This window comes from Vulpes vulpes, chromosome 14, assembly GCF_048418805.1.
Source record: "Vulpes vulpes isolate BD-2025 chromosome 14, VulVul3, whole genome shotgun sequence".
Taxonomy (NCBI): domain Eukaryota; kingdom Metazoa; phylum Chordata; class Mammalia; order Carnivora; family Canidae; genus Vulpes; species Vulpes vulpes.
In genome coordinates, this window is record NC_132793.1 from 835998 (window position 1) to 905729 (window position 69732).

Sequence of the window (69732 nt, forward strand, 5' to 3'; positions counted from 1 at the left end):
ACACTCCGTGTGACCTTTTAAGATCGGCTTCATTCACTTGGCTAATGCCCTTGAGACCCAGCCAGGGCGCTGCGCAGATCGATGGTTAGTTTTATTGCTGAGCGTGTCCCACCGTCTGGCCGGACCTCGTCTGTGCGGCGGCCGCCGCTGTAGGACGCGGAGGTTGTTTCTAGCGTGGCTGTTCCCGGTGAAGTTGTGCGCGGGTTTCCCGGGGGAGCGAGGACCCGTTTCTCGGGGACAAACGCCCCGGAGTCGAATGTCGGCTCCGCGTGAGGCCCGCAGGCTGTCTCCCAGCGTGGCCGCTCCAGTTTGCGTTCCCGCCAGCGGGGGATGCGGGATCCGGTGTCTCCGCGTCCTCGCCGGCATTTGGTGTTGTCGCTACTTTCTACCGTAGCCGCTGGGTGGGTGTGGGCCCCGAGCGGCGACCGCGGCCCGACGCCTAGTGACGCCCTCTGCAGTGCTCACCTCCCATCCGTGTCTCCTCTTGGGTGAAAATCTCACGTCCTTTGCCTGTTTTCTAACTGGCTTGCGGGGGTTTTTTACTGTTGGGTTTTGCGCGTCCTTTACAAGGTCTCGCTGCGAGGCCCTCGTTGGTGTGTGGCTTGCAAATATCTTCTCTCGGCGGGGGGCTTGTCTCCTCATTCATCTTGGCCGGTTTCTTTTAGCTTTTTCCAGTGGGGCTCACGGAGCTCTGGACGTTTCAGGCTGCTAACCCGGTGCCTTCCTGCCCGACGGCCCTTCCCGCAGCGTCTCACCCACAACCTGGACTCCGCGCCGGAATTGGATTAAAGCAGCCGGCGGCGTCTGAGTCCAAGGTCAACACTGTTTCCTCCAGTAGGTTTGTTTGAAGGTATAAGCTGGGATTAGGTTGGGAAAATGTTTTTCTTCCAAGCTGAAAACTCCTGCGAGACCCGCCACATGCCTGTGTTTGCTTGAGGGACGGAGACGTGCGGGAGGCAGGAGGTCGAGGCTGGTGGTCACCTGCAGAAGGCCCGAGGCCACGGAGCCTGTGTCTGCAAGCCCACGTGGGCGCCCACAGGAGAGCGGGCAGGACAGGGTGCCCGCACGCCAGCAGCAGGAGGGGACCCTGGCCACCGCCGCCGCTGCTGCTGCCTTGGAGGGGCACGTCCACCCGCTGTCGGCGCTGCGGGAGGCCGATGGCTGAGCGCCTTTCCACAGCTGTGCGTGTGGCATCCCTCCAGGAGCTGCCTGGGCGCCGGCGTGGGGGCCCCAGTTGTGTCCGCTCTTCTCCGGCCTCTGGGCCGCAGCTCTGTGGTCAGCACAGGGCGGGTGCAAGTGCCCCCTGCGGGCTTCTCTACAGCAGGTAAGGCCGGCTTCGGGGCGAGCGTGGATGTCGGGGCAGCACACCTGCGCCCCTTTCTGGGCTTGAACTTCGCACCTGCAGGTGCGCACGGGCCATGTGCCAGGCGCCAGGGGACTGTGCTGCGTCATGTTGGGCGGAGCTTTCTTTCTCTTCTTTAAACAACCTCTTGTTAACAATGAAAGTTTTTGGAAAAAGAAAATCAGAACCCTCGTGCGCGGCTGGTGGGAACGTGAAATGCGGCAGCTGCTTTGGGAAACAGTCAGGTGGATCCTCAGGACTGTTAAACGTGGAGCTGCCAGGGAACTAGCAAGTCCGCTGGGAGGACCTGGACGTGGCCACACGTCCGAGAACTGGAAGCCACAACCACAGAAAACTAACCCGGCCGTGCACCGCAGCACTACCCACGACCAGCCCTGGGCCCACCGGCAGATGAACGAACGGCTCCATCCACACCAAGGAATATTACTCGGCTGTAAAGAGGAGTGAAGCATCCCCACGTGATGAGCCTTGGAAACGTGATGCTCAGTGAGAGGAGCCAGAGCAAAAACCTACCAGCACGTGTTGTACGATCGCACGGGAAATGCACAGAACAGGCGAGTCCGCAAGGACGGAAAGCAGATTCGCAGATTCGCAGTTTCGCAGGGCTGGGGCGGGCGGGGCGGGGCGTGGGGAGGGAGGGCCCACGGCGCGAGGTTTCCTTCCGGGGAGGTGGCCGTGCTCTGGACGTGGTCGTGGGGGCTGCTGAGCAGCCCTGGGAACGCACTGGACCCTGTTGCCTTGCACACTTTAAGCGGGTGAAGTGTGGGGCGGGTCAGAAACTCCTCAGTAGCGCTACTTTAGGAAGTTTCCTTAAGGGCGTCCTGCTGGTTTATTCAGGAGCCACATGCACGGAATCTGTGGGTGACCACGGGGACCCCAGTCTCTGACATCACCTCGTGGGCCGTCAGCGGGACAGCAGGCTTGAGGTCTTTCGAGCAGCAGGTGCGGAGAGCGGGTGCCAGGGAGCCCCTCATCGTCCCTCACCGCCGGCCGCTCTGGGCGGGTGCCGCCCCCCCAGCAGCGCCTCCGTGACGCCTTCTGAATACCTCACGCCGACCCCCTCGACGGCCCTGCAGGACTTGCAGGCTCAGAGACAGCGCTGTGGGGACAGGGTTCGAGCAAGCCCTGAGCGAAGGTGTGAGGCTCTCAAGAGCCCCGAGATCACCCGTCTCTGCACTTTCTTCCCGTTTCCGCGCTGCTTGTGTGATGAGACCCTGCCGGGCGGAGAAAGCGCTCCCTCCTTGGGCGGATGACTTGTCTGCTGCTGCATAAAAAACACAACCGGGAGGGGAGGGGACAGGAGGGGAGGGGAGGGGAGGGGACCGGAGGGGAGGGGAGGGGAGGGAAGGGGTGTCAAAGAGCTGGGGCCACGTGTGAAGCCCTTGCAGCCTGTGTCTGGGTGGAAACCGTGTCAACAGCAGGGAGCGTCGGGCACCGGGGCCTCCACCAGGCGAAGCCCAAGGAGGGGACGTGTCGTGCGGTGGCGGCCGACGGGGTCCCCTCTGAGTTGTAGGGAGTGGGGGTGACGGCCGACGGCGTGGGCACCAGGGATGGCAACGTTGACCTGGGGCTGGAGTCACCTGGGAGGCCTTCAAGCGCTGCTGCCCGGGCCTCGGACGGGAGAGCCAGGGCCTGGGGATGCAGGCCTGCTGGCAGAGGGTGAGGGTCCCCCGCTGAGCCCGAGCGCGTGGACGCTACCTCTGGGGAGGACAGCTGTGCCCACTGTCCCCGGCCTGGTCGTGCGAGGCGGAGCCTGTGGTTGGTGTGGGGCGTCCAGGGCCCTCCCGCTGGTTAGAGTCCCCGGGAGCCCCTGGGAGCACAGGACCTGGCTGTCGCCCTGATGCCCTGATGGCCCCCGAGCGCCTTCCGGGGGCATCGTTGCTTCTCACAGATTTCTGGAAATCAGTTCTTGGAGCCCAGCAGCCCGCGGCCTCCCGGGCCCTCCTCTCTCCTAACCTGTTTGGGCTGCAGGCTCGTCCCTTTTATGCCTGCCTGGGACCACGGAGATCAAGGCCACGGGGGCTCCACGCCCCCCCATCCCCAGGGTGCACTGGGTCCTGGTCTCATGACTTAAAAAAATTAAATTGGTGAAGCTTATTTTGTATTATTTTCTGGTTTTCTTGATTTTGGTCAGAGTGAGGTCTGTACTGTTCATCCGAGTCTTAATGCGTTTTTTTTTAAATTTTTATTTATTTATGATAGTCACAGAGAGAGAGAGAGAGAGAGGCAGAGACACAGGCTGAGGGAGAAGCAGGCTCCATGCAGGGAGCCCGACGTGGGATTCGATCCCGAGTCTCCAGGATCGCGCCCTGGGCCAAAGGCAGGCGCCAAACCGCTGCGCCACCCAGGGATCCGTTAATGCGTTTTCTTTAATGGCCCGAAAGGAGGTGGATGTGGGGGATGCCCACCGCCCGGCGGACCCCTGACAAGCTGTGTCTTGCGTCCGCTGGGCTGGCGTCACGTGTGGGCCGAGACCTCCAGCCTGGCCCCCCTCAGCCTCCGTGGCAGCTGCTGGTGGGCACCTCTACAGTCGGACAAGTCCTGGTGGCGGCGATGGGGGGGGGGGGGACTCCGTGCCTGTAACCCGGGGGGAGGGTGTCAGCGGGGATTCCAGGGCCCCCATTGGGGGACGTCACCTCTGGACGAGACATGCTCAGTCAGGAAGGAAAGAAACTTCCCCTCGAATCCCAAATCACCAAGTTCAGAATCAATTAGGTGACCCAGTGCCGCTGACCTTGAACTCGGATAATGATTTTTCCAAAAGATCGACTCGGCCAGCAGCTACTAACCTCATTAAAGTGCGCCGCCTCGGTCCACGTCCTCATCCGCCAGGTGCCTGGCCTCCAGGACGGTGGTGCCCTCGGCCCGGCCAGCCCCTCGCCCCTCCCCAGCCCCGTGCCGCTGGCCCGTCCACCCAGGGTTCTCCCCAGAGCCCCGCTCCCTCCTCTCACAGTCCAGCAGAGGGAGCACAAGCCAGTGGCCCAGGCATCCAAGGGGGGTCGGCGGCCCAGGACCCCCAGCCCAGCCTCCTCCCCCTCCCGCGGGCACTTGGCAGGGGCTGCCTCTGCGGGCCCTTCCTGGGAGGAAGATCCGCTGCCTTTGGGGGGTCGTAAAGGGGTCGGAGGCTCCAGGGTCGGCCCCACGCGCTGCTGTCGGCCTGATGTCCCTGTGCCAGGACGGAGATGGTGCCACCGAGCCTCACCGTGGCACCGGGCGGCCGGGACAGGGGCGCACAGCGGGGCCGCCGCCGGGGAGGGGGCGCGTCGGGCTCCGAAGCAGAGGCATCTCCGCTGCCGGCCACACGGTCAGCCTGGTGGCCCCCGCCCAGCCTCTCTGGGCTGCGAGCTTTCTGGGCTCCCCGTTGATCACCCCTTGGCTGGTTCCTGAGCAGCCCCCTCGGGGGTTGGGTCCTCGTCAGTGTCTGGCAATGGCCATGTGGGCTGGAGTAAGAGGGACTCCCACCCAGGAGCCACACTGTCCCTGGGAGAAGGGGCGCAGAGGACGAGGGGCGCCAGGGTTGGGGCCTTTCCACCGGGCTCTGCATTGCTGGGAGCGAGTGATGCGGCGTGTGGTCACGTGGAGGTGCTGGGAAGCTCGGTGACACCCTGGCCCCAACTGTCTACTGCACTAGCCCGAGCAGGAGGGAGCCTTGAGTCACATCGAGGCCGGGAACTGCCAGGGGTGGCTGTGGCCTCCCAGGGTGGGCCCTGGTTGCTCCTTGGGCCAGTCCCTCCTGGGGACGTTGCCAGGGGCCACGGCAAGGGGGCAAGGCTGGGTGGCAACCTCGGCACCGTGTGCCCAACCGTACTGCGCACTCGAGCTTCCGTGGAGGTGGTTCTGTGCCGTGGGGGGCAGGTTCTGCGCCTGTTGGGGCCCCTGTGTCCAGACAAGAGGGGGACGCTGCCTGGCTTCCCTCCCGCAGAGACAGACGCTGGGTTCCTGGCACCTACCGCCCCGCCTGGGACTTGGAGCACGGTGCCCGCACGTCGGTCGTGCATGTAGCTCCGGAGAGAGCTGTCCTGTCCCCACGGGGGCGGGTTCTCGTTGCCGGGTGCCCTGCGCGTCTGGGTACTTCCAAGACCCTTGGTGGCCTGTCCCCGTCGCTGGGCCGGACCGCGATGTCCAGTCCTGGAGGCGGCCGGCCCCTGATGCGGGGCGTTGCAGGGCATGCCCTTCCCCTGGGGGTGAGACAGGCCAGGTCCCTGCTACTGACGCTCCCCAGCGAGACCGAGGTCAATCCTTCCATGCCTTGCTCGCTTGCTGTGCGACCTCAGGCAGTTGCTCCACCCTCTCTGAGCCTTGGACTCCAAACCCGTTACGTCAGCGAAGGCCCCTTTCCCGACCTAACGTCCTGGGGGTGAGGACCTCGCGGGACCAGGAGAAACCAGGAGGGCCACGTGCTAAGTGACACAGGGAGTGTGGTCATCTGGGGCTGCTGGCTCCAGTCACAGGCCTGGGCTGTGCACACGCACGTGCATATGTGTTGGTGTGTCTCTGCACACGGCTACACATGCACGTGTATCTGAAGGCAGGCACACAGTGGAGCGCGTCTGGCCTATGTATGTGCGCGTGTGCGTGTGGGTGTTTGCATGTGTGCACGTGCTCGGCCCTGTGTGCATGCGTGTGTGTTGGGTGCATGTGTGTGTGCAAATACTTGCATGTACACACTGTGTGTGTGCACCTGCTGCAGTGAGCACCTCTGCCTTCCTGTTGGCCCCCGAGGGCTGGGGCTGACACCCAAGCAGACACGGCGGCGCCGACACTGGGCTGCTGGGGTCTTCCCGGGGAGCTGAGGGGCGCGGCTCCCACACCCTTGAGCGTTCCTTGGAGGGCGGACACACAGGCCCTCATGGGCGAGAGTCACATGGGTACCCCTGGCCACGCGGCAGGCTCATGAACCTTTCATCTCACCAAAGGGCAGAATGAAATATATATATATATATATTTTAAATATTTTATTTATTTATACACGAGACACACAAGGAGAGAGAGAGGCAGAGACCCAGGCAGAGGGAGAAGCAGGCTCCAAGCAGGGAGCCCGATGTGGGACTCGATCCCAGGACTCCAGGATCGCGCCCTGGGCCAAAGGCAGGCGCTAAACCGCTGAGCCACCCAGGGGTCCCAGGGCAGAATGAAATATTGTTTGATATAATTTTTAATAAAGAGAATAAATTAGGCCTAAGTACCAGGTGCATCTTTAAGCGGGGGTCGCCGCTCAGCACGCGTGGGCATTGCCCGGCAGCCTCCGGCAGGCTCAGGTCCGGAGCCCCTTGGCTCCCATGACTCTGGGTGTCCCCAGCACCCCGGGTGGCACCTGCTGGGACAGGGCGCGGTCGCCGGTCACAGGCTGAGCCCCCAGTGCCGCCCCCACCTGCTGCTCCTTTTGTTTCTCTTTCTTGCTCAGAGAAATCCTCTGCGCGGTGCGGGTTGCTTCTTCGGGCGGGGATGAGAAGCGCCGTATTCAGCGGGAAGCAATGCCCCGTCACCCCCGGGGAGGGCCTGAGGGCACACAGCGCGGACACCGCCAGGGGCAGGGCAGGCCCGGCGAGCGGCGTCGGGCTGAGCTCCCTGGTTTATTCCTCTGTGTGGCCTCTCCGTGTTTTGTGGGAGTAAAGCAACCCTTAGGTTTATTTTGTTCAAAATTGCGGTGAAAATATCAAGCGTGCAGAGACCCCAGCCTGGGGCTGTGTGATCCTGGCACATCCTGGCACATCCTGGCTTGCACGGTGCCCCTCGTTGGTCTCCGGGAGGGTGGCTTGAGCTGTCCCCAACATCCTGCGTCTGGTCCGCGTGGGGTCTTGATGCCCCGTCCAGGGTCCCTGAGAGGACCTGGGGCAGGAGCAGACTCCGGAGCCCTGGGGGGCGGGACGGAGAGCTGCCCCCCCAGGGGGGGGCGGGGGGTCCTCGCTTTGCATTTCCCTGGGTTGGTAGGAATCCACTCTTGCCCACGCGCACGCAGGGCGTGATTTAAGCAGACTTCAGAGATAGAAGAGAGAACAAGGTCATTGTTATTCCCGGGGTACAGATGTTGACTCTCCCCCCGTCCCCACTGCTGTCTCGTCGGTGACGGCATAAATAGGACGTGTCTCCTCACCGTCTCCGAGGGCTTTTGTGTTCCGGGACAGCAGCCTATTATGATGTCACGCGGCAGGACAGTAATAACCGCCCGCCAGGGAAGAGGCGCGCCGTGCGCCAGGGGAGCGCGCGCTCTGGACGGGCCCAGGGTGACGGCCTCCCCGCGCCAGGGGTTCGAGCCCCCACTGGGGCCCCGGGGGCGGGGTAGGGGGCTCTGTTGGGCAGGCCATGGCAGCAAGGGGCAGGGACCTCAAGGGTCCTGGGGTCAGCGGCATCGTGAGGTCGCACAGCACCGCGAGGGACTGTCTTCTCTTCATGGACACAGAAAAGATGTGATGGCGCTAAAGGTAACTTTGAAGCCTTAGAGCTAATCTGGGAGAGAAGGAAATCTGGTCAACCTGACGACGGGCGGCGCCGTGGGGAGGGGCGCCGGGGCTCACGGGACACGGGGGGCCGGTGCCGGGGACCAGACAGGCCTGACCTCGCAGGCGGGGCACCGAGCGCAGAGGCACATGGTCAGCACGAGGGCGGATGCGGGAGGTTCCCGGGCGCAAGACCAAACCCACCGTTTCAGGTCCTGACGGCAGAAAGGACGACAAACACGAGAAACCGCATCACAGTGAACATCGAAGCAGGAGCCACATCAGAATAGATACAAGGAGGGGCCGCCGGGGGCTCAGCGTTGGTGCCTTGGGCCCAGGGCGCGACCCCTGGGTCCTGGGATCGAGTCCCGCATCGGGGTCGCCGCAGGGAGCCTGCTTCTCCCTCTGCCTCTCTCTGTGTCTCATGGATAAATACATAAATAAAATATTAAAGAGAAAGAATGAATACAGGAGTGAATCCAGTGATGGGGACGCTGCAGCCCAACCTGAGGAATTCCGATGCCCATGTGCACGCGGCCACGTGGTCGCCCAGAGTGGACGGGACGTCATCGCAAAGGTGACGGTTTCCCTAGGTTTATCTGTAGATTCAGATCCACGCCGACAACATCCCGGGGGTGGGGAAGGTGACAACACGGGGACGGAGAGACCGACTTCACCAGCGGCTTCGGAAAGGGACGTGGGGAACAGAAAGCCCAGAGCGGGGCAGACGTGCGTGCGGAGCCGACAGGGGCGCAGTCTCTAGAACCTTCTTCCCACTGGGGGTGGAGCGGCAGGCGCAGGTGCAGGGAACAGGACACCGTGAGGTGCGAGAGGGCCCTGGGGACGCCGCGCGTGTGGCCCGGGGAGCTGGCCCCGCAGCTCGCTGAGGGAAGCTCAGCTTTGCTGACACGGAGGCCCGCGCAGAAGTTAAATTTGTCTCCGTGTCGCACAGCGACCAGGCCGGGTGGACGCAAGGCCTGCGTGAGGAGACATCCAGGGACCGTGCAGGGGACCGTCCGAACGACCCCGCGGTAGGAAAAGCTTCCGTAACACGAGCCCCGAGAGCACCAGCCGCCCGTGAAAAGGTTGACGACATCATCGACGTTAAAACGGCTCCGTGCTCGGAAGACACCTGCAGCCGAGACACGGTCACACGCACGCCCGTCGGAGAGGTGAGAGCCAGCGCGGGAGGCCGGTGCCCGCTGAGCCCTGAGCCGCGCCGAGTCCGCGAGAGCATGGAGGGGCCCACAGACGTGGCCGCACGTCCCCCCGTGGGCAGTGCAGGTGTGGACCCCGGCCCACCGAGTCGCGGGGTGGTGCGGGCTCCCAAGGGGTGCAGAGCACGCGGGCAGCCCTGGAGGCTACCCAGGGGTCCGCCGGCGGCTCGTCGGGCAGCGCACACCGTGGGGTAGGGGCGCCGTCACCCGCGCCCGCGGGAAGGGACCTCAGACAGTGCTCGGGGAAGGAATCCGTCCCAGACTCGCGGGCGAAGCGGTTCTCCTTGGAGGGAGGTCAGGCGGGCGGCACTTATTTCGGGAGCCGCTATAGGGAAGTGGGGATCCAGCCCCTCCGCTTCCGGGCGCACGTCCCCAAGAACGTGAGGGCGTGTCACACGCGGTCGACGCAGCATCGCTCACGGTGAGCAGGACGCGGAGCAGGTGTCCGTCAGCAGAGGGCGGACAACCCAGCCCCAGGGAGGCGTCTGACACCTGCCACCACCTGGGTGGACCCGACATGATGTCCTGCGCAGTGGGACCGGCCAGGTGCAGGGACAGACACTGCCCGAGTCCACTCACACGAGGGCCTAATGTCACATTCACGGGGACAGAGTGGATGGTGGGCGCCGGGCCTGGCGGGGGACGTGCGTATTTCCTGGGCCCAGTGGGCCAGTTGGGGAAGGTGGGAAGGTTCCAGAGATGGGTGGGGGGACGCCGTGCACCACGTGGTGATGTCACTGCACCGTGTGCTTAAAAATGGCTAAGATGTCAATCGTGTGTTATGCATATTTTACCACAATTTTTTCAGTTGACGGGAAAAAAGTGGGGAATAATGGTTAAAAGAGGTGGAGGTTCTGTGTGGCGGGAGGGCCACAATCTAGTCCCGGATGTTTGACTCGTACTTACTTAAAAGTATATACTTTAGGGGCCCCCCGGGGGGCTCAGCAGGTGAGCACCTGCCTCTGGCCCAGGCTGTGACCTCGGGGTCCCGGGATCGAGTCCCGTGTCGGGCTCCCCGCATGGAGCCTGCTTCTCCCTCTGCCTGGGTCTCGGCCTCTGTCTCTGGGTCTCTCATGAATAAGTAAATAAAATTTAAAAGAAAAAAAAGAAAGCAGATACTTGTACACCCTCGTGTGCTCCGGGACATTCCATGGTACACGGCGAGCAGAGCGGAGCCCACCTTCGCCCTGCGGGCGGCTCTCTGCGGGGTCAGCGCGCCGCGAGGTCTCGGGGAGGAAGACGGGGACCCAGAGCCGCCTCCTGCCAGGTGCGAGCCCGGGGCTCCTGGGCCGACGGCAGCTCAACCCTCGGCTGCGGACTTGCGATCTCGAAGGCGGAAGATTTGCTAGTTTCTCGGATTTTTGTGAGACAGTGACAGGGGCCGAGTCGCAGGAGCTTGGTCTGCTTCTGGGAGTAACGTCGTTAGGTGGCGCGGAAGCGAGCGCGGCGCACACGGGGGCCCAGCCTGTCTGCTGCTCTGCTCCCCGCCAGCAGCTGCTGGCCGAGGGGGACCCCACGCCGCCCCCCCGTCACCCCCACCGCCCCATGAGTCACGTCGCCCCGGGCGATGAGCGACACCCACGTGGGGTTACCGACAGAAGCGCGACATCTCCATCAGGGCCGGCCGTCCTGTGTCACGTGACACCTGCGTCACTGTGGGGGCACACGGGTGTCAGGGCCCCGAAGTCCCCTGTGCCACTGCGGATCTGTGTCCGCTCCAAGCGGGGATATGGGACTGGGCTGTCACATCTGGGGAGCATCTGGGCTGTGCTGGCCACGCGTCTGCGTCCTCAGTGGCTTCCTCCAAGGCTCGGCCGCCCGCGCCCACGCAGCTCCCCGGGATGGAAGCCCTACGCGGTGCCCCCAGGAGGTTGGGCAGAAACGGTCTCGGGGTCTCTGCTGGCTGATGGTCCTGGAGCAGGTGAGGGGTCGGGCCCGCCTCACCTGCCTGTGGCCGGGGGGTGCGCTTGCCCCGTCTGTGAGGGAGAGGAGCCCTGATGGTTCGGATGCTCCGGCTCTGGGCAGGCGCTAGTCATGTTTCGCTGCTCGATCACTTCATCCAAGGCTGCGACAACCCTGGAGCTCCCCCCCCAACGAGATCTGTGGGGGAGAAGATGCGGGGGCCAGCCCTGCGCCCAGGGAGCCGGTGGGGCTCTGCCCTCGCTCACCTACATCTAGGAAGGGATGGGGGCGCCCGAGTGGCTCCCTCGGTCAAGCAGCCAACTCTTGATTTTGGCTTAGGTCATGATCTCAGGGTCGTGAGTGCAATCCCCGAGCTGGGCTCCGCGGAGCCTACTTAGAGAGAGAGAGAGAGAGACCAGGCTTATAGGGAGGGAGGGAGGCAGGGCGGGAGGTAAGGGGGAGGTAGATAGGCAGGGAGGGAGGGAGGGTGGGAGGGAGGGTGGGAGGTATTTAAAAGGCCAGTGCCCGATCCCCCCAGCCTACAAGGGGCTCTTTCCTCTCTCCTCCGTCAGGCCGCGTCCCTTCGTCCCATTCTCTGGACTGTAGCCCACGTCCACTCAACGCAAAACCAACTCCCCCGGCATTAAGGCTGCAGAGGGCCATGCCCGAAGCTCCTTCATCTCGGAGAATTTCGTTTCCCATCCGGGGCCGCGGGGCCGTGATTCACAGGACTCACGTGTTGAGTGGGGAGCCCCCGTCCAGGGCGCGGCCGGACCCGCAGCGGGCGGGTGGCTGCTGACAGTGACCGCTGCTGCAGCCCTGTGTGCCGCCCGCGGGGGGATCGGTGGGGCCGGCTTGGCCAGGCTAACTCGAGACACCCCCTGCCCCCACAGGCGAGGACAGCCAGTCCGCTGCGCAGGTGCGCGTGCCCCCGAGCCCTCCCGTAGCTGGGCCACGCCGCGGCCCGAGGCCCACCTGTTTGCACCCTCCCGGGGCGGCACCCCGAATCTGTGTCCGCCGCCCACAGGCCTGTCTGATGCGGGTGCAGGGAGCTCGCGGCACAGACACAGCCGCCGAGAGCCACCAGGGGGGACGGCCGCTGCGGCAGCACGTGTGTCGCCCAAACCTGACGAGCCCAGTGAGCCCGGGCTTCCTCCCAGGCGGCTTCCCACGCGGCTGCCGGCTGCCGACGCTCCTGCTCCCGGGCGTCCCTGGTCTGTGTGCTCCCCACGCAGCCCCGTAATCTCTCTGGGCATCTCTGGCCGCTCCCAGACCCCAGCCCCACTCCGGGCGCCCGTGGACCTCCCCGCCAGGATGGCCCCCGTGACCCCCTGCCAACGCCATCCCATCTGCCCCCTGACTCAGCTCTGCTCCGCGGCCGCAGCCTCCGTCCCCACAGCCCCCTGCCCACGGCCTCTCCGCGCGGCCGCCCCCTGGCAGTCCCCACAGGGACATCCTCCCTGCTGCCCCCAACTGCCTGCGCCCCCCGCGGGGCCACTCCCTGAGGCAGGCAGCTCGGGAGACACCGGGCAGAGCTGACGGGGTTTGTCTCGACGGAGCAGGTGGCGGGACAGGGCGGCCGGAGGCCACGGCTCCCTTAGCAGGGGCCACGTTGCATGTGACAGGGCGCAGGGCCTGCCAGCCCAGGTAGGCCTTCCCGCCCTGCTCCATGTCAGGGGCAGAGCGACACACAGGTACAGCCGCTGGGAGCTGGGACGTGTGCGGGTGGGGACGGGCCTGGGGGGAGAGGGTACGGGCAGGTACTGCGGGGCCCGGGGTGCCTGGGGCTGCATCAGAGCCCTTGGCCCCCAACCGGGAGAGGCATTTGTGGTGCTGAGGCGCTGACTGTCCGTCCGTCTGTCTGCCCTCTGTGCTCACCGCCCCCTCCCGGCCTTGTGGACGTGTCGTCGCCGGCCCGGAGTGTTGCCGGAGCCAGGGAGGCCCAATTCCCCCCCAGAGGGCCCGCCCCCCCCCCCCCCCCGAGCGCCTGTGCCGGGCTGCGTGCCCACATCATGGGCTTCGTGACACGGCCCCGGGCTGGGGACAGCAGTGAGCAATTCCCTAGTGTGGAGCCCAAGACGCGGGGTGGGGAGGGGGCCGAGGCAGGCAGGCGCTGGCCCCGTTTCTATCCCGATTCTGGAGGGGACGCTCTGCGGGGAAGGATCCAGCAGGCCCAGGGTGTCAGCTAACACGGGATAAGGTCGAGTCGGGTCTCGGACGCAAGAGGCCAGTACCGTGAGGACGCCTGCGCAGGATTTGGCCGACCACGGGGACGGGGACGGGCCCTGGTCTCCCTGGCGTTGCCGGCGCCGCCCATTTTCAGCGCTAACCGGGTGGCCCCAACGGGCAGGGCCTGCTGTGTGCGGAGCGGCCAGGCCCCTGCCCCGGTCAACCTGCGGGTGGGCTCCAGGAGGCTGGTCCCGCAGCAGGGGCGGAGGGCGGATGGGAACCAGCGGGTGGCCCCGAAAACTTCCGGGCCAGGCTGGGACCCTGAGGCTACCGTCTGGGCCACACCAAGACGTGTGGCACCCTGGCACCCTTAAGTGGGTGTGCACAGACCTGAGCAGGGACTGAGCTTGGGGCCAAGCAGCCGGACCCTTTGTCCCCGGGTTGGTGACAGAAACTGACCTGGCGAGTTTGTCACCTTCCTTCTGAAAAGTGTGTCTGCGTACAGCTGGGGTCACACAACCTGGAAGGAAGGGCCACAGCCCCTCCTCATCCAACCCCAGAACCCGTGACTATGTGACCACATGTGGGCCTGGGGGGCAATCAGGGTCACGTGGCCCCAGAGGGGGGTGATCAGGGTCACGTGGCCCTGGAGGGGGTGATCAGGGACCCTCAGATGAGAGGCGATCCTGGACCACCCGTGGCTGGGCGTGACCACAGGAGCCCCTGCAAGGGAAGGGGAGCAGGGCGGCCCGGATGTGCCGAGGGAGCAGAGGTGGGCGCAAAGCGAGGGAGGGGCTGTGTGGCCCCGCGTCTGTAGGAGCCGGGACAGGCGGGCACGGCCACCCCGGGAAAGCAGACCTGCCCACGCCGTGATGGGGCCCCGGGGCCAGGCTGGGCTGCTGACCCTCAGAGCCAGGTGCAGACACCGTGGTTGTAAGCTCAGGCTGCGTCCTCGTGGGTGCGCTCAGTGCTTTGCTCCACGGGGAGGCATTCTCGGGATCCCCGGCCGCGTGGACGGCTCGTGTGCCTGGTCCCCAGCCAGCGCCGGGGGGGGGGGGGGGGGGCTCCTCCATTGGCTTCCTCTGAGGCCCCCCGTGAAGACGGAGCTCAAAGTCGGGTCTGAGGGCACCCGGGGACTTCTGGGTGGAGCAGCTGTGCCCAGGCCAGGAACTTCGAGGACACTGGAAGGCCCCGGAAGCTTCCATCTCTGCCTTCCTTTTGCGCTTGGAAACTTTGATTCTGAAGCCAGAAAACGGGGGCCCCTGGGTGGCTCTGTCGGCGAAGGTTCCAAGTCCTGGCTTTGGCTCAGGTCATGATCTCAGGGTCGTGAGCTCGAGCCCCGAGTCGGGCTCTGCGCCGGGTGTGGAACTCCCCCACCCTCACGTGCACACGCTCTCACTCGCTCTTTCTTGCTCTCTCGCTCTTTCTCTCTCTAAAAAACAAAACCAACAAAGCCAGAAAACATCCTGATTGTTTTGAAAGATTGAAAGATGAGACCATTCCAGCTGCAGAACCGTCAGTAAAGAGCCCATTTGGACGGTGGGCTGTGGCCGGGGGCCCTCAGTCGGGGTGGGGTGGGGTGGGGTGGGGTGGGGGACGGGTCCTCTCAGCTGTTCCAGGGAGTGGGCCCAGCAGGGGAGAAGGGTGGCGGGGGTGGGGGTGGGGGCTGCATCCAGCCAGACTCCCACCTCGACCAGGACAGCCTCCGTGGGACCTGCCCTGCCCCGGCCCTCCGCGCTCGTGGAGTGTGCTCAGGGGCCGTTCCGGGGATGGACGACAGGAGTGTCCACCTGCTGTCCTGCGGGTGAGCATAACTCCCAGCACAGCCCACTCCTGGGGGGCGGCGGTAAATCTGGGCCACACCGCTACGTGCTTCCAGGTCACCCCGTCCGCGCCGCCTCCGTTACATAAACATCACAACAGCTCCTGCCCCATTATCAAAAGGAGGGCCCCCTGCCCCGGGCTAACCGTGCCTGCGGACGCACGGGGCACAGCTGCACTCGTGCACACGGGTGTGAACACAGCTGTGCGTGCCCGCCTGCGTGGGGCCACGTGCACAGGTGGGCCGCCCTGTCGTGTCCGTGGGACCGTGAGCCAGGCCCCCTGATGGGCAGTTGGTCCCAAGAGGGTCGTAGCCAAGTGCACATCACGTTCCAGCGGCCCGGGGCCTGGACGCGGCTCCCGGCACCACGGCTCCGCCTCCTGCGCCAGAGAAGAGGCAGATTCCAGGAGGTGCCCCGACAAATCCAGCCCCTGCGGACGACGGAGCGCTTCGAGGATGGGGGGGGGGGGGGGTTCCGGTGGTGACCAGGAGGGCAGCAGGCTTCACGGAAACGGGATCCGTGTGCTTCGGCTCTGCGTCTGGGCCCTGGGGGGTGCGGTGTCGGGGTCTCTGCCTTCTTCACCTGCTGTTGGTGCGAGGGAGGCAGGGGCAGGCGGCGACACTGCGCTCCCATCAGCACTTGGGGGCCCAGAACTTCGGGGTCCCCCCCCGGCTGCCCCAGCTGCCCTGGCCGCATCCCTCAGTGCAGAGGAGCACGAGCACCAGGGCTCCCACGCTCTCGGCCTGCAGGTGCGGCTTCAGGGACGCCAGGTGGGCGGCACTGCTCTCCACGAGAGGGCCGCCCCCCGCGCCCCGTGGCGCCCAGGCCCAGCAGCCCCTCAGCCAGATGGAGGGGACGAGCCACTTGTGTGTGCACACGACGGTGTGCGGGCAGATGTGCGTACACGTGCGTCGGCCTCCTTTCCAAGGGAGAGCTTCCGGAGGGGACACAGGCCAGCAGGGCCCAGAAGAGCGGCAAACGCCCCTGGAGCCGAGGCGCTGTTGCCACCTGCCGCCCCAGGTGGGGCCCCGGCGCTGTGGCAGCGGCTCGCCCAGGCCTTGTGTGCCCAGGAGCGGAGCGCCCCGCCCGGCCCGTGGCCTGTCCTCAGGGAGCGGCTGTGCCGGCCCCGCGGAAGGAAGGGAGCTCCCAGCGGCAGGTTCTGGGGCCCCCCCCGGGTCCCCCGACGCCCCCAGCTGCACCGTGGACATCAGGCTCGGCCTTGTCTCCAGACACACAGGGCGAGTCACCTCGGAGTCAGAGTGGGCTCTGCTCGGGAGAGGACCATGTGGACCGTCCTCAGGGAGAAGGGGTGGCCCCTGGGCTGCCATGGGGGGCTCTGTGCCCAGGGACCTGGCCCATGGGGCCCTGACCGGGGGATGGGGGATGGAGGGCGGCTCCTGCCTGGTCCTGCCTTGGCCGCCGGAACCCACAGTCCCCGCCCACCACCTGGCCAAGGTGTCAGGGGACGGGGTGGCACTCACGTCTCCACCCCAAGTGGGTGCGTTTCGAGCACTGGAGATGCGGGTTCCACTGGTGGGGGGGCAGTCTCCTGGGGTCTCTTTTTTCTCTTTAAAGTTTACTTTTAATCTCTATACCCAAAGTGGGGCTCAGACTTATGACCCTGAGATCAAGAGTCGTGCAGTCTCACAACTGAGCCAGCCGGGCCCCCTGCTGGGGTCTCTTAAAGGAGTTCACGAAACAAACCCCATCAGAAGAGCCTCAGGTCGCTGGCTGCAGTGGTGTCCGGAGGGCCCCTGCCCCATGGTAGTGGGGACAGAGAGGGCGGGGGCACTGCTGCCCCAGGACCTAGTGTCCTTGAGAGCTAGGGGGGCCTCGGGAGAGGGGACAGCACCTGCCGGCAGCCGGGACATTCCCCAGAACGCCTGGTCGCCTGGGGTGATCGTGGCAAGGACCCCAGTGACTCGAGGGCTGGAGTCGGGTGGGCGCCCTGCTGGTCCTCCAGCTGTCCCTGTGGCATCCAGGAGACAGGTGCAGAGGTGAAAAGTAACTTCCCCAGGACTGGGGTTTGCAGGTGAGCACAGCGAAGTCCAGGGCCTGACGACATGCCCCAGACCCTGAGCCAGGTGAGGGCAGGGGACCAGGAGGAGGGTCTGGTGGGAGGGGAGGTGGGCTCAGACAGGACATGGGACTGGGCTGGCAACAGTGGGCGCTTCCGATCTCACCATCTCATGCAGGAGACAGCACCTGGAGGTCCTGGGACGCGCAGGCCCTCGGGCTCCGGGCAGGAGGGTGGGGTCCCTGCAGAGGACAGGGCCTCCTGCACTGGACAAGGCAGCCTACGTGGGGGTCTCCCCAGCCAGCCCCCCGCCCCGGCCTCGTGCCATGAGGAGGAGGAAAGGGAGGTGGGCAGGTGAGAGCTTGCCAGGGGCGCCTGGGGTTCCCACAGCAGGCTGGCCCGGGGCGCTGGCCTCTGCGGCTTGTGCCAGTCCCCTACCCTGGTGGAGGCGGGAGAGGCAGGGAGGAGCCCAGGGACACCTTCTCTGTGGTGTCCTCCTCCTCCTCCAGCTGCCCCGGGGCCTGCAGCCTCGCCAACAGTGGACGAGGTGGCTTTTCAGGCTGGTGACAGAGGGGCTGGCACGGATGGCCTCGCTCCCTCTCGGGAGCGTCCGATTGTCGCTGTCACCGGGGTCCGGGACGGTCAGCTGGCCCTGCAGGCTGCTCCAGCACTCTGAGCTGTGAGCCATGGACAAGCAGGTCCACGCGGCCCACCGGGCAGGGTGGGGAGTCCCCTCGGGGCCCCGGGCACCCACCCACCGTCGCAGCGCCGTGCCGGGTGTCCCAGGGAGGGCCGAGGGCCGAGGGCGGCCCCATCCGGGGGAGCCGCCTCGCCTGGCCCTGTGGCTGCAGAGCCACCCCACGTCGAGGACTCCCGGCAAAGGTAACCGTGTTCACAGGAGGTGCCGCCGGAGAGCAGAGCCACTAATGAGGTTGGTGAGAGGGTGGCCTTGTCTCATTAGCTCCGGCAGGCTGAGTCTGCCAGGGAGGAGCGATGAAGGAGATTGCTTTTTTTTAATTACTCTGTTAATTGATATAAAACAAAAAGGACTCAGATTAGTTGCATGCAATTAGCAAATTAATTCTCGGCAATTACAGACTTAATAATGGAGCGGCTCTGTGGTCACATGTTGGGCTCTGCGGCTTATTGATCGTGTTTCTCTGAGAGAGAGATTTATGGAGAAGTCGGCCCGGGCAGCGGCGGACCGGGCCTGTGGAGGGGACACCTGGGCTCTGCGGGCCGGGCAGAGGCGGGCCTGTGAGTGCGCCTGCGGGGCGGGGGTGGGGGCTCTGGCCGCGGTCCCCTGGGGGTGTCAGCCAGCTACTCCGCTAGAAGGCAGAAGGGCCGAGGGCCTCAGACCAGGCAGCTGCTTGGCACGGGGACACGGGGCACGTGGGCGCAGGCGTGCACGGCCCCTGCGGGCCCTCTGGCACCCTAGTGCCTGGTGTCCACTCACCAGGTGTAAGGTGCCAGGTGAGCCGTCCCCAGGGTGCAGGTGACAAATGTATGTTGCCTGCAGAGACCATGGTGCTGGGGTGGGCCTGGACTCAAAATTGGAAGCTGCAACCCCCCCGCCATAACCTCCAGGGCTCCCCCTCGCTGTCTGTGAAATGGGACGAAGGCCCCGTGCCTGGCTGGTGCCTGGCTGTGCGGGTTGGGGTCTGCTCAGCAGACAGCGCCCGGGCAGGCATTCGGAGGGCTCGGCCAGGAGGGTCAGGGCTCGGAGGAGGAGCCGCCGGCCTGCCCTGGCCACGCCCCCGCCGCTCGGCCACGCCCTCCCGCCCTGGCCACGCCCCGCTGCGCCGGCCACGCCCACCCGCCCTGGCCACGCCCCTACCGCCTCGGCACCGCCTCGACCACGCCCTCTACCGCCAGGCCACGCCCCCTGCTGCCCTGGCCACGCCCCTATCGCCCTGCGATGCCCCCACCCGCGTCTCCCAGGGTCTCGCCTCATTCCGCTCCCCCAGCAGCCAGCCTGCGCCCCAAACCAGAATCCCCGGATCCCTCGGGGCTGCTTGTTCTCCACGGGCGGTGGGGATCTCAGCCTAGGTGTCCCCTGCCGGGAAGCCCTCCCGGACCATGTTCCCCTGCCAGGCTGAGTGGGCCTGTGACCCTCCACCAGGCGGCCCGTGTCCGGGGGCGCGGGTGGGTCAGCAGCCTGCGGGGCCTGCACCCCAGAGACCCGCTGTCCCTGCCGGAGCCTCGCCTGGCGCCCACCTGCCTGCGTCTGCGGGGCTGTGGCTCCCCGGCCGGTGAGCATAACCGCACAACCTCGCCTGCGACTTCTCAGACACCTGTCGTCATGGAGGATGACACAGTAATTGCTTCCAGATGTTGAGCCTGTCTGGCAAGCGAGGCAGCCCGACAAGTCGTTGGGCGATTAAGTGGCAGAGGATCAGCGGGTGCCGCGGGATGAGAACCCACACCCCACAGACGCAGGACTTCCTCCCAGCCCGGGGGCGTTGTTGACTCGACCCGGGGACCACGCGGTGCGGAAAGCTGCGCGTCATAGCCCGGGTCGGATCCATCGGTCTCATCGGGGCTGCTGCGGCCACGGGGAGCATCCCCTTCGGTCAGGACCAGCTCGCTCGGCCCCAGGAAGCCTGTTCCGTGTGGCGGCTTTTCCTCCAGGTGGCAGTACCCGCCCTGCCACCCCTGCGGGCTGGGGCGTCCCGGGACACCAGCTAACTCGGGCTGCAGGTGCACAGACAGGTCCTCGGCCTGGAGCCCTGGTGCCGCACAGACACAGAGCTCGGCCCGGGCAGGGGGTGATGCCTGTGCCAACCCGGCCCTCCCACCCAGGCCCGAAGCCTTCCTGGAGGAGGGGCGCCGGGATGGGACCTGAGCCCCTCCCAGGCAGCAGGCGGCCTCTGCTCCTCTCTCGTCCTCTCCCTCCAGGAAGGAGGCAGGAGGCAGGCTGGTCTTACTCTGTAAGTCCCGATGGCCAGGGCAGCTTCTGACCAGGGCCCAGGGCGGGAGGGGCCTTGGAGCCCCGATTCCTCCGACAGACCCCCTTGGTGCTCCTTGATCCGAGCACAGGCTGGATTGCGTGGATGCCGACATCTCACCCGGAGTCCGTGAGAACAGGGAAGAGACTTCGTCCTCCTCCAGGAAACTGCGTTCACCTCAGCCGCCCCCGGCGTGTGGTTAGGTGTGACCTTCAGCAAGCAGCACCGTCCACTCGGAGAGCCCGCACCTGGCCGGGCGCCCGCTGCAAGTGTGGCCTCCAGCCTGCCCGTCGGGGGGTCAGCCAGCCGAGCCACCCTGTGCCCTGCATGCGGGCCAGAGGTCACTGTGCAAGGCGCCCTACACACCCCCTGGCCCCATGCCCCTCGTGCCCGGAGTGTCCCCTCCTGAACTGTCCGCAGGGGGATGCTGACCAACTCTGATTGGATCCCTTGCCTGTGGGTCATGGGAAAGCCGACGGTGGCCAGGGAAAGAGGGAGGGGTCTGGCCGAGGCTCTGCGTCTCCTCTCCTGGAGCCTGGGGCGGCTGGGGACATCTGCTGTGCCTGCCCAGCCAGAGACGGTCCCCGAGAGTGACCAGAAGCCACGAAGAGAGCCCATGGGGCACGACAGGAGGGTCTCCATGGAGAACATAGCCCCATGTGGCCCAGGTCCCACACTGGAGCCCCGCCTGCCCCCCCAGCACTGGGATCCCTGGCTGGGGGCTCACCCTGAAACCCGGTGTGTGCACATCATCAGAGTTCTGCAGGGTTCCTTCCCCTGCCAGCGTCCCCTCCCCGTCGCAGGTGACCCCATGCAGCTCACCTGGTCTGCAGGTGAGAAACCAAACAGGCCACCACACTTCTTTGCATCCTGAGGTTCGAGAGCAAGGCGTGGTGTCCCCAAGACACAACCCAGACTTCTCGACTCCCGCGTGCGGGTCTCTGCCACCCTCCTTTCCCTGTCTGTGGGTATTTGGGTTTTAAAAAGTTCCCTAGAGGCAGTGGCACTTGGCCCAAAGGAGCAAGTGCTGGTGGAGGCGTGTCTGCGAGGGGATCTCCCCACCCAGCGCAGGAGAGTAGTGACGAATGGGAACAGGGCCGACGTGTCCCCTGTGTCCACATCCAGGTCCTGGCCAAACCCAGGGGAAACAACACCCTCCGGGCTGTGGGCAAGAGGGAGAGCACCAGGGCCACAGCCCTGGGAGGGAGACGACAGGGAGAAGGTCCGTCCCACCCTCCGCTTTGCCCGTGACAGGCAGTGGCTCCAGGCCGGTCCCACCAGCCCCACAGCGTGGCCAGGTCACTGCAGGTCTCAGAGGGCTCTGGCTTGCGGGAATCCCTTTTACCGTGGCTCCTGGGCAGCTCAACACCCTCCCACCGTGGCTGCCTCTCCCAGAGGGAAGGGGACCGTACCCCCACGCAACGCATCCCCCATGCACGCGGTGCCCTGGACCCTCCCACACATCCCACCCCCGACTCGGGCAAGTCAGTGAAGCAGAGCGATGCGCGACGCCTGGCACCTGGCAGGGCCTCCTCGATGCCTGGGGCCAACGGACACGCGAACGCACGGTCTGTGTCTGGAGATGCCCCAGACGGGAGGGCAGGAGAGGACCAGCTTGGAGGGTAGGGTAGGCTGGCGGTGGCCCCAAAAAGTGCCCGTGTCCTGACCCCAGAACCTGTGAACGGGACTTTATTTGGAAAAAGGATCTTTGCCAATATAATTAAGGGTCTCTAGGGGAGATCGTCCCAGACTCAGGGTGGGTCCCAAACCCAGGGACCGGTGTCCTCACTAGAGGTCAGCAGAGGGAGATCTGAGACACAGAGACTCTGCGCGAACTTGAGTCAGGGGTGGGAGATCTCGGAGGAGCCAGGACGCCAAGCGCCCAGCAGCCCGAGCGGCTCGTCCGTCGGAGCCCCCGGAGGCAGCCCCGAGACACTGGATTTCTGGCTTCCGGCTCCAGAGCTGAGGTACATTTCTGCTGCTTTAAGCCTCCTGCTCTGTGGTCCCTGTTACGGCGGCCACGGGAAGCCCGCCCAGGTGCCGGGTGTGCGGGGTGCAGAGCCCGCCTGCGCCCCCCCCCGCGAGCCGGCCGGCCGTGGAGCCTGGGTGCCCGGCGACATCACACATTCCCCAAGAACACAGGGGGCCCCGTGGCCGCGTGTCACTCCGCCCCACGTCATCTCCCTTCGAGAATTCTCGCCGTTGGGAGCCGCTCCTGAGATGGGCGGGCGAGCACCTCCTCTGCCCGGCCCGAGCGCGTGCTTCCCGGCCCGCCGCCTGCAGCCTGTGCGCCGGACGCAGGGGAAGCGAACCACCGCCTCCCTGTCCCACGCCCGTGTTTGGCCAAGCGCCCAGCTCCGCGGAGACCCAAACACCCTACAGGTTTGTTTACTCCCCTTTCCACATGTGAACTGAGTCCCGGCTCCACGCAAGCTGGATCTCGGAGGAAACCGGGAAGCCATCCTCTCCGTTCAACCCACGGTGACTCACGGGCCTCCCTGTGCCCACAGCACAGCCGCGGAGGTACAGCGGTGATGGTGACCAAGCTGGCTGTGGGAGAGGGCAGAAACAGGTTCCTGACCGCGGGAAGGGGTGGGGTGCCAGCCGGCGAGCCACCAGTCCAGAGCAGATAACCCCAAGGACCCTCGGGGAAGCCTCCGTGCGCGTGGTGCCCCCCCTTCCAGGCTGGGAGACCAAGACACAGAGTGACGAGTGCACCCCGATCCCCGTGGGGACTCAGAGCTAGAGCCCTGGCTTCCTGCTGAGTCAGGGGGTGCTTTCAGGGGGCGCTCTGGCCTTAGAAAAGCTGTGTCAGCCCCCGCCCCCCCCAATCCTGGGGCCCCCGGGGAAGCACAAGCTCAGCGCCAGGGTGTGAGGGCACGAGACAACGGAGCCGCTGCCCAGGTGCTGAGCCGCCTCCCAGAATCCCCACCCTCCGCCCTCCAGACCCCTGGCCACCCCGACAGTGGTGGTCTGGGGACTCACCCCTGCAATTATTACACCTGCACAGCCAGCTGGCTCCTCCCACGTGTGCTCACATGGGCGTGGATTCCCCTGCAATGAATTCCGAGGACCTGCTCAAATGTCCTTGGACCGTACGCTGACATTTCATCGTGTTTAATGACGTGAGGGATGAAGGGCTGGCAGCGCGACAGCTGGGGGGCGCTGGGCCCCGTGCCTGGCTCTGGGCTACCCGGGGGTGCAAGCAGCAAAAGCCCCGGCTGGGCCCCCAGCCTCACGGGGCTCACAGTCCAGTGGACAGACACACCTCCTGTTAGTACGGGGGTGGGGGTGAGGCTGCACCTGTTAGGGAGCCACGAGGAGGGAATTGGACCCACGATGAGAGCACGGACAGGGCGCCCGGCCTGGCCTGGGTCCTGGAAGTTTCCCTGGGCAGGTGGCGCTGAGCCAAGGTGGCAGACGAGCTGGAGGGTGACACTTCTCCGTGGATGGTGCTTGGTTTTAGCACGTTACGTGCCTGCGCTGGTGCGTGTGTGCCCACACGTGTGCAGGTGCATATGTGTGCCTGTGTGCATGACGGGCATGTGTGAATGTGTGTGCGGGCAGGTGCCCACGTGTGCACGATGGGCACGTGTGTGCAGGCGTGCATGTGAGGGGAGGGCTCTATCCACTCGGCGCTGCTGAGACGTCGAGCAAACCTGGCACAGTCACGGGAAGCTTCGCCCTCGGCTCTTTGATGAGTGTGCGGAGTCTCGCGTGGAGAACACGACGATGTACAAGACCCAGCAGGTCACCTGCGTCTCGGCCCGTCTGTCAGCGTCCTCGGAACTGTCACCGACCCGAACCTCGGAGCCGGTGCCTCCCCTCCTCGGATGACCCCGACTAGGATCCTGACGCATCCGGACAAGGGTCAGACAGGCCTGAAAGGAGAGGCCACAGTCCCCACCGAGGCAGGACGCTACCGACGGCCGTCGCAGCACACGCAGCGCAGAAGCTCAGCACATGTTCCCTGAGGGAGACACGACACCGGCCGCTCTCTTGGTGGCCACCCGGACGCACGCGAATGTCTCTGAAAACTGTGATGCTAGGAAGGGCCCCGCTGGTTTAGATCCGGGGGAGCGGGCGTCGGTGCCCCGCCTCCTGGGCCACCACCTCCGGCCTCCAGTGACCCCCGCCTGCCGCCTTGGGCTCTCCCCGCGTGAGCACTTCCCCGGGGCTGCTGGCCGCGGCCGGGGAGTCAGGGCGGAAGCGCCGCGGGCTCCCGGGCCCTGGGGGCTCCTCCGAGGGTCTCCCGCTGCACCTCCCTTGGCTGCCGCACCCCCAGACTCCTTGGGTCACCCTCACCGGAACGTGTGTGCATGTGCTTGCGGGCAGGTGGCCCTGGGGACCCACGCCGAGGGGCGGGTCTGGGCGTCAGCTCTGAAAGTGGCCGCGGGCCTGGCTTCCTGCTTCCGTGGGTCGCCTGCTGATGCGCTTGTGCCAGCGGGTCCCTGCCTCCTGCTGTTCCGTGTCCCCTGCTGTTGCCTAAAGACGCGCTTTCCGCCTCTGCGGGGCCGGTGCCTCACCAGACAGACCTTCATCCAGAAGCAACGTTATGGTCCAAGGCGCCTTTGCTCCAGATCCAAACCCCCAGCCCCCAAACTAAGGCCCCTCAGGCGTGATCATGGCACCTCGCTTTATCTGCTGCATGAGAAAGAAGGAAAAAGAAAAAAATTCACCTTGAGGTTGTCAGCTTCTTAATTACATAACAGTTATTAAAGTATGTCTTGTAATTACTAATTTTTTAATTTTTAAAATTTTTATATTTTTTAAAGATTTTATTTTTAAGCAATCTTTACACCCAAACACTCAGTGTGGGTTCGAATTCACAACCCCAAGATCAAGGGTCCAAGACTCTACTGACTGAGCCAGCCGGGTGCCCCTCAATTACTCTTTTTTAATAAAAAAGACTCGGTTTTTTAAGAAAAAATTTAAATTACAAATTTAAAAATTTTAAATAAAAAAGGCTATTTTAAGATTTTTTAAAAGATTTTATTTATTCATGAGAGGCACAGAGAGAGAGAGGCAGAGACACAGGCAGAGGGAGAAGCAGGCTCCATGCGGGGAGCCCGGTGTGGGACTCGATCCCGGGACCCCAGGGTCATGGCCTGGGACAAAGGCAGACGTTCAACCGCTGAGCCACCCAGGCGTCCCAAAAGGCTATTTTTTTTAAAAGACTTTATTTATTTGAGAAAGAGAGAGGGAGCAGGGGGAGGGGCTGAGGGAGAGGGAGAAGCAGAGGCCCTGGAGAGCAGGGAGCCCGATGCAGGACTCGATCCCAGGACCCTGGGATCATGACCTGAGCCAAAGGCAGGTGCTTCACCGACTGAGCCACTGAGGCGCCCCCCGAACCACTATTCTTTACAGCAGTTTTACATTCACAGGTAATTACTTTTTAAGGGATCTTTGAAGGTGGGTGCAGCTAAGGTGAACCAAGGGCATCTGATTGGGTACGAGGCAAAGAGTGTGGGGTTGCGGGGCCAGATCTGCCTACACAGGGAATCAGAGATTTGGGGCAATTATTCTGACAGTTTGTGCCCCAGCCTGATGGAAGCTCTGGCAAATTCCTGGCCGGTCTGTGGTCTGCAGAGTGGCCCTGAAGGGGTATTTCTGGTGCCCACTGCTCCGCCCGATGGCGCCTGTGTGGGATCACCTGGATCGGAGGGCACGTGGCTTGGGGTCTCTCTTGAGCCTGGCCCCCCGGGGAAGGGCTGCCTCAGAGACCAGGGCCCTTCCCGACCCGTAGGGCCCCAGGCGCAAGGGCAGAGCAGGACAGGGGCCGGAGCCAGGGGCCGGAGCCAGGGGCCGGGCTTCGAGCTCCGGTGCAGCAGTCTGACACTGGACGCCGCCCTGGCCTCCAGCCTTGGTCCTTTCATCCTCCCACCGGGGGGACTAGGTCATCCGGCCATTGCCCCGCTGAGGACAGCTGAGGTGGCCCGCATGGGGTACGAGTGCTAATGAACTCGGGGGTGAACAGTTGCCCACCGGGCACTCCTGCAGCCCCCAACTCCCCTCCCTTCCAGCGTATCCCCTCCGGCCCTGCTCACCTTTGCAGGTTCTTTGCATCGGGAACCCCGTGTAGACTTTCCTCTCCCTTGCTGAGGCCCGGATGACCTGCAGGCTGCCCTGAGCCTGGCCTGCACGTGGCCATAGCCTCCTGCTCTCCCTGGCCTGCGCCCCCGCCCCCACCAGGCCTGGACCCCCACCCGCAGGGCTGGCGCAGGACCTGACATCTGCAGGGAAAAGGGAGCAGGTGCATCCTGAGGGGAGGCACCCCATGAACTCAGGCGACTTAGGGCTGGTCTCTGCGGCAGGCTGGCAGAGGGCCAGGGCAGGATGTGAAACCAAGAGACTGGGGACAAGGATGCTGAGAACGGTCCTGGCTCCCCCATGTGTCTGAGCCCAAAATGATCAAAATGATTCCTTCTAGAATCTCAGCCTCTTTGGAGTTGAAAACGTGGCCCACAATATCCCCCTATAGCTCACTGCTCTGAAACTTGTAAAACACTTTTATGTGGGAGGCTTCTGTGGGTCTTTCCATCAGCTCCAGATTTATGAGTATAATTATGAGTGGTGCGCTGTGTGGGTCCACTCAGGCCTGGCCTGCGGAGGGTCCGCAGCCCGAGACTGTGACCCACCAAAGCTGAGCCGCACTGCCCGAGGGAGGCTCCCGGTTGGGCAGTGAGTTTGTGGGAAGACCGGGGTCCAGGATGCCCCAGCTGGAGGGAACACGGGCCCCCACCCCCGGCCTGTGGGGCCATAAAGGCAGCCTTTGGAAGGCCTCTGCCTGGCCCACCGTGGTGCCAGAATGTCTTTAGCACAAAAATATCCCAAACTGGGCACCCCCGGTGGTGCAGCGGTTTAGCACTGCCTGCAGCCTGGAGCGTGATCCTGGAGACCCGAGATGGAGTCCCACGTCGGGCTCCCTGCATGGAGCCTGCTTCTCCCTCTGCCTGTGTCTCTGCACCTCTCTCTCTCTCTCTCTCTCAGAATAAATAAATAATCTTAAAAAGAAAGTCCGAAACTGCCTCCCCCCCCGCCCTGGTGTCTGCATCCAGGTCCCAGGGTGATGAGCTTTAAAACGTCGGCTCTAGTTGCTTCTCGTGTGCTCATCTCCGCGAGATGGGGTTGGAGTGGCCACCACAGGGACCCACTTCCAGACATGCGCAGTCCTGGGGTCACTTTCATCACAGTGAAATCTCATTAATACAGCTCCCTGGGATCTGAAGTGTGTGGTAGTTCAGGCAGCAGCCGGGAGTTTGCCTGCGTGCCCTCTCTCCACTAAGGGGCTGCTGCACAAACCACGCCGTAAACGAGGTGGAAGGGGAGAGCCTGCTGTTTCCGGGCACCCTGGAAGCCCCCACTTCTATCCAACCGACGGCTTAGCTCAATACACCAGTGGGCCCGTGAGGGTTTTACCAGCCTGGTCTCATGTATCCCATAGATTTGAAAATAACAAGCATTGTTTTAAATTGTGAACAGTGATGTGGGGTGTTGGTTCACTGGGCAGTGAACAGCTCCTGGCGCATCTTGAAGATACTCAGAGTCACAAATCCCTACGATCACGGGGTGTCCCTGCCCAAGGCCTCGGTGCTTAGACGGTGGGCAGAGACCTTGCCTTTCAAAATCCTCCCCTAAGGGAGCCAACCAGTCACGGAATTAGAAATCAGCAGTAAAGATGCTCAGGAATTCAATAATGCGCTTCTGAATCACACGCGTTTAGGAGGAAATCACAGCAAAGTATGTAAGGCCTTAAGACAATGATGTTCCTATAATTCTTGCTTATAGGCACAGCCAAGTTGGCCACCAGATAAATTCTGAGCCTTAAATTACTTTATCAAAAGATATAAAGGACCAAAAGCAAATGAGTCGAGTGTTGAACTCAAGGAGCCGGAAGTAGAACCAGAAAACACACCCACACACAGAATTTAGAAGAAAGAAAATAAGAGCAAAATTAATTGTGCTGGAAGCAAAAAAGCACTGAAGAGACCAGGGAATCCCACAACTGGCACCTCCAATGAAGCTGGTCAGACAGAAAAAAACGGGAGGGGAGAGAGATAGAGACTTTTAAAATAGGATAGAAAGATTGTGACAGTGTATGTTTGAAGATACAGTAGAGATTTTTTGAACCATAAATCACACTTAGCACTTTTATGTCCATAAATGTGAAAATGTAGATGAAATAAAATGTATAGAAAAACCACAGCAAAATCGACTAAAATATATAAAAGAAATGAACAAACCAATAACCACCAAAGAAATTACACCAGTAACTGAATCTTTCCTCCCCCTACAATCCCTGCCGTTGTCCACACCTCTAGGACCAAGATTTATAGGCGAGTTTTACCAAACATTCTAGGAATAGGAAATAACCATCTTTAGAAGTATTTCGTAGAAAAATAGAAAAATGACCCAAATAAGTTCATGGGGCTGGTATCATCTTGATATCAAAACAGGACAAGAACCAAAAGAAAATGCTAGCAAATTAAATCAGCCAGTGTAGGGCATCCCTGGTGGCTCAGTGGTTTAGCACCACCTTCAGTCCAGGGCCTGATCCTGGAGACCCTGGATCAAGTCCCACGTCCCCTCATGGAGCCTGCTTCTCCCTCTGCCTGTGTCTCTGCCTCTCTCTCTCTGTGTCTCTCAGGAATAAATAAATAAAAATCTTTAAAAAATTTTAAATAAAATAAATCAGTCAGTGTATAAAAATCAATACATCATGGCTAGGAATGCAAAGCTGGCTTAATCTCAGAAATCCTTCGCTGTCAGCAGGAAAGAGAACCCCGTGATCATCTCAACAGGTGAGAAAACGAGTCCACAGATTCAGCACGCATGTCAGTGCTCAACAAGCTAGGAATACAGTGGGGGGAAATGTACAGCAAACATCATAAATTAATAATGGGACTTTAGAAGATTTATCACACAAGTCAGGTACACCTGCTATCACACCTCTGGCAGTCCCAGCCACAGTAACAAGACAAAAAAAAAAAAAAAGAAAGAAAGAAAGAAAGAAAGAAAGAAAGAAAGAAAGAAAGAAAGAAAGATAACTAGGAATTGAGGAAGAAACGAATGGCCTTTATTTGCATAAAATACAATTGCTCAGGGAAATATGCAGATAAACTATGAGGACTAATCTGAGCATCGAGCAATTTGCTAAGTGTAGGATTGGGTACCAAAATCAATAAAATAATGCCCAAAGAGGAAATAAGACAAGAGAAATTCCACTTGCAGCTTTAATGGAAGCTACAAACAATTCACCTTCAAGGACATGTCACAGTCTTGGTGAAGACCGCTACAGAGGATCTGGATAAATGGAGAGATCTGTCCTGTAAATAGATGGAAAAAGTCAGTAGCATGAAGGTGTCCATATTCCATGGATTGCCTATAAATCCACGACATTCCTAATCCAAAACCTCAAGACTGGCTGAAAGTGGGGCAATTGATGCCCTCCAGTTCTGTCGAGATGGAGTTACCCCATTATTTCCCCTACAACTAAAAAGCCCTGGATGCCATCCACCCAACAAAATGTAGGAAGACTCTGAAAAAAGACCTCGGGACCAAGGAAAGACATGGCAGTCAGATCCCAGGGTTTCCTTATTGCCTCCCATACAATGTAGAGAGAACGTCGCAGAAGCCCCCAACCCAGAACTGCCAACAGGCATGGATTAAAAAGCTCCAAGAAGGGGATCCCTGGGTGACTCAGCAGTTCAGCACCTGCCTTCAGCCCAGGGCATGATCCTGGGGTCCCCAGATCAAGTCCCATGTAGGGCTCCCTGCATGGAGCCTGCTTCTCCCTCTGCCTGTGTCTCTGCCTCTCTCTCTTTCTCTGTCTCTATGAATAAATAAATAAAATTAAAAAAAAAAAAAAGCTCCAAGAAAAGTGTGTTTCCCCAGCCAGAGGATCAAGGGAAGGATGGTCTAATAACAAAACACCTTTTTGGCAATGCTTGCCCCACTCTGGCCAAAAACCAATGGAAAACCACACTCCCAGGGTCCGTGATGTAGTATTCAGAGTCTGGAGATAAGCCCAATGAATCTACAGCCAACAGATTTCCAGCAAGAGCACCAAGACCACTCAGTGGGGAAGGATGGTCTTTTCAACAAATGGTGCCGGGACGCCCGGATGTCCACATGCAAAATCCTGAAGTCAGACCAACACTTACCGCCTCCATATGCAGAACTGACTCAACTGGATCAAAGACCTCAATGTAAGAGTTAAAACAGTAAAACTCTTAGAATAAAACATAGCAGTAAATTTTCATGATCTTGATGTGGCAGTAGATTGTTAGATAAGACACCAAAAACATGAGCAACAAAAGGAAAAATTAAGTAGCCCTTCATCAAAATCAAAAACTCTCGCGCATGCAAGAACACTACCAACAAAGTGAAAAGACAGGATTGGAAGAAAACGTGTAAATCTCGTGTCTGGAAAAGGACGTGTGTCCAGATATAAAGAGCTCTTATAATTCAACAACAAAAGAGACAACCCAATTAAAGTTCCTACCTCAAACTAGAAACTAGAAACTAGAAAAAGAGGAGAATAATAAGCCCAAAGCAAGGAAAAGGAAGTAAGTAACAAAGAGCAGAAATCAATACATGGAAAATAGGAAGATAGTGAGGAAGAGCAACAAAAAGCTGGTTCCTCAAAAAAAAAAAACAAAATCAATAAACTTGACAGACTTCTAGGAGGACCCAAAGCATGATGCCAGGCTTGGAGCACGGAAATCGGCACAGACGGCGAAGGGGGACTGCGGGACTCTGTGCTCATGGGCCGGACTACAGCCTGCCCGAGCCCCAGCAGGGTGAGAGGGAGCACGAACAGGCCCACGGCAGCAAAGAGGAACTGCTCATTTATAAGCCACTTATAAAAAAAAGAAATCTGCAGAATTTTCACTAGAAAACTCTAGCAAAACCTTAAGGAGGATGAACACCAACTTAACACAATTTAATCTCCTCTAGAAACCAGGACAGGAAGAAACATTTCTCATTTTATGAGCCAACGTCCCTCTCCTATGAAAACCGGGCCAAGACAATACCTAACAAACAAAATGAGAAAATCACAAATCTATAGCTCTCAAGAACTTAGATACAAAATCATCAAGAAAATATTGCTAAGTTGACTCCAGCAATGCGTAGGAGGAATTACACGCCATGACCAGGTGTGACTTATTCCAAACATGCAGAGCGGTTTTTTTTTTTTTTTAAGATTTTTATTTATTTATTCATGAGAGACACAGAGCGAGAGAAGGAGAGGCAGAGACCCAGGCGGAGGGAGAAGCAGGCTCCATGCAGGGATCGTGATGTGGGACTAGACCCCGGGACCCCAGGATCACGCCCTGGGCTGAAGGCGGCGCTAAACCGCTGAGCCCCCGGCTGCCTGCAGGGCAGTTTTAATGCCTGAAAATCCATCAATATAGTCCGGCGTGTAACAGCCCAAAGGGGAAAAATCATCTGATAATATCGGCTGATGAAGAAAGAGCATTTGACTCCCACATACATTCGTGATAAAAACTCTCAGCAAAAAAAAAAAAAAAAAAAAAAAAAAAATCTCAGCAAAGTAGGAATGGCGGGGACCCCACCCCTGTGTTGGTAAAGAGCCTGCACCCGAGACCTGCCAGCGCCACACGCAAGTGTGAGCACCGCCGGCTCCGCTCTAGGACCCAGAGCAAGGCCAGGACGCCCCGCCTCGCCACTCGCTCCCCAGAGCTCTCCAGACTCAGGGTGGGGGCTCTGACCCCTTGTCCCCACGGGGTCCCAGGGGGTGCTATTGGGGGAATGGGGTTTTCATGGGGAGCCTCCCTCCCTCCCCATCACTGCTCTGCCCCCTGTTCCCCCAAGGCTTCCGTCAGGCATCAGCAATGACCGCGAGTACTCACCCTCCAGCCCCCTCTGTCGCCCCTGGAGAGGTGGGGGCTAGCAAAGAGGGGAACGGGATCCCAGGGAAACTCAGCCCGCACCCTCCTCCTGAAAGGACCCTTCTTGCTGGTGAGGAAGTGCAGGGGTCCACCACGAGGCAGACCCCCGCATGCCCAGAGCAAGGAAGTGCCCTGGACACGGGTCTCGTGGCCACACGCGTGTCCGAGCCCTGGCTCCCCGCAGCCACCCTCCCCCTCGGCTGCCAGAGACGTCTGCGGAGGCGTGGATCCAACCCCATCACTCCACGGAGCCGACGGGAAAGCAGATGCAGAGAGGAGGCCCTGCCGGACGCTCCGGCCTGGCCCTCAACGCTCGAGCGTGGGTGGGGGCAGCCCTGCTCGGGCAGCGGGCCTTCCAGAAGGTGGAGGGAAGTAAACCCTAAAGCAGGTGCCGGGGGACCACAGAACGGCGGATGCCAGTAGCCGAGCAGTTTGGGTTTCCACAGGCTGGGGTCTCTTGGGAGGGGACCCAGCAGCAGCGCCCGGCCCTCGAGGGGAGGCTGCACCTGAGCCGCCAAGACCCAGGGACCACCCAGGGAGCGGTGACGGGCCCCATCTGCCACCTGGGGATCTTCTAGGGTCAAAGGTCTCCGACCGGGGGAGCCAGCAGGAGCACACGACCCCACGTCAGCTCCTTTCTCCTGAGATCTCTGCGCCTCTCACCCCAGAGCTTAGAACCACCTGCTTCAGGGTCTGGGAGCCCCAGCAAGATGCTCAGAGCGGGGACTCGGGCGCAGTCACGGGGCAGGGCTACACCTCCCTCTGGAGGCCGGGCCCGGACCTGCCTGCAAAGCCCCTGGGCTGGGAGCCGTCCTCCCCCGCCCCGCTCCCCCCACTATTTCTCCTCCTTCCTGGAAACCACTCCCCAGCTCCCCTCGGGCGCAGCAGGATCACAGCTCAACTGCGCGGTCTGCTTGGGGCTGAGGGCTGGCTGCTCCCGCCACGACGCCCCCGCCCCACCTGGCGCTGCCCCCCCCCCCCCACTTAACCCTCCTCAGGATCGGCGGCTCCCATTGGCCGGGGCTGCGACACCGCTAGTCGCGGGGGGCCCAGGTGCCCAGTCCAACATCGATTACTCTGAAACTAAGCGACAGCGCCCGCGGCGTGGGGACAGAGCTCTGAGCCACGTCCACCTCCCAGAGCTAATGGCCAGAAGCCAAACTGCAGGGCCGGGCTCCCGGCAGGTGACGGACAGCAGGACCCAGGCCGAGGTCAGGCCCGGCGCCCCTCCACGCAGGCAGCCGCCGAGGCGCGGGGCGTGTGGGTCGTGGGCAGGGGCGGGCCAGGCTGAGGCCCGTTCCCTGGACTCGGGCTGCGCCCGGGAGCTCGTGAGAAACGCGCAATCGGACTCCTGCCTCGGAGCCTGCGCTCAGCCTGGGCTCCGGGGACCGTCGCGGGGAAGGCCGCTGCAGGGGACCCGGGTCCGGGAGGGAGCTGCTCCCCCGAAGCCAGCCTGGCACGAGGAGGTGGCCGCGTGCCCCACAGCCCACACGAGTCGGGATCAGTGGGCCGTGTGGTGCCTCTCGGTTCATCTGCGCCCAGTGAGGGCCCCTCCTGGGGTCGGGGCTGCCGGTTCCTAGGCCTGAGCTCTGACGCCGCGAGTGGGGCAGCTGAGGCAGCAGTGGGGGGGGCTCTGAGTCAGGACTGCCCCGCGTGCTGCTGCCGTGGGTAATCCTGCAATTAAAACCGCAGAGCTGCAGCATCCCGGAAAATGGGATTTGCATAATTTGAAATTTGAGGAAAATCTCTAAATACTTTAATTTTGATAGAAACTGTTTGCACCGCTGACATGTGTCTACACCTATAATTTCAGTTGATAAATTGCTGTAATTTCTCCTCCATTTCATGTTCTTTCGAACATTAATTGTCAGTTGCAGGGTAAGACACTATAGAAGAGACAGAGGAGGACGCCGCGGGCCAGGCGCAGGCGCGCTGGCTGGGCGATTGTGTGGCTCGCAGATGCGCGTGCAAGTCCGGGCTCGCACAAAGATGCTCTGCAAGAAGCCCCTCTCCCCGGCCCGCAGCCCGAGCGAGAGGCTGAGGTCTGAGCCACAGCCGCCGCCCCGACACACGTGCGCACACACACACACACACACACACACACGCTGGGCATGCGTGGGCCACGGACACTGTCTACCGTCCGGCTGAGACACCCTGGTTGGCCCAAAGTGAGGGCAGCAGTGGCGGGGGCACGTCCACGGGGCCAGTGGACAAGGGGTGGCCCCCTGCCTCCCCCGCCGCTGCGCCCAGGGCCCTGCCCACCCCAGGGCTCCTCGCAGGCCTCCAGGCCCAAGCCCTCGCCCTGAGTCTCCAGGACGGGCCCCGAGGAAGCCGCGGTGGCCAGAGGCTGGGGCGCACACGGCACCGCCTCCCCGGGGCCCTGCTGTCCTCACGCAGGCCTCGGCCGTGGTCAGGAGCCAACAGGAATCTGCCTGACACTCCGCGGGCTCGCGGTCCCTCCACCTTCAGGGTCAAGCCCACGGTGACTTGGTGTCTTGCTGGGACACAAAACCCTTTTCAGCCCTTGTTAGGGGAATAAGGAGCTGGTCGGGGCTGCTTTCGAATCTACACCTTGATTCTTCATCCCTAAACGCTCCCCGGGCTTCGGGCCCCAGCCCTGCGCACCAGCCCAGCCATGGTGGGGGGGGGGGTCAGCCGTCCCTGCAGACCCCTCCCCGGTTAGCCCGTCCCACGCTCAGCCCCCGGCAGCCCTGCTCTGGCCGCGCCACCAATCCCCTTCCCCACTCCCTTAAAACAAAGCCCACTCTTACCTGGTGTCACATGGCACTACCAAATTATTCTATTAATTTATTATTCATGATGAAAAATTATTCTAATAACATTTTCCACGCTATTAATATTCCAAAGATGAGCCGTTTAAAGCCCCTTCCTGCGGCCCTGCTCTTGGTGAGAGCCAATCTATTTTTAACAAAGTGTATTGAAATTAAAATCTAATCATGTGCAATATGCTGCGTTGAACAAATACGCTTTCAGCGAGTCTGAGTGCCATGGCCCCCCCGAGGAGGCAGGAGGGTGGGCGCCTCGCTCTGCTGCTGGGTGTTGGGGGGACCCTCCCACTGTCCATGGAGAGCCTCTCAGGGCTCCGGGCCCCTCTCCGCACGGGGGCTGGGCCCAGCCCACCCCTCCTCCCTCCTCCCTCCCTCCCTGTGTCCAGTGACCCTCAGAGTTTGGCTCAGGGCAGGGGTGTGCAGGTGGCTGGAGTAGATGGGGACATCCGAGGATGGTCCCTGGATTGGGACAGAAGGGGGGCTTCTCCCCACTGAGACAACCATGGACGGCCCCCGTCCCCTCCCTCTGACCGCCTCCTCGCAGGGGTCCTTGGCCTCCCCGCAGCCCTCGGGAGCTGGAGTCCTGCAGCCCAGGGAGGGCACCTTGGCAGCCATCCTGCCCCCTCTGCAGGCCCCGCCAGCGGTGCCTCCGGCCACCACAGGGCCCAGGGTGTGCATAGGGGCAGCGTCCACCCCTCTGTGCAGCCTCCAAAACTCCTCGGCTCCCAGGGCTAGAGACAAGATTCAAGGGAGGGAACAAACATCTGCCCAAAATACTGAGAAGTCAGCCTGGTGAGAAGAGTGCTGGGCAGCCCACGCAGTAAGGGGCCAGGGGTCTCCCCGGGGTGGGGGAGGAGGCGCAGGGGTCTAGGGGGGAAGGGAGGGGCAGAGGGGGCAGGGGAGGGGCAGGGGTTTCCGGGGGGGGGAAGGGCAAGGGTCTCTGGGGGGCAGGGTGGGAAAGAGGGGCAGGGGTCTGGGGGGGAATGGAGGGGTGGGGTCTCGGGGGGGGGCAGGGGGGGAGGAGAGGCAGGGATTTCCCCAGGGGGCGGGGGGGGGGGGGTTTCACCGGGAGGAGGGGCAAGGGTCTCTGGGGGGCAGGGGCGGAGGAGGGGCCGGGGCCTCCTGGGGTGGGGGGCAGCAGGTGCTCTGTGAGCCCAGCTGGCAGGAGCACAAAGCCCTGCAGGCCAGTGAGGTAATGGCCCCAAGCCCCAGGTGCTTTGGGGATCCCCGTGCCCCCAGCACCCCCCCCCCCCCCGCGCCCCTGCCCTGCAGGAGGAATCTGGCCCCTCCCAGCCCCTGGGGGCCCCACGCCCGTAGAGCCTAGAGTTTGGTTTTTAAAGTGTTGGATTCTTCGTGCGGAGCAGCTGAACTGAGGTGCGGGCCGGTTCGCTTCAGGCGGGGCCAGGCCTTCTGGTCCATCCGCGACCCTCAGACCCGCAGACCCTCGCGCAGCCACCTGGGGACATTTCCTCCCCCGAGGAGACGCTGCACCCTCAGCTCTGCTCCGACCCTGGACCCCGGGCCCCGGGCCCCTTAACCTGCTTTCTATCTCCCTAGACTTGCCTGTTCTGGACGTTTCCTACCAATGGAATCACAAGACGCCTCGTCCTTGTGTCCGCTGCTCCCACTGAGCATCGTGGTTTTGGGGTCCACCCACACGGTAGCGGGTGTCTGCACCTCACCGCTTTCGCTCCGGGCAAGAGTCCACTGCAAGGACGGCCCCGCCTGCGTGCCCGCCGTCCGCTGACGGACACCGGGGTCGTTGCATGTTTGGCTGCAGCGAGTTACGCGCTGCGACCCCTCCTCCGGCTCCCGCTGTCACACAGGCCTCGGCTGCCAGGGCTCCTCGGCCCCGTGGCCTCCAGGACACACGCAGGCCCCCAGGCCTGGCAGCAGGAGCACCGCACGCGCAACCCTGCGGGCCCCTGTGCGTCCGGGCGGAAGGACATCCCGGGGACCCTGAACGCACGTGCCAGGATCCCCTCCCACTGACCCACAGGTTTTTCTGAGCCAGAGCCCTGCAGGCGCACCCTGGGGTCCCCTATCAGAGCTGTGTCCTCCTGGCCCCGCCAGCCCCCAGCCCGCATCCTAACCCACCCTTGGGACCTGCCGGCCCTGCGGCTTTGGCCTGTGACGGGGAGGGAGCCGTTCTCGGGGGCCACATGGTCCTAAATTTTCTCCCCAGTGCTGGATTCAGTAAGAAATTCTAATTAATTTCCTTTTCAGTAAAAGGCAAAGCTATTTTTAAATTGCACACCTGATTGAATTAACAAAATGTGAGACAATCGACAGCCCTCCTTTTTATATTTTCGGGTCCTTTAAAATGCACACTAAGTTTCGTTTTCTCTTCCCTCTTCCTCCCGTGTGGTCGTAGGTGTGAGCGTCTGTCTGTACGCGCAGGGGAGGCCGCCGAGGTCCTGGGGTGCCCCCTGCCTCGCCGGGGCCGGGGCTCCTCCGGCCTCTCACCAGCTCGGCGCAGGAAGTGCTGTTTGCCTTCCCGGACTCCTCCCCTGCGCACCCCCTGCACCCTGAGGCTTCCCCCAAACTCTTGTCCTGGGGCTCCTGGGGCAGTGGAGGGAGGGGCAGGTGGGGGACCGGAAAGGTCAGAACTGGGGAGCTCGGGGGCACCGCCCTGTGGCTGGTGCTGTGCCCGGGCCTGGGCTCGTGTGTTCCAGGAACCACCTCTGCCGCCCCGAGGCCCGCGGGCCCGTGGGGGGCCGATCCTCTGACCGCAGCTGGAGCTGTGACCCTAAAGCCCAGGGTAGCGCAGCTTCGGAAGTGACCAGAGCTGAAAGTCACCTCGGCAGCTGCCGACCAGGTTCTCTGAGGGCAGCCTCGGAAACTGGGAGTCCTCTGTGTCTCCGCCTCTGTCTGTGTCTCTGTCCCTCTCTGTCCTTCTGTGTCTCTGTCTCTCTCTGTCTCTGTCTCTGTGTCTCTCGGTCTCTATTTCCCTGAGTCTCTGTGTCTCTGTCTCTCTACCTCTATCTCTGTCTTTGTCTTTATCTCTCTCTCTGTCTCTGTCTCTGTCTCTATTTCCCTGAGTCTCTGTGTCTCTGTCTCTCTACCTCTATCTCTGTCTTTGTCTTTATCTCTCTCTCTGTCTCTGTCTCTATCTGTTTCCCTGAGTCTCTGTCTCAGTCTTTCTGCTCTATCTCTCTGTCTCTGTGTGTCTCTGTGTCTCTGTGTATCTCTCTCTGCCTCTGTCTCCCTGAGTCCCCGTCCCCACGTCCCTGGGCCTTCCCTCTGCCTCGGGTCTTTCTCTTACCAGGACACCTGTCATTGGATCCAGGCCCCGCCCAGAGCAGTGGCCGCCGTGTCACGTCCATCATTCCACCTGCGGCCAGGCGCAGGGACGCGTCGTGGGTCACCGCAGCCGACCACAGGCACACCCGGAGGTCCCTGCAGACACCCTTGGGGACCAGAGGACACCGATGCTCCCAGGCCCGGGGCACGGAGCCAAGGGCAGGACGGGACCAACAGGACTCAGGAGGCTGGGCCGGGGCGGGGGCAGCTGGCAGCGCCATGTGACGGGACCCTGGGGAGACAGGGACACGCTCGCCCAGCCGTCCCCTCCTGCTCTGTGCCCTGACCCGACGGCAGGGGCCCCAGAGGTGGCCGGGGCCTCGCGGGGCTTCCGAGGGCGATGAAACTCCCGTAACCTAAACGAACTGTTCTGAGTGAACAACCCGGTGGCACTTAGCACATCCGTGAGGTCGCACAAACCAGCGCCTCCCGTCCCCGGAGTGAAGCCCCAGCCCCGTGGGGGTCCTTCCCCGGGATCCCACGGCCCGGCCTTGTCAGGGACGAGTCTGCAGCGTTTGTCCCATGTGAGCAGCTCTGCCCGCCGCGGCCTCGTCGCGCCCTTCAAGGCGGTAGGACGGACCCCCGTCCGGCGGTCGTGCATCTGCCGAGGGGTGCGGGCTCGTCTGCGCGTCTTGGCCGTAGTGACCCCCGGGGGTGCCGACACGGCTCCGAGCCCCCGAGCTTTGCTGGGCCTCCGGGCCGCAGCTGAACACGCACGCGGCTGCCTTGCGGTTGGAGCCCGGGCCGTTCCCTTGAGGCCTCCCTCCAGGGCACCAAGATGCCGCCGCCCCAGGTCCAAGGTGACCACCCCTCTGCGCATCTGTCCCCATCTCTTACAGGGACACAAGCCGGTGGTTTAGGGCCGCCCTAGTGACGCACTGTCACGTAACCGCCTCCGGGAAGGCCCCACCTCCGCTCTGAGGCCCCGGGGGTTACGACCCCACACTTGAATTTGGGGGAACACGATTCAGTCCGTACAAGCCGGCTTTCAGTTCTTTGGGGTGTGTACAGGAACGGGATTGCCGGCTCCCACGGTATTTCTGCGGCGAGACGGTTGAGGCCGGCTAGACTGTTGCACCGCGGCGGCCAGGTCACAGCCTCCAGCCCAGGTCAAGGCGCCGACGTCTCCACGGCCTCCTCGGCCCGGCCGGCCCGCCCTTCACCCAAGGGACCCGGCTCAGCCAGCTCCTGACCCTCTGCCAGGCTGCCGCTGCCTCCCCTGAACCCGGAGCGCCGGGAAGGGCCAGGGCCCCTGGGGACCCTTTGGGACCATCCGGGCCTTGGGGGAGGGTGTCCTGGGCCACGTCCTGCGGAATCTCATCTTGGACGGTGGCGCTTAACCAGGAGCGGGATGCGTGTGAGTCCACGCTGCGCCAGGCCCGCCCCCACGGGTGCGTGTGTCCAGGCGTCCATGGGCGCTCCGGCGTGAGCTGTCCCCGCAGGGTGAGCACCTGCCCAGCGGCACCACCCAGGCGCCCGGCGTCCAGGCTCTGGCTCCCAGTCCCTCCGACGCCCTGCTCGCCTGCCCCGCGGCCCTGGGAGTCGTACCCCCCCACCCCCTGTCCCCGCAGGAATCCCGCCTGGCCCCGGGCAGAATCAGCAGCTCCAAGTGGGATTTCCAAACACTCAGCCGCCTGAGTACGCACCTGCTGGAGAAGCCGGACCCTTGACGGCCGATCGCGTGGCCTGGAGCCCTCGCGCCCCACGGAAGGGAAGCGGTTAGTCCAACTTAGAACATTATTGACCTTGTCTGCACGTCTTTGTCTGTTGTGACCGGACCACAGGGCGGCTCTGGAACGTGCCTCTCACACCCACCGACCAAGTGCCCATGAACCTCGTAGCTCAAACTCAGGGGCAAGCGCCGCGGGCGCCCCTCCTCGGGCTCATCTCTGCATCATCTGGGGTCTCTGGTGGGGGCGTGAGGCTGTACAGGGAGGAGGGCTGGTGTGGCCGCGGCCAGCGGGGATGGGGCTGCGGGAGGCTGCGCGGCCCTCAGGGCCAGTCCCCCCAGGCCCTTGCACCCCGGCTCCTGCTCCAGATCCCCACACGCGTGTTGGGGCCCAGGGCTCCTTCCCTCGGGACCCATGGAGAGTCCACCCTGTGCTGTCCTCACATCAGATTCACAGGCATGTGTGTCACCAGATCCCAGGGGGTGGGGACAAAGGTGTGTGTCCCAAGAGAACAGACCCCATCCTGGAGGGAGCCGGCGGGGACCTCTGGGGACTTCCCTCCCCCAGGTGGTGCCAGAGACAAGCCCGGGAAGGGCCTTCCTGGCAGAGGGAACGGAGCGAGGTCGCCAAAGCCCTGAACAGCCGGCGGCCAGGCCCCAGCCAAGCTCCATGCCCAGAGCCTGGTGGGAATCAGACAGACGGCGGGTCCCCCAAACCCCTGGGCTTGGGGCTGACGACACGCTGTGCTGCTGCGGGGCCTTCCACCCACAACGGCCCCCGCAGACCGCCTACCGGGCGCAGCCTTCGGGCCGGACAGACGGGAGGCTCGTGCGTCTGTCTGGGAGGAGCCAGGCCCTGCTCCGCGAGCCGGCTGCGCCGCTGGGGGCTCCCGGGGGCTCCCGGGGTGGCCTGTGCCGCCCCGTCAGCCCCCACACGGCTCATGAGCCCTTCCTCTCCTGGCATTTAATACACTTGATGAAGTTAAAGCATCCAGTGTATATTAGGAATAACTCAATTAGCTTATCAGAGCCCCGGGCCACTCAGAATCCATTTTCCAGTTCCCCAAGCTATTGGTCTCGGCCCTAACGGCCCCGTCCGGAGCTCGGTCTGCAGCCATGTCCTGCCAGACGACGGCTACTCCATGTGGTCTCTGCGGCGGCCACCCGGCCCCGTGTGCAGGAGAAGCCGCCGTGGGCCCCTCTGGAGGCCGGGGGGCCGGGGGGCCAGGAAGCTTTATTGATAAAAGCAGGTGGTGGGCGGGCGTGGCCTGAGGGGAGTTCGGCGCTTCTGTCGCGACATGTGGCAACGGCTGCGGTGTCCTTCGCGGTTACGACGAAGCCTGTACTCGGGAGGGGGCCGCTGGCGCGGAGCAGGGGAGGCGGGGCCCACGCAGGGCACGCGGGACGGCCCAGGACAACCAGGCGCCCAGGTGTCCACGGTGCCGACACCGAGAGCCCCGCTCCGGGGTCCTGAGTCCAGGGAGAGGGTAACGGGGTGCTCGGGGGCCGTGCGCCAATCTCATCACCGCTCAGTCCCCTCGGGCTTAAGCACACACGTCACACGTTACGTGTCGGTCTGCAGGCTGGGGGCCAAGCTCGGCGTGCCGGCCGCTCGGGGTCTGCTGTCTCTCCCCGGCTCACGGACGGATCGTGGGCCCCCAACACCGCCACACTCAGGCTCCAACCTACGAGTTCAGGGGCCCGCGCACCAGGTGACCAGGGTGGCACAGCCCGCTGGGCGAGGGGGCCCGGGGCGGGCGGGCACGAGCGAGCGAGGGGAGGGTCAGCGCACGGGCCCCGCGTGCTGTGGGCCCGTCCCTCTGCGGGACACAACGATGGACCCGCAGACGCACACCTGCTGGGCCACCGTCAAGCCACTGCAGGGGCGATGCACGGCCTGGGGCACCCAGGTGGGTGGAGGTGGGCCGCGTCTCGCCTCAGTGGTGACAGAGAGATCCCCCGATGTGCCACATCCCTGGCCGGCAGCCGGCTCTGCCGTGATCCCAGCGCATTAGGAGGAGAACTTTCTTGGAAATGGCCCCGTCAGCTGGGTCCACCGTGTGAGGTCCCCCGGCGTCTCCCCCTGGGTAAGCGGGGTTGCCCCCGGGTCCGGGTGTGCACGGGGAGGCTAGGAAGTCGGAGGACAGGACCCCACGGGAAGCACACGGTGTGCAAGGCCGGCCACCTCCCGTTCATGTGTAATGAGGGGCTAATAGGGACTCCCTATTTGTACAGTAAGTGCGCGTGCTATGGGTTACCTGACTATTTACCCGGAGTTAGCGAGTGACTCGGGGTCTAATTACCCTGCATAATTGTTAACCTCCTAGTAACACTTTAGTTTGCAAAGCAGACAGAGCCATGTGACCGCCCCGCAATTACAGTGATAGTCACTCCTCAATTACCTGCACAGACTTTGCGGGTGTTTACAGGCTGCCTGGCGCCCACGCTCGCTCCCCCGACGCGCTGCCCCCGCGTGCGCCCCACCGGCCCCGTCTCCCGCACCTGCTAACCTCACACCTGGAGCCCGCTTCCGGGGCTCGTTCCTCAGTAGCGGGAACGGCGGGGCCCCTGCTTGGAGCCGGGGCTGTGCCAGGCTCGGCCCCAAGCGTCCCCGGGCCGGGCCTCATCGTCACCTGAGCTTGTGAGCCAGGACCGCTCCAGTTTGTAGCTGAGGAGGGACGTCCAGGCGGGGCGGGTCCCGCGGGTCCTCGGCCTCTGCGGTCCGCAGGTGCAGGTGCAGGTGCAGGTGACACCAGCGCCGTCCACGGAGGGCCCACCCCGGGCTTGGCGTGGGAGGAAGCCGACCTCGAGGCTTGTTTCTGTGCTTGCTTCTTCCCAGCTCACGGAGTGTCCAGACTGGATGCCCCCGGAGTCGCGCTGCTGTCCCCTCCCCGGCGCGTCCACATCCATCTTGCAAACCACTTCTGATTCCAGAGTTGAGGCCCCAGCAAGGGGACTTGGCGCAGGCATCACGCAGTTTTCCCACCTGAAGAGGATGTGCCTTGTGCAGGGACCGCGCAGGCCTGGACGTCGCCAACAGGGCCATCCCCGCCGTAGCGTGAGGTCGAGGCTCGCTGGGGCCACACTGCCGCCCTGGGAACTCGCTGCATAGACATGAATGACCCTCAGCCCGTCCTGCGTCCCCTTTCTCCGTGCACCCTGGGTGCCCTGAGTGTGGCGGGGATGGGGAGGAGGAGGCGCAGGGTGCTGGCCCAGCCCCTCCACCAGGAAGCAGCTCTTGGCCAACCCGGGGCTCTCTAGAGAGACCCCACGCCCACCGTGTGCCACCCACCAGAGCAGGCTGGGCCCTTGCATCTCCTAGGACATGGGCCCTGGGAATAGGTGGACGCCCACCCCCCGGAACACGCCAGCCCTTGGCCCCTGGTTTAGCCGGCAGAGGCCAGTGTGGGCAATGGCCCTGTGCCGGCCACACCCAGGCACCCCACATCTCAGCAGTGCTGTCCCTTTGGATCCATCGGTCACGTGACGTCGGGCGAGCTGCTCCTGACGGAGCCAGTCCACAGCCACCCTCCAGGCACTCCACGCCTCGCCGTCCTCTGCGGGCTCACCCCGCTTTCTGTCTGCGCGTGAGCTCCAACACCCCCTTGGCCACTGCTCCCCCAGAACCGTGCCTCTGCCCCTGGCCTCGCCCCCAGACAGCCTGCACCTTCCCAGGACGCACGGGGCCAGCTGGGTCTGGTCTAAGTGGAAAAGTGAGGTTAGAATAAAATCAGGACGTGGTGCTTGGTCCACCTTCTGAGGGCAGGTGAGCCCAGGTGACCTGGTGCCCTGGGGGAGGCGAGGCCAGGGCTGGCCAGCCCACCACAGCTCACAGCGAGACCCCGATACAGGTGGAGGGCACGGCTCCTGCCCCCGTTAGCCCTAGAGACCTGCTCCCCACATCCGACCACCCTGACCTCTGTCCCCAGGACCCCGCGCTCGCTGCTTTTAAACAAAAGGCAGTGACGGATGCTCGCTTGATTGCAAAGCCCTGCAGGCTGTGCACGCTTGTGTTTCACACATTCTGAAACCCAAAATGAGAAATAATGGTCTACGTGTGACAGACTCCAAATACACCCCAGGCGGAACCGCCATGAGCCACATCGACAGGTTCTGTGGGGACATTTCCTGCCTTTGTTTCCGGGGAGGCGAGGCGTAGGGCTGCCCTCTACCCTGCTCCCAGCAGCCTCCACGCTGACTCGGGCCTGCACGGACTCTTCTGGTTTTGAAAAGGCAGATGTTCTGTGCAGGTGGGAAAACGCACACAGGTGCACACACACACACACACACACAGGTGCACAGACACACGCAGGTGCACACAGGTGCACACAGACACACAGGTACACACACACATGCAGGTGCACACAGACACACAAGCAGGTGCACACAGGTGCATACAGACACACACACAGGTGCACATAGACACACGCAGGTGCACACATACACACAAACAGGTACACACAGGTGCATATAGGTGCACATAGACACACAAGTGCGCATAGACACACACAGGTGCACACAGACACACAGGTGCACACAGGTGCACATAGACACACACATGCAGGTGCACAAAGGTGCACACAGACACACACACAGACACACACACAGGTGCACACAGACACACACGCAGGTGCAGACACTCACAGGTGCACACAGACACACACAGACACACACAGGTGCACACAGACACACGGCCATGCACACTCACGGCTAGGAGAAGCTGAAGGGCCTGAGATTCCAGGGGAAGCCACATCCTTAATGATACATGATAATAAAGGAGCCAATAAACACAATTAGCATATGTTTTAAATAGTTTATTAGCGAGGCTTACCATAAAATGAGACTAGAGTGCTCCAGGGTGGGTTGGAATAACAGCTTCTAATTCTTTGAGTCGTAAAATCCGTGGCTCGGAAGAAATGGGCGTCCTGGCTGAGAGTCGGGGCCCGAGCTGCCCCGCGGGGGTGAGGCCTGCGAGCCTGCGGGGCCTGGGAACCAGGGACGGGGCTGCCGTGGGGCGGGGGCGTGCACAGCCTCCGTGGGGTGCACAGCCCAGAGGCAGGAGAGCCACACGCCCCCGCGGGCCTGCACCCTGGCCTGGCTCCCCTTTATCGAGGGCCGTGAGGGTCCCTGCCAGGCTCAGCGGGAGTGGGTTCTGGAAGCTGGTCGTCTGGCCAGCGGGGGCAGAGACACAGGCCCCAGATCCTCCGCGCACCCGGGAGGCGCCCAGGTCAGCCGGGGCACCCTGCCCACGGGCCGGCGGGCTGACGTCATGCCCCGGCCCCGGCCTCTCCCAGCACCCGCCTAGGGCGCTCGGGGTCGGTGGCCCAGGTGGCCGAGGCTCGTCGAGGCGCGGGGCGCCGTGTGCAGGCGGCACCAGGGTCAGTCCAAGGCTCCCCCGGACCAGACGCGGCGAGCTGATGCTTGAACGCATTTGCCCGGGAGGGGAAGGCGGGCGGGTCGGATCCTTCCCGCAACTACGTGCGGGGCTCCGGCCCGGGCTCTTCAGTCGCTCACCCCGGATCTCTTGGCATTTCGGGTCTGGGGGGGGCGGGGGGGCCCGACCACTGCGGCGGCCGCTGGAGCGTGTGTCGCAACACAGGCCGCAGGCCTGAGGCTCGCACAACCGGCCGTCAGGCTCCAGCCCCGTGGAACAGAAGCCCAAGGCCACGGCGCTGCGCTGGTCCCCGCGGGGGCGTCAGGGCGGGTGTGCTCCAGGGGCTGTGCGCCTCCTGCTGTGGGCACCCTGGCCACGGGTCCTCCCACGTCTGCCTCCGTCTTCACGTGGCTTCTCCCCGTGTGCCTCTGACCAATGTCCGCCTTCCCGTGAGGACGCCGGTGGTAGGACGCCCCCGACTGCACCACAACCTCACCGTAACGGAGATGCAAAGACCCTCTTTCCAAAAAGGTCACCTTCCAGAATTCCAGGAGGGACGCTGTCTGGTCCTGTTCAGAGGGGGCCTCAGCTCCACCCCAGGGGCAGCGGGGGCAGGGGCGGAGCGGGGTCCACCCGAGGTCTCCGTGACCCCGCCAGGAGCTCTGGAGCTGCGGTGACCTTCAGGGTCGTCCCAGTTGAGGGCGGGGTAGGACCTTTGTCCCCCCACGCTGACCCTGGTAGGTCAGCGCTGAGCCGGGGACTTGGCTGTGAGCTGCCAGGAACCCCCCGGCCCCTCCCCTCTGGGCCCACCCCACCCCTCCCGGGATCCTGAACCCATTCCTCCCCGTTTCCCCAACCTGCAAACGCTGGAGGGCCCCAGGCTTGGTCCCCATGTCTCCCTCCTCCAGTCAGGCCTCCCGACCGTCCCGGCTGGGTGGGGTCCCTGGAGCCGTCTGCAGGGGCTCCCAGGGGCTCCGAGTGAGTACCCCAGGGTTCAGCAGCACCTTCAACACCACCCGTCAAAGCCAAACTCCCAGCGTCCCCCAAACTCTGCTCTCCCCACAGCCGTCCATCCTAGGACCTCCTTGTTGCTCAAGCCTGGCACCCAACCCAGGCCATGCCACTGCCCCACTCAGAGGCCTCCGTTCCCCTCAATTTGGATCAAACCCTACAAGGTTCCGTGGCTCTGGTCCCACTGCCTCTCCTTAGTCCTGGGACATACCAGTCACACTCCTGCCTCAGGACCTTTGCACCTATGCTCCCTCTTCTTGGAACGCTCTGTCCCCAGATCTCTCTGTGATCCACCCCTTCTCTGCCTTTCCGTCTCGGCTCAGCTGTCGTCTGGAGAGCTCACGCCTCTGCTCTCTGCTCTGCCCTCCTACCCGGCCTCACTCTTCCTCTAGGCCCTGGTGCCACTCACACGTCTTCGTGTCTGTCTGTCTGTCTTCCTATTATAACATGAGCTCCCTGAAGGCAGCAGCAGGTTTGCCCTGTGCCCAGAAGGGGAGGGTTGCTCACTCCGGGGTCCACCTGGTAGAGGGCAGCCTCCCCCCGCCCCTGGGGGTGGGCGCCGCGGAGAGAGGACCACCTGTGAGCCGGGGCCCCGGGGCCGCTCGGAGCAGCTCACACCTGTTATGGGCTGACGTGCCGCTTGTGGGGCCACCGTGCCCACCTCATCCCACGCAGCCCGGGTGGCCGGGGAGTGCACCTCCGCCTGCCGCCCGCCCGTGTTGCTGGGAAGGCGGCGCCGGACACAGCCCGGCCGCAGGGCACACCCGGCACCGAGAAGACTCTTGTTCACGCTTGCAGGTTCGGCAGGGACGCCGTGCGGAGCCATGAGGACGGGAGAGGCGTCCCTGCGCTCTGCCCACCGGCCCGAGGCCCCCAGACCGCTGGTCCCTGCGGCTCTGCACGCACGCCGGGGACCGTCTTCATCGAGCCACTATTGGATGGGACACCTGGGGGCCTCAGCAGTGGAGCATCTGCCTTCGGCTCAGGTCATGACCCTGGGGCCCTGGGATCGAGTCCCACGTCGGGCTCCCTGCATGGAGCCTGCTTCTCCCTCTGCCCGTGACTCTGCCTCTCTCTGTGTGTGTCTCTCATGAATAAATAAAATAAAAATCTCTTTTTAAAAAAGTCACCATTGGATTCTGTGTCTCTCATATCTGCCAGGATCCCGGATGCTCCCAAGTCGGAACCCCTGAGGAAAGGGTCCGCCGCAGGCAGGTGCAGGCGGCCTGTGGCCACAGTTGGCCGGACCTCCCCTGCGACGGGCCGAGCGGTGGGCGTCCGCAGGACACAGGCGCAGGGTCCGCGGAGCCCGATCCAGCTCCAGGCCCAGGCAAAGGCACATTTACACCTTTAATCCGAAAGATTCCCCCTCTGCCCTCGGGGGAAACAGCAGGCCTGGGATGAAGGCCCAGGGAAGGTGGCAGAGCCCTCGGCCTCTTGGCTCTCTCACGCTCCCCCTGCACGAGCTGCTGCCTGCGGCGGGCGTGGTCTCGGGAGATGGAGCAGCGCAGGAGACGCTTCCCCACTCCGGGGAGCCCGAGGTGCACCAGGCCTCCCCGTTTCTGCTGCGGAGGAGGAGGAGCAGCACTCACCTGGGAAGTTCGTGGACCTCAGAAGCTCCTCCCCCTGGAGACGCACAGGCTCCTCCTTTATACCCTCACCCACCAGCCACGCCCGATGCACATGGTCCTTGGCCCTCGTGGTCGCGCGCTGGGCAGGGCAGGGAGGGTGAACATGGCAGCTGGGCCACCGCGGAAGCCGCTCCTGACGACGTGGGAGGGGCAGTGGCTGGGAGGGGAGGGCTCCCTGGCTCCATCCCACAAGTGAGGAACAACAAACAAGCCCCTAATCGCTCGGGGCTTCGGTTTCCCAAAATGAGCAGCAAAGGCAACATCCGTACCTGCTCCAGGCAGGACCCAGACGGCTTTCCCAGTCGCCCCCGAAGGATCTTTGAGGGGATGAACGAGGTGCGCTTTGGTCGGCAAACCCCCTCCATCACCAGGTGCGCGCAGGGAGCGCCCGCTGAAGGGGGCGGCGGTGCAGGCGTCTGCTGGGCTCGAAGGGACCTGTGGCCACGGAACCGCACAAGCAGAGGGACCAGCAGGTCACTCCTCCCCCAGACACACCCTGGGTGGGGCGGTCGCCTCCCCGTCGGATCATTTCTGAAGAGCTGACACCTGCGCGCCCTGCCCCACATAAGGGCTCTTTTTGCAAAAGGAAATGATTGGGAATGTAGGTTTTACGGGAGGCGGCTTATACGACACAGATGCCGGGAACTCGGGTACAAACGATACCTGGACATCCTGAGAGCAGCTGGGGACACACCCCCCTTTCTGTGTGTCCTTGGAGAAAGCCAGACAGGCAGAGGGAACAGCCCATGCAAAGGCCCTGACGTGAGAACACGTCTGCCCTACAACAGGACCTCCAAGACCCTGTTGGGCTCTGATTGGAAGGCACCAGGCATCTGCGGGGTCACGTTGGCAGGCATCACTCTTCCCTCGTCCAGTGGCCTCCCTGGAAACCATCCCCTGTGGGACCCAGGATGCGAAAGAAACTGCCCTTTCCAAGGATGGACAAGATGAGGAGCCGCGACCAGCCCAAGGCCGCTCACCTCGAGGGAATGTCCAGCCCCGGATGCCCAGCCGCACGGGGCAGCTCCTCCAGCAGCTGAGAGCTCGGTCACCTGCAGATCCATCAGACGCTGGCTGTGCATCGGCCGAGGAGCAGGTGTCCCTGAGACCTGGCTGGCTCTGCCCAGGGAGGCACCTAGGCCAGGTGGGGGGCGTGGGCCTGGCTCCTGCTGGGCCCCCTCCACCCCAACACCAGGGCCCCCTCAGTGGGAGGCTCTTCCTCCCCTCTGGCCCTCCAGCGGCCTCCAGGCACGAGCTCTTCGGGAGGGGCTACCCCCATTGTTCCTGGGAAGGTGCTGAGCAGGCACCAGGGTGCTGGCCCGGGTATTGACCAGGGTGCTGGCTGGGGTGCTGACTGAGGTGGGGGCTGGCTGGGGTGCTGATGGGCGGGCTGTGGGGGGTGGTGCTGGCCTGGGTATTGAGTGGGGTGCTGGCCGGGGTGCTGACAGGGGTGCGGGCCTGGGTATTGAGCCGTGTGCTAGCCAGGGTGCTGACCAGGGGGTGCTGACGGGGTGCTGGAGGGGTGCTGGCCAGGGTGCTGCCAGGATGTCACGTACTTCTGTCTGTGGAGTCAACTCAGGTGACAGGTGTCTTTGCCAAGGACAGAGGCTCCAGGCTCTCCGCCACGCTCACTGGGCCGCATGCCCATCTGCGCAGGAACAGTGACGGTGGAGCTGGCTTCATCAGCTGGGGTGAGAGCCGAGAAAGTATGTGTGTGGGTGGTATGTTCCCTGGATGCCCTCAACGCCATCTCCCACCTCATATGCTGTTCTCACTGTGGTCTCTGATCCCCTCTTGATGGGGCTTGGGGTCTGTGTCCCCCTACTTGACTCCAAGGGGCCTGTGACCACAGCAGAAGGGACCCCTTATGGGGAAGGTGTCACAACTTCTTCCCTCTCGGGACACTGGCACTTAGAACCCAGCCTCCAGGGGTGAGAAGCTGCCGCGGGCCCAGCTCAAGCCCTGGTGGAGGGAGGCTGACCCCAGGGAGGGCCCCTCGGGATGTGGTCCTCAAGCCCCACCAAGATGCCCAGCTGAAGCCCCGTGGGGCAAGCGCAGGCCTTCCTCTCCACAAGATTGCAGATCTGAGAGCTGAACAAATGGCCGTTGCTTTAGCTTGCTGAGTTTTGGGGTGGCCTTCATGCAGCCATGGCAACCAGAGAGGGGTTGGTACCCAGAAGTGCACAGCATCCCAAAGCGGTGCCCCGAGGCGGTGGCACGGGCGGGGAAGGACCTAGCAGGCGGGGGGCCCGAGTCGAGCACAGGGTGGGAAGTGAGTGCCCGCTGGACGCAGAGGGCCAGTCCGGGAGGCTTCCAGGCAGCGCTGCCAGGCCCCTCTCCTCTTCCAGCCACTGTGGCGAATGCAGGAGGACCGAGCACAGGCGAGCGCCCTGCACGGCTCCGGGGAGGCGGAGCATGAACGAGGGGCCGGGGCAGTACAGCTGGCTCTCCGTCCATCCGTCCGTCCGCTCTTCCTGACCCTCAGACTGTGCTCACATCAGGGTGAGACGGGGACTGGCACAGCCTCCAGCAGGCTTCGGGGTGCCTCACAGAGCCCCCCACCAAGGTCCTGCTGAACAGGGGCCTCCAGGCACTTGAGGGCATTGGTGCCTTTGAGCCTTACAGGGGCCAGAGGCAGAGGGTCCTATCTCCAGGATTTGTGAGTGTGACCACACCCCCATGGGCGGCCCCAGTAGTATTGACAGGAAGCCTACAATGCTTTGTGAGATGTTTCTAGTGGGGGCATATCTGGTTTGGACTGAAAAGGAAGGAAGTGGACAGAATGAACAGGGCAGAGCCAAGAGCCCAGAGGGCATTTCCAGGTGACCATATGGAGCCCTCAGCAAGGAGCCAGGCACCCACCCGGACCTCAGGGCCGATGGGAGCCTCTGCCCTTGCCCCTTAGGGTTGGTGGTTGCTCGGTGGTTAGTCCACACTGGTCCCAGCACGCCGTGTGGAAGCTCGAGCTGCCCAAAGAGAGGCCTGCGTGGAGAGGCACCCGCCGCCAGGCCCGCCTCTCCAGCCCTGCGGTGCACCACCTTGGAAGCGGGTCCTCCAGCTGGAGTCCACCTGCCCCAGCTAACACCGGGGGGCAGAGACAGGTTGACTCCTCCAAGGCCCGCCCAGATTACAGATTCCTGATCCGGATGATCATTCCCTCAGTCATGATGTCTTGGGATGGCTTGTTACACGGCAGTGGACAACCGAGGCATCTATAGGACAGATCCCGGCACATGGTGGGCGTTCAGTGAAGATTAGCTGCTATTCTTATTTTTATCCTTCTTATTATTTTCATCTAGAACATCAGCATCAAAGAAGTTGGTCTGGCAGAAAATATCAACTTCCAGAGACCCACGGGCCCAAATCCCCTGGGCTGCAGCACTGGACGCATCTCCCCCTCGGCTTTGTGGATGAGCTTGTTGAGACGTCAAAGTTTCATGCTTTCCTAAAAAGAACGGGAACAGGTGTCGTATTCTGGGGTATCACAGGCTACATGCTGCTGTTTTTCTCCTTGTCCATAATTTCTTTGCCTAAAATGTAAAAAAGATGGTGAAAACGTATGAGGCCTCTCGGTTCCTCTGACTTAAAACTGCCTGACTTTGCTTTTGCAAGTGGCGCAAATACAGAACACTTGTTCCCATTTTGGTTTGAGCGAGGTGTTCTCAGACACCAGCCACGACCCCACGAACTGGCAAGTGGGATTGATGTGATGAGTTCCAGGGCTGCCCTGCAGGAACCCAGGCGCCTGAGCCAACCCCTCAGGTTTTTTAATGTAGGTGGGTCATTTGGGGCCCTCAGGCTCCTCCCTGCGGCTCAGGTGAGGACCACACACCACCAGGTACCACAGTCAGGTGGGGTCTGGAGCTGCCAGGGCCTCTCCACCGGCAGATCCCCTGGAGCAGGATAGCCCCCTGTGCTGGTGCCCCCAGCCCCCCAGCCTCAAACCCCAGTGCCCCATGCTGTTTTAGGATTTCATTCCCCATCCCAGGGGCCCCCAATGGAAGTGGCCCTAGACAGGGACCCTTAAGCAGCCAAGGAGACCAGGTCCATCTCCCCTAGATATCACGGGCCTGACCCCAGGAAGCACCTGCACCCCAGTCTGCAGCAGCCTCTCCTCTGCTTTCAGGGGGCCAAGGGCCATCCGGTGTCCCCGCTCGGAGCCTCTTGCAAAGGAAAGATCAGCTGCCAGGGGAGCCCCATGGCGGGGAGAGCCGTGTGGCCGTGAGGTAATCAGCCCGCAACGTTATTATCATTATGCTGCTAATTAATTCCCAGCTCATTACATTTCCTGTGGCTAATTTGTACTCGGGCTGATTTGATTAAACTCATCTCTATGCTAATAAATGTGTTTTCCATTTGTTTTAGTGGCTGAAGGAAAAGAGTTCGATATTTACATATTTTGACGTTTATCAGAGAAATCGCGGCATCTGAATTAATGAATATCTGGGTTAGTTTGTAGGAAGCATCGTAGGGTCAGGCACTTCCTGCAGGCTGCCCTTCTGCTACGGGGCCCTCAGGCCCAGCTCCGTGCGAGGTCTCCTTGGACCCGCGCCCCCACCCTGAGGGGTGTGGTGGTCACCCCCCCCCCCGCATTTACGAGGCCAGCACAAAGCCCCAGCTTTCTCCTCCCTCCAAGCCTGGGCAGGAGGCTGACAGGGAAGCCCCTACTTCATCTTGACTATGGACCCAGCCCCCCAGCGCCTCAGCCCCTGCAGCTCCCTCCAGCCGCTGTGTGAGCCCCCAGCCCCTGCACAGATACCTACTGGCACCCTGGCGGGTCGCTGCTCCATGCAGCCCCTCCCAGTCCGTCCACGCTGCGGCGTCCCCGGTCCCCTCTGGCCTCAAGGCCTCAGGCAGGCGGAATGAAAGGACTATGTGACCTGTGTCCATCTGTTTCCTGCCGCCTGCCCGTGTCTGCACCCAGCAGGTCCCGCTCTCGCCCAGCTCCATGTTCCTCTTCCAGTCCAGTCCTGTGCTCCACCTCCCACCATGGCTTCTGTTCCAGTGCTGACTGCCCCTCCCCCTGTCCTCCCTGCGGGCCCTGGGCTGCGGCACGCAGAGGGGATCCCTAGGGCCGACCCAACCCTGCTCGGGCAGAGGTTTCCATGCCAAGCCATCCTAGACTGCATTTGGTGACCATTTGGTGGTGCAGGAGCTGGGGAGGGTGTCGGCGGGCACAAGCCTGCCCCAGCGGGGTCAGTGGATGTGGCAGCCTCTGCCCCCCAGGTGCAGGACCAGCCTGCAGCCTGGGCCTCCCTGGAGAAGCGCCTTCAGCCCCGTGCTGCTCCCATGAAATGCTCTAGGGAGGAACGCAGCCCGGAATGACTGAACGATGGCCCAGGGCAGGACAGCAGGCACACCTGGCAGCAGGTGCCGAGGCCTCAGGGGTCCGTGCTGACCCACCGCCCACCACCTGGGCTGTGTCTGCACAGGAGCGAGTCCTGCAGCAGAGCCTGAGAAATAGAGGTCGGGACATGGGGCAGGGCCTCGGGGGGATGGGGTCTGGGGTGGGGCAGGGCCGAGACCGAGGTGGCCTGTGTTCCTGGGCTCAGCATCCACCCCCGTGCCCGTGGACTCCACCCCGCAGTGGGGCGAGCACTTTCTCGGGATCTTTCCACAGGGGACACTTAGGCACGAATTGCTGTTTCCGCGGGCTCTGCTCTTTCCTGGTGGTGGCCTCCGAGCCCAGACGGTTGTCCAGTCGGTTGCGGCCATGAAGGGCCCAGCAGGACTGAGGCAGCATGTGAGGAGGGTGAGTGTGGAGGGGAAGGGAGCTTGGGAGCCGGGCAAGGACGTGGGAATGGATGCTGGAGTGTCCCTGCGCCTCTGCAGCCAAGATGGGAGAGACCTGGGGGGGAAGAGGAGGAAGGGTAGGTGTGCGGAGGGGACAGTGGGGGGGACAAAGGGGTGGGGGACGGGGGGAGCAGGGAGCAGGCTGCCCAGGCCACACTGGGGTGATCTCCTGGAGCCTCCTAGGAATCCTCCACCGGGCCCAGCCCGGGGTTTGGCACCTACCACATGCACCTGTGTGGTGCAGCCTCTTGATGTAAAAGGACCAGATCCAAGGCTGCCCAAAGCACCGTTACGTGAACATATGAGCTTCGGGCATTTGCACGCTCCGCTCAGCACATGCCCCTGTTTGCAGCAGGGCTGTGGGCGTCATTTCCAGATTCCAGAACCCCAGAATCCGCCCTGCTTACACTCCGACTCCGACCCTGGGCCCGGTCCTCCAGGACGTGGAGCTGGCACTCCCGTGGAGGGACCATGTTGCTTGTCTCATTGTTGTTATCACGGATCTAATTCGGGGGGCTCGTCTGTGGCATTCTGGCCCAGGGACAAGCCAAAGGCTCCCAGAGGCCGTGTTCCCCTCGGGAAGTACCACCCGGGCCTCTTCATCCCCACGCCTCTTCCTCAGCCACTAGCTTCCCCCTCATCCCTGAAAGGTGACAGAGAAGCGGCCCCCGTTTCCCGACGGAATGTTGACCCCCGCCCCCAAGAAGGACTCTGTGGCTGCCCCCAAGTAGAGCCAAGGGGAGGGGCTGAGGGGGGACCTTCCGGAGATGTTGGCTAAGGGTTCCTGGTGGGAATTCACGGACTGAGCTGCAGAGAAGGAAGCACGGTACCGGGCCGCTGCCCCGGAGGACCGGGTACGCCAGGCTCCGTGCCTCGCACCGGCCGCCAGCACAGCCTGACACACCGCCACTGAGGCGGGCCGTGAGCTCTGGCCCAGGGTCCAGAATTTACAGCAATGGGTCCCCAATATGGAGCCATTTGGCAGATGGGGAAACAGAAATGAATAATTGTTCAAAAACAAGCTGTGTGTCTCCTCAGTTCTCTGAGGTCACGCTGTCAGCGGTGGGGTCAGCATCCACCGCAGACAAGAGGGGTCCAGGGCCCCCCTTGTGGGCCGTGCCAGGCGCTTTCCCCTTCACCACCTCCCCTCCTGGCTCGGCAGCCCCCTGCGCCAGCCGCATGCCCCCCTCGGGTTGCCTCCGTCCTCAGCCACCCTCAGACTCAGGCAGCCCGCTCCCACGTCCCCACACTGCATGCGCTCCCCCTCGGCGACAGGACTGGGGAGAATGTAGGGTCAGCCAGGCTAGGTCCCACACATGCCTGTCAGATGTGGCACTGAATGCCAGGTAGCAGAACCACTCTCACCAACGCATCTGGCAAAAGTTCCAGGTACGTGCAAATGGCCTGGTGTTTATAATACGTGCAAATGGTCATTCTGCTGGGTATTTGGCTTCACTAAATTTGGGTGGGGGACTCCATATTTCAGCATAAACTCAACGTCAGGCCTGTTGATAAATAGGCCAAGAACACAGGCCTCGTCCTTGGGTGCGTAGGGTGTGGGAGGACACTGGAGGTGCCCAGGGGAGTCTGCTCCACACCTGCCTGAACCCCAACTCTCAGGGTGAGCAGACACTCGGACATTCCTAGTGACCTTCTTGAGGAGCAAGCAGAGAAATGGTGTCCCCTGTCCCTTCAGGCGGTTGCCATAGAGAGGGAGAGAGGGAGAGGAGGGTGAGGGAGGGAGGGACCAGTCAAGGAAGCAGCGGGAAGGCTCAAGGTCTGACTAAGGCTGATGGAAACACTTAGGTTCCCCAAGACACGTAGGCAGGACCGTAGGTCCCGGTGTTACCCCGAGGCCCCGTGGAGCTGGCGTCGGCCCCAAGCTGTCCCGGGCTGGAGGGTCGTCTTCAGCACCGCGGACAGCGCCCCAGGCCCGCGTCCCGACCGGATCCACACAGAGACCACGCCCTGGGCCAGCTGGGCCACTCAGGGGACGCGGAGGCACAGGGCCCGGCCCTCCCAGGCAGGAGGTGAGGGGGGCAGCTGCCATCAGCTTTGCCAGCAGCCGGGCAAGGATGCACCTTTGTCTCCTGGGGCCGGCTGTCCTCCCTGGGGCTTGTGACACGTGCCCCCAGTGAGTGACGACCACCCAGCTCCCTGTGGGGAGCAGGAGCCTCTGGGGCCAGGCATTGCAATCGGCCTCTACCAGCAGTTCTCAGAGCCCCTGAACCGGAGCAGATCAGCTGCCCATAGAAGCTGGTGTGGACGCAGGGAAACGGCCCCTGTGCACCCTGGGGCTGCACTCACAGTGAGGGGGTCCTGGCAGGGGTCCTGGCCTCCATCCCAATCCCACACCAGCCTCCGTGGGTGATGCTGGCTGTCTGCGCTGTGGACCGGGAGACGCGACACCACGGGGCTGTGCCTGAGCACAGAGGTCTCCTCCATGTTCTGATGTGGTTCCCACACCCTAGTACCCATCACGCGGGACAGTCAAGCCTTCACACTTTGTGAATCCACACGTGGCTCGTCCACCTCCAGGCCCCGTGCCCAGAGACCTGGGAACAAAGCTCGTCAGCTCCTCCCTTGGAGGCTTTTGTGGGGATCCTGTCTCCTTCCCCCGCCAGGACCCCATCAATGCCCCAGTGCATGAGTCCAGGTAGGGGTGGGGGTTCTCTGTGTTCTATTCCTCACCAGGCCAAATGCAGGGGCGCAGCCCACGGGAATGGGGTCCAGGAGTCTGGGGCCTCTACTAAGACTGGCCTTCCCTCCCTGTTTACCTTAGAAAGAAATCAGCTCCAATGGCACGTGTCCCCAGAAAGAAAGGAATTGTGTCGTGCGCACACCTGTGTGCACCTGTGTCCACCCCGAGCTGCCCTGGGGCCTGCTGTTCCCTCCCTCCGCAGCCTGCGGCCAGCCCTGGGAGGGAGTCCGCTCGTCCTTCAACATGTGCGTGTCTGTCCTTCTGGACCCCACCTCTCCCCACTGCAGGATGAGCTCCTTGCTTCCTGACCTCTAAGAATCCTTTCATGACTCCCCAGGAGGGGAGAAGTGTACAGACCCCTTGGAGGCAGGAAGGAGCTAAGGACCCTAATAACCCGGCTGCACCATGAGTGCACTTATGCCGGGCCCCGGCCCGCTGTTCCTGTGGAAATGTCCTGTTTAGCCTTTCCCCCATGCTGCCTGCCCCCGGGGCCCGGGAGGGTCTGGGCTTCGGGAAGGCAGATGGTTTCAGGGGTAGGAGGTGGGTTCCCAGTCCCGGGAGCTGGGCACCTGCCTCCCGTCCTGGCCACTGCAGACCACTCGCTGCCTTGGGCCTCCTGGGCTTCAGGCATCAGCATCAGGCTGGGGCGCGGCAGGAGAGCTGGAGGGAAGAGGGGAGCGGGGCTGTCTCGGAGCACGCCTCCTCGTTCTGTGTCTTTGTCTAGCGTGTGTGCAGCCCCCACTCCTGCTGTGGATGCTGGAGCCACCTTCCCTGCTGCATGGGGTGGGGCTGGGGTGCAAGGCAGGGTGAAGACGCAAGCAGGTGGCGAGTAGACCGAAGACGGTGAACCTGCCGGCCCCGGACCCGGTTTGCGCCACTGTCCTGACTCCAAACACAGCCCCCGGCTCACGTGGCCCCTAGGAACTAGCTCCCAGTTGGCCAAGGGTGCTGATGGATGCTTCCCAAGGGCTGGCGGGGCCCCCCTCCTCCTTCCCACCCGCCTGAGAGGTCGGGCCAGTTTGTTCGAGGAATGAGTGAATGAGTGGATGTGAGGGCGGCCTCGGCCCTGGAGAGTCAGTGGGTGGAGCTGGCGGCCTCGGCCCTGGAGAGTCAGTGTGTGGAACTGGCCGCCCCTCCAGGCCGCAGGGTCTCTCCCGGTTGGAGCCGCAGGGCCTCCCACCGTCCTCCGCCCGACGCACCCTCGCAGGGCAGGGTGAGACTTGCAGGTTCTGCTGGGCGGGCAACTCTGTCCCTTGTGTGTGCGACGGCGCCACGCGGGAGTCCTGGTGCGTGAACTGGGCAGGGGGGACCCCGAACGAGCAGGCTGGTGCTGGCCAGCGTCCCACAGGGCACACGCTCCCGAGAGAGGAGCCAGCATTGCACATCCTTCACCGCAGGGGCCACTTGCTCGAGGACCGTCTGATGGGGGCGGGGGGGCTCAGGGCGGGTGGACACAGGGCCCTGCCCCCCCACATGTTGCCCCCCCAGCTCTGCAGGTCCTTCCAGGGCAGCGAAAGCCAACGTGCTATTCATTTACATCTGAAACAAGCTTAGGAAACCCTAAATCCTATAGTTCTTGGTCCTTCTTTGCCCATGAGGTCAGGGCTCCAGTGGGTCAAAGCCTCCTGTACCCAGTGGACATCTGGGGCCCTGGGGATCCAAAAGCTTCCGTCTGCACCAAAATAGAAAGGCCTCAGCCTGGGTGGTACCAGGCAAATGAGCAGAAGAAACAGTTACGTGACCCAGGGAGCAGAGAACATGTCAAGTGTGAGGCTTTTTCATATGGCGTTTAGTGTCACCCGCCTGAGTACAGGCATTTCGTCACGGACGTCCTTGAGGCCTGAGTAGCCATCAGTCCAGTTGAGGTAACAGAGCCACCGCCTGTGAAGCGGCTGCCCCGGCCCCCACCCCGCGTGCTCTGGGCCTCACGGCCGAGACCGAGAGGCGGGGAGCCTCGGCTTCGGGGGTGGGGGGCCCTTGGGGCGGGCAGGGTCTGGGCTGGCACCCTTCCCCGGAGAACCACGCCGCCCACCGTGGTGGAAAACCGGTCCCCGGGGCAGACGGACGCATGAGTGCCCGTGAGGTCTGAGGTCGGGGGTCGGCTGCGTCCAGAGGCTGCGTCCACCTCGGGGGACAGCAGGAGGCAGCACGGGGAGTGCAGCGCGTCCCTGGGGGGCTACAACGCTCTGCCCCTGCCCCGTTCCCCTGGGACTCTGCCTCTCCCCAGCCCGGGACCAGCCCGTGGGAGTAAAGCCGCCTCAATCCGGTGAACAGCAATCCCCCCGAAATATGTTACCAAGGAGGGAGCGAAGGGAAAGAGGAGACCCATCACAGGGTGCCGAGAGCGAAGCCCGGCAGTGGAGCAGGTGTCTGTCCTCGGGGCGGCCCGAGGTCCAGGGGAGCCCACCGCCCCCGACCCAGGGACACACAGTGCAGGCCCCCCCACCCGACAAAACCCCAGCCGGGAAGAGAAGCCCTGGGAGGACCAGGAGCCGGGAGGGGAAGCAGCCACACACGTCCTGCAGCGAGGGGACCGAGGGAACAGGCCTCCTCACCCGAGCAGCAGCCGGGGCCTGGGTCCCCGTGCCCACGGGGAGGAAAGCCCTGCACGGTTCCCCGGGTTGGGACAGCGGCCAGCGACCCGCCTCCCGGGAGCCCAGTGGGTTTGCAAGTGTCGTTCCTGCCCAGGCCCGAAGCCTGACACGGTGCACAGAGCCTGTGGCCCAGGCTGCAGGGGCTGCTGGGCCGGGAGAGGCGGCGCCCGTGCACGGGGTTCAGCCCGGGCCCCTGCTCCATCCGGTCCCCCAGCCCCCGCCGGTGCTCTCTCCTCCTCCCCCTCCTCCTCCTCCTCCTCCTCCCCCTCCTCCTCCTCCTCCTCCTCCTCCTCCTCCTCCTCCTCCTCCAAAGACCGTTTAGGACTTTACCAACCATGAAAACCAGAAGCCACGATAAACAATAGCTTCTAAAATTCTTTCAGTTCTGACAGTCGAAGACGCCTTGGCAGAAGCTGGAGGCCTCCCCATCTTAAGCCAGCGCCGCCGCAGCGGGCCCTGGACGCAGGGAGCATCAGGCCGCTCCCTGGAGACACCGGCGGTGCCCATGGGCCAGGGGCTGAGCCAGCACGTGTGGGTGGCAGCCTGGTGGCCCGGCCAGCCCCACAAGGGCCCACAGTCCCGCAGAGGGGACCTGGAGCAGGACACGGCAGCCGCGCCTCTGGGTGGTGGGAAGAGGCCTCCTGGACGAGGAAGATGGACCGAACCTGGGTCAGGCTTCAGAGCTGCCTGCCCCTTCCGCCGGCCCCAGGGTCCCGCCACCGGTGCTGGAACCAACGCTGGACGCCCGAGCTCAAGCGGACCCGTGGTCCCGCCCACAGGTCATTTCCCCCCTGAGCGTGCTGCGCCGTCCCCCCCCAGAAAGTTCCTCCTAAAGGGCCGCTTTAGCCCCCGTGACTTTCTGTGTCTCCCCTGCGACTGACGAGTCCGCGGTCCTGCTGCGTCAGGGGGACCCACAAACACTTGCAGTAGGTGGGGAGGCTGTGGGTTCAGTTTTTAAAAAAACCAAATCTGATCCAGAGACTGTTTCTGGACTGATTTCTGATGAAACGCCCACATTCCACGTTGGAGGAAACCACGTGAAAGGAAGCATTTTAGACCGTTTCTCCTAATTGCTGTTAACGAGACCAAAACAGAGGCTGAGGGCACAGCTGAGGGGTTTCCACGAGGACAGCCCGTAGGTTGTGTTGGGGGCCCTGCCCTGGTGCCCCCCCAGCCCGGCAGGGGGACGTCGGCGCCAAAGCCGCTCAGGATTTCTGTCCCTACTTGTAGGAAGCCGCCTGGGGGAGGCGGACAGAGCAGCTGGGGGCAAGTATCCCCCGAAAGGCAGGCGCCGTCTCCCCGCGATCTTGGTGGGGTGCCCCAGGCCCCACCCATCATGTGGCTGCTGTGACCTCCGGCCTCGGCGGGGCTGCTGGTGCCGCAGAAGCAGGTTCACCGGCCCCTTCGGCGTGAGGCACCCACATCCCCCGAAGGACAGCGGCTCCTCAAGGCCTGAGGCCCCTCCCTCGGCGCCCCGAGCCCACATGAACGCCGACCCCCCTGCCCAGACCACGTCTGCTCCGCCGCGGAGGGGGCCACGCCCCTCGCAGCACCCTGGCCCGCGCCGGCCAGGACTCCCAGTCCACCGGGTACCTACGGCGGCTCGCGCGGCAGGCGCCCGGGGCCCGCACCCCCCACCCGGCCTTCCCGGGACGCCCAGGCCCGGCACCGGCACGCTCCCGTGCCCGACACACTGACCCAGGCTGAGCCGAAACTCTGCCCAGAGCCTTCCCCCGACGGGGCTGGAGGTGAGCAGGAGCTCAGCCCGCGGCCACCGCCACCCTGGGTGCCCTCCTTGGCCGCCAGCAAGTCAGGGGCGCTCGGGGGCTCCGTGGAGCCTGCACACGGCAGCCCGGCCGCTGATCCGCCCTGAGAACCAGGTCGGGGTGGACGCTCCCTGGACTCGCTCGGAGCGAGGACCCCGGTGAGGGAAGAAAGGGCCGGAGCAAGGAGGCTCCAGGGGCGTGTGTCCACGCGTGTGCCCGCCCGCGTGCTGGAGGAGCCCGGGATCCCCACGCCTGGCCGCCGTTGGGCTCACCCTCTGAGGGGACGAGCTCGCCTCCCTCCCGTGTGGCCCTTCCCGGCACCCGCCCGCTGGGCCAGCTGCTGCTGGCCTCCCTCCTGCCCTGGGCGACCCTCCCCGGCCTCCACGGTGGGAAGGCCAGCTCCGTCCTGGGAGAAGTGGAACAGGCCAGGCACCCAGAGCAGCCCCCGTGTCTCCATCCCCACGTGCTCCGCCAGGGGAGCAGCTCAGGGCCACAGCGGCTGCACCCGGGTGGCCCCGAAGAGGGGGGCATGGAGACATCGGCCATCAGCCCGCCCGGGAGCTGCCGCCAGCCGGCCACGCTGACATGGTGCAGCTGCCAGGCTCCGAGAGACGGGCCCGGCCGAGGACGTGGCCGTCAGCGTGGGGCAGGGGGTGCACACTGCCCGTGCATGCAGCCACGGATGCGGAGCATTCGCCTGATAACACACTCACATGCACTCTGTGCGCTCAATCAGGGGCACCCATAGGTGCACACACACAGCTGTGCACATGTGTGACCACACACGTGAGCACACACAAGCACACACAGGGCAGGTGGCGGTCCCTGGGGTGCAGACCGCTCTCCTCCAGCAGAGCCCCCTCTTTCAGGCGCAGGTTTGGGGGCGTCTCCTGAATCCTTGTCTCCCCTCCTTGGCCTCCGCTGGGTTTACGGATCTGAGTAAAGCTTGGTGAGCGCTTCCTCCCAAACCCCACGGCCGCCAAAGACGCTCACACCTCAGAGACCAGATTCCATGAGCGTGAGAGCGTGACCGTGTTCCCTCCGTCCTTCCTGCAGGAAGAAGGTCTTGGGAAGCGTTTGTGGTGCCGCAGTCAGATGTCCCATCACCCGCCCGACCCGCTGCAGGGCTGAGTGCGGCCTAGACCCACGGGCCAGAAACTTGCCAGTGAGCCGGCCTCCCAGGGGCCCACGCCCGGCCGGGTGTCAGCGGCAGCTGGGGGGAGCAGCACCCCTGCCAGCGCTGGGAAATGCCTCCGCTGGGGGCGGAGGGCATGGGCGGTAAAGGTACCAGGAGGGCCAACAGTGTCACTCCTGAGCCGCGCTCTGCAGGGGGCTGGCCTCTGGCGCCGGGGGCGGGGTGGGGGGGGAGGTTATGGAGACCCCGAAATGCAGGCCTGCTTCCAGGGAGGTCCCCCTGCCCCCACCCCACAGCGGCCAGCCTGCCACTGCCCTCTGCCGGCCATGCCGGCCCACCACACTCCTGGCCCTGGCGGGCAGAGGGAGGGGGCCACAGGAGAAGGAGGCCCATGTCGGCTCCAGTCAGCATCAGCAAGCCGGTTGCTGTGGCAACGGGAGGATGGGGGTGGAGGGGCTGAATCCTTCTGGAAAGCAGGGAATGTGTGTCCTCCTTCCATGGAGCCAAATTCTTCACGCTCTTCCTTCCCCTACCAAACCCATGTGACCACCCAGAGGCCCGGGGACGGGGCTAGGCCCTGCTGTCCTGGGTGGCCTCACCCCACAGCCCGGTTCTGCTTGGGGTGTCGTCAGCAGGAGGGACGCTCCCCCATGCTGCAGGGTCCCTAACGCCCTCACGGGCCACATTCCATCCAGATAGACCGGAGGATGCCTGGGCGGTCACCCAGGGGCAGTCACTGCGGCTCCCTTGCCCGGCTTATGGGGGAATCAGTGAGCTCAGCCAAAAGCAGAGGCTGGGTAGGCCTGACCCCAGCAGGGACCCCAAGGCCTCAGGCACCCCCAGGCACGCAGGCCTTTACCTGACATGGCTGCACACACCCACCTGAAGGGTAGCCCCTGACCCAGCCTAGGCAGGAGCTGGCTGCAGCACTGCTGGAAGCCAGGACCCCAGCCCGGCGGCCCCGGGGGGGCCCACCCAGCATGCACGGGCCAGGCCACAGGGTCACACCCACCCCAGCACCCAGTGAGGGGTGGGCAGCTGAGCTGGGAGCCTGCATCCGGGGGACCCAGGAAGCCCTGACCTCGGGGGGCCGCCCCGGGGAGAGGCTCGTGGACATCCAGATGGCTCCTGGTTCTTCAGTTATTACTTTATGTAAACAAACAAGAGAGTCGCTGGTTCTAAATAAAGTTGTCTGTGTAAATTAATATATCATATTCTGTCCTGAAATAGAGTTATTTGTCTCTGGAGGATTCATGTTAAAGACTGACATAGGGTATAACCGTATTCATTTGCATATGCAGATATGTCTAATTATTCGACTCGCAATTAAAGGCTTGTGTGTCAGCAAATGAGACTAATTAGATACATTTATCTATGATAATCAGCTTTTTACAAACAAAATAGATCCCCCTTCACTTCGCAGGGATGTGGTTCTTGGGGAGGCCTGCCTGGGGGAGGCGCCAGGAGGGAGGGGCCGCGGCGGTCCACGGCCGCCTGGACAGGTGCAGCAGACGCACCTGGTGAGCTGCCCAAGGCCACAGACCTGCAGAGCCAGGCTGGGGGGGGTGTCCTGGAGCCTGTCCCTGGCCCTCGCAGGAGGACGTGCCACCAGAATCACATGGTGGAAGCTCCAGGCCCTGCAAAGCTGTGGAGTAGAGGAGGCTCCCTGGGGCACAGAAGGTCCAGGGGAAGAGTCCAGAGACATGCAGAGTCCAGGGAGAGGGTTCTGTGCCCTGGAAAGAAAGGACAGATGTGTTTCTCATGAAGAAAAGAGGCCTCCAGGGTCACTGGGAGCCATGGGGGTCCTGGGGTCGGGAGCCTCATGCTGGCTGGCATCGCAGACCCCGGCTCTCGCCTCGGAGATCTGTCTGGACCCGCAACACGGGTGAGAGCCCCGCAGACCCTTCTTCAGCCCCGCATCTCGGGGGCGGCTACCGCACAGCAGGCCAGCCCACCAGCACCCGGAGAGGGCGTGAGAGAGCGTGGCTGGCCCAGCCACAGTCACAGCCACCGCACGCCCCGCCCCGGCTCCTGTTGGGTGAGACCCCTCCAGGCACGGCCCACAGCATCTGCCCACGCCGCTCCCCAGCCTCCCCATCTCCCTGCCCCTCCCTGCCCCTGCGGGAGCCGAGCGCTGCCCCCAAAGTAGGTCCACCTCAAGGCAAGGCTCTCAGGAGACCGTCCTGCATTCGGGCAGGCTCTGGGCCCCAAGGTGCGTGTCCTTCCAAGGCAAGGAAGGCAGACGCGGCCGGGGGGACAGGCCGGGCAAAGCGGAGACAGACCCGGGGGCGGGTCCGCAAGACGCAGGTGCAGGTGTGGGGCCAGGAGCTGCAGAGGCGCCTGACGCAGACGCAGCCCCGGGGGGCACCGCCGGCCACACCGGGTTTCTGGCTTCTGGTTTCCGGGACTGAGACACAGATCGCTGTTGTTCCAAACCACCCAGTTTGAAGCACTTTGTTATGGGGGCCCTGACACCTCTCCCACCCCCGCTTTGGGGTCGACTTCCGGGGGAGCCCGGCCAAGACAGGTACGGAGTTTTTTCTGCTAAGTAAGGGAACTGATTTAAATACTTCTTTTAGCCTTTGGCCGGAGCAGAAATATCTGTAAAATGACGGCCTTGGTATACTGGTTTAATATTTCCAAATACACACTCAAAATAAACCCTTGCAACGTCGAAATTGTCCACGGGAGCTCTGGCCACCTGAAATCCCCCGCCTGCCACCTATGGTGGCCACAGCCCCTCAGGAAGACTGGCTCCTTTTGCTCTTTCCAGAAAGATGGGAGAGGTTCCAGCATCAGAGGGACCCTTTCAACCGTGGGTCTCTCTAAAGAATCCAAAGCATAAAAAAAAAAAAAAAAAAAAAAAAAAAAAAAAAAAAAATCCAAAGCATGACTAGTTCCTAAAAGAGCATTTTTCTTTTTTCTTTTTTTTTAAGATTTTATTTATTTATTCATGAGAGACACACACAGAGGCAGAGACACGGGCAGAGGGAGGAGCAGGCTCCCTGCAGGGAGCCCTATATGGGACTTGATCCTGGGACTCCATGATCATGCCCTGGGCCAAAGGCACACACTCAACCGCTGAGCCACCCAGGCACCCCAAAAGAACATTTTTCATACAACTTTGCAAGACTTGACAAGCCGCATCAAGCCAGGGGAGGTGGTGGCCGCTGCCACGTGGGGAGCGGAGCAGGACTAGGCAACGTGGGCAAGGACGAGGCAGTCAAGGCCCAGGGGAGCACAGTCCCGGAAGTGACCCTCTGAGCAAATGGGGCAGGTGGGAGTAGGGTGGGGACCCCCAAATCCCTCTGGCCTGGCCTAGAGCCAGGGGGTGGGGGGTGTGGCTCCCCTCCGTGGCTGGAGAAGCAGGGGACTTACATTTTGGGGGGCCTGACAAAGCACCCATTTCTGGGTGGTAAGTCTGTGCTTGCCGAGGTGGGGAAGGCCTTGTGGGGGGAACAAGGACCGCCAGGTTGGGGAGCTGCCGGCAGACAGCATGGCCCTGGCTGATGGGGGCACCTGCCCGGACACTCAGAGAGATTCCCTTCACCTTCAGGCAAAAAAACGGGTGCCTGAAATGGGGGTGTAAAGCCCCCCACCCCGAGGCAGGACCATGCTGGTGCAGCCCCCAGCACTCCTTGCCAGGGCTCCTGTCCGGGGTCTGTCCTCCCACCGTGGGCCCCATCTGGGGACACCGACGCCCCTGAGCACAGGAGAGCTGTCCTGTGAGCCTGCGTCCGGGGCCGAGGACGGCCGGGGGGCTGCGGCCCCGCACGGGCTCCCGTCAGGGCGCGGCGTCCAGCGGGAGTGGGGCCATCGCCACCTGCAGGGATCCAGAGGGTGGAGAGGAACTGCCTTCTCCTGCCAGACTCCTCTTCACAGTCATCCATTTGGGGCAATTAAAGCCTTTATTTGGAAGACATAACACCCAATTTCCTCAGCTGAGCAGCTTTTCAAGCAGCATATTATTATCTCGAGTTGTGAGAGCAAGTTGTCCCTCAGAATCGCCCAGCCTGCGTCCTCGAGGCTCGTCTGCCTCCCCTCTGCCCCTCGGGGGGATGCGGGAGAGACCGGGGCAGGCGGCGGAATGGCTCGCGGGGGACAGACAGACCGGCAGGGCCTCAGCGCCCCGGAGCCCACCCGGGGACGGCCCCACGCAGCCCCGTCTCTGCAAATCGCCCAGGCTCCGAGCACGGCCGAGGCTGCGTCAGATTAGCTGCTGCCTCAGCAGGTCCCCAGTTGATGGAAATCTAATCAGGCAGGCAGTCTGGCACCAAATGTCCTCATTTCCCCAATGCTCAAGGGACGCGAGTGTCTCTTCACTGCTCCGGCTCCCGGTCACACCTGGCCCTGGCCTCGTCTCGTTGCGGGGGCCGACCTGCAGCTGTGTGGAGGGGGTGTCCCATCGGAAACCCCGGCTGTTCTCGGAACCTCTAAATCAATTGGGTCCCGGTCGAGAAAGTCACTTTAAATATCGCTGACATGTTAAAGAAGTGGGGGCACGAGAGCGGACGGTCAGGGCCCTCCCGGGGCAGCCGCGCGGGCAGCTCCGGCAGGGGGAGGGTCCCCACCTGTCCTGGGGGGAGACGCCCTAATGGACCTCCCTGCTCCCCGGCCCTGGGGTCCAGGCCCAGGAGAGCCCGTGCTGGCGGATGCCCTGCCAGCCCTGATGAGCCCCGGAGACACAGGCCTGGGCCTGGAGCAGGGGCTGCAGCAGGACTCGGGAGCTTGACACAATGACCTGTGAGAGCCCCCCAGGGCCCGCAGCGAGGCTTCGCATCCCGGGCACCTGCACGCCTGCAGGGGCGGAGGGTCAGTGTCTGCTCCCCCTGCCCTGGATGGACTCCCTGGAGGGGCAGGGGCTCAGGACGGGCACCTCCCCTCCAGCCCCGGGGCCTGGCGTGTCCTTGAGGACTCACCCACACCAGCTGGCATTCCTGTGCCCGGCACAGTGCGGGCTCTCCGCGGAGACCCGGAGGTTGGAAGGGCAGGAGGGGGTGAGGCTGCCAGCCCTGGTGCCCATGCAGGCCTCACGCTCGGTCTCTGGGCCTGGGAAAGGCGCCCGGGCCAGGAGGGTGTGCAGAGAGCAGCACAGGCCGCCCGCCCACCTCGCAGCCAGCGCGGGTGGGAGCCGCCCCCACGGGTCAGCCCATCCCAGAGCCCCGAGGACTCCGAAGACCACTCGGGAAGGGCTGTGGCTTCAGTGCTGCCCTGGATGAGCCAGAACCTGGGCTCCCCGTGTGGGCAGGACCCCCGAGGGGGACGGGCACTGCTCTGATCCCTGCCCCCACGCGCCTGTGTCCCCCCCCTGCAGCTGCCAGCAGGAGGCCGGGCCTGCAGGCTTCGTCTCCCCCGCCCCACGTGCCGCCACACGTGTCCCTTCCCTCCAGCTTCTGGGCGCTGGCCTCTGGGGGAGGCCTCTCGGCCAAGGGCGGTGGAGCCCGCGGATGAGCACCCCTGGGCAGACAATTCTGGAGGCTGATCGTGCGTTTCTCAAGGGCTCCTGGCAAAACCGGGCCCCACTTGCCCCAGCATGACCTCCCTGACCATCATTTCCACTTTTTCTTGTTTCTTGCCTCCCTCACCTTGGTCTCCTCCCGGATGAGCCCCCGCATGCAAGCCCTGCTCAGAGCCCAGCTCTGGTGCCCAGTCCCAGCGCACTTCTCGGGGACAAACACCCCTGGGTCGGCAGGGAGGGGCCGCCGCTCCAGAGGCCAGGGTGAGCGTCCTGCAGCCCTGAGGTCGGGACACGGGCTGATGAGGCCTCCAGTCCCGCCAACTCCAGGACCGTGTGTGAGTGCGGAGGGCATGGTCCATCCGAGGCTGGCCCTGAGCCGGCTCCCAGGGGGTCACCTCTGCAGATTGTTGTGATGATTCTTATTGCCTGTGCTGGACAGTCCACACTAACGGTGCCCCAGCCCCAACAGAGGCCAACACCCAGGCTCCGCGCCTGTTCCCACGGGGCTGCTGGGGCAACTCAGCGCTGACCACCCAGCTCCTCAGCGGGAGGGCTCCTGGAGGCGTGGGGTGGGGTGTGGGGGCAGAAAGGGAAGATAGCTGCTTGCTCAGCAGAGGGTGGAGACGAAATGGGGTTTGAGAACTAACCCCACTCTTCTGACAAGAACTCACAGTTCAGAGAAACGTCGTCCTAAGCTCTGCTCCTGGAGAGCAAGGCGCATGCACGGCCTCGGAGCAGCATCTGCCGGGCTGAGCGCTCGCGGCTGAGCACAGTCACAACCAGGGCCTCCGGGTGGGGGGCAGCCCGCCCAGCACCCCCCACTCCCCGCCCACCCAGGGGCGTTTGCCCCACCGCCAGGCCCCGGGGACCCCTCACATGCCTGCACAACTCGAGCACGGTTTCCTCCAGGACCCCCTTGCAATCAACTGAGTTAATATGTTACCCCTAAATAAGTTAATTATATTATTACTTTCTGACACTGCAATCACAGATTTTTTATGTTTTGATGCTAAATTTGGTAAAAGTTTAAATTAGGGTAATTAAATAATTAGCTTTAAGATGACAAGCTAGCAAACAGCTTCCCCCTCCCTGACATGCCCAGTCAGCATTGCCGGCTTGGGAAATGCCGGAGGGAGAGCCACACCCCAGCGCCTGCACCACGAGATGGGTTGTGCCCCGCGTTCCCGGCCCCAGCCTGCGCCCCTCCCTGTGGGCCGAGCGTCCCTGGGATCGCCCACCAGCCTGGGCTCTTGTCTGGGGATGGGGCCTGGCTGCTGCACGTGCTCAGCAGGGAAGAGCAGGCCTGGACTCTGCCGGGAGCAGCGGGGCTGCTGGTGTGGAGGGCAGACAGGCCCCCACAGATCTGTCCACGCAGCAAAGCGAGTGCATGGGTCCCCACGGGGGCTCAGGGCTCCACAGAGTCAAAGAGCAGCTTAGGTGTGAGACGCCGTCCCCTCAGCTCTGATTCCCGTCACTCCCCTTCATCCTCTTGTCCCTCAAAACTGCACTGGCTCTGAGCACCAAGTCACAGATGTGCGTGACGATGGTTCTGGAGTTTGCGGCTGTTTGAGGAGCTGCGCCGTTTCTAGGGTAACGTGGCACAAAGAAACATTTAGGACCTGAGTGTTCAAGGAAGCAATATTTATAGAGCGTGTGCACCATCTGTGGCCTCATTTCTCTCCAGGTGAATTCCCTGTCCAGGCTGGATGTCAGCAAGAAAAGGCAGAGCAGCGCTGAGCATATGACACTTCCTTTCATTTCTAGACGTGTGTCGACACATACTCACTTCTGCAGCGCCGGCTCCGTGGGGCGCTGACCCAACGGGCCTGGGGGGAAGGCTCTGCAGCCGAGGTTTGCTTCCAGTCGGGGCCCCTGGCTGGGCCTGCGCATCCTTACCTGCGATGTGTCCCGCCCCCACGTGGGGAGGCGCCGGCAGCTGGCCTGCGGGTGGTGGCAGGTGCACCCGCCGGGAGCCGTCAGCACCACGGACAGCGCCGAGCCCGGGGCCAGGGCGGGCTCCCCAAACCTCCACCCACCCCCCCCCCAGGCCGGGCCAGAGCTGAAGCAAGGGGAGCCGCCCTTATTCCTGGTGCCAGAGGGTCCCTGGGCTGGGGGCAAGGGGAGGCCCCGTCACCACGGAGTCACGCTGAGCGTCCGCCCAGCAAGTCACTCAGGCGCAGCAGGCTGGCCAGCCCTTGTGAGCCGGGACCTGCCCCAGATCCTGGCAGTGGCCCGTCCTCCGCCCCGGGAGTGGGCAGGCTGCGCCATCGATCGCTGAACGCGGGGAAGCGTCCCCTCCCCCACCCCGGGGCCGTCAGAATGGACAGGGCAGGACGGCGCCAGGACCCAAGGCTGAGTGAGCCCTGGCGGCACCGCCGCTGGCCCAGCCCCAGAGGCCAGCTCTCCAAAGGCAAGTCTCCTCCCCCCAGGGGAGCCAGTGGCCCAGAGCGCTCCGGAGCTTTCACACGTCAGGGTCACACGGGTGCAGATTAGCCACGCGGGGCCTGGCAGGAGCCCCTACCATCACCTCTTCCATTTCTCAGTGATCCCTCCACCTGCGACAGCTCCCCTGCCTCCTCCCTCCTCCTCCCTCCCTCCTCCCGCCTCCGTCCTCCTCCCTCCCTCTCTCTGTCCCTCCCTCCCTCTTCCTGCATAGAAAACCTCTGTGGTCCCTTCTCTCTCCTGTTTGTGAACTTTTAGAAATGGAAACCAGCCAG